Genomic DNA, 72089 nt, shown 5'->3' with positions numbered 1-72089 from the left:
GGGCTGATGACATCTGCCTACCCACCTCATCAGGTGTTGTGAGGCTCAAACAAGCACACTCAAGCCTGCCAGGTTTAAAGCACTGCATGAGTAAGAGGCACTATCCTTTGGCAAAAATATGTCCCAACACTAACTTCAAACAAGGTTTCAAGACTACAGATGTAATTAAAGAGAAGGGAGAAAGAAAAAAAATCCACAAAAGAAGCCACTTTCCCTCACCTTGACCCTGGGGCATAAAAAATGAGAGCTAACAGAAATCCCCTGAAGTCTCTCACATACCAACCACCATCCTAGGTAGTCAAAAATTGACTTTATCCAAGAAAGGTGTGGCTTTTTCCTTGCCCTTGGCTCCAGGAGGTGATTTTTTAAACCCTTAGATTGTCCTGCCTGACAGGTGTCTGTTTACCTAGTGGTGTTAGGTCAGACCAGATGGTCTACCAATGTGGTTTATGGTGGGGGCTCTGGGCCACATGGCGTCAGCTAAACCTCCAAAAGAGCCAGAGACCGAGGTCAGCCAGGCAGGCACTGACTCACATGTACATGACTGAGCCCCAGGAAAAACTCTGGACACCAAGGTTCAGGGCAGCTTCCCCAGTGGGTGATACTCCATGTGTACTGTCACTTATCATTGGAGGAAAAAAGGAATGTTTTGCCTAATTCCACTGGGAGAAGATAATGAGCAGCTCCACAGGTGGAACCTTCCTAGACTCTGGCCTGCATCCCTCTTCTTTGGGCTTATTTTAATCTATATCCTTTCACTATAACTCTGATTATAACAGCTTCCAGGAAGTTCTACAAGTCTAATGAATTATCATACCTGAGTGTAGTCTCAGAAATTGCACCTGAATCTGCAACTTGCATCAGAAGTGAGGGTGATCTTGGGGACCCTTGAACTTCATAGTCCTTCTACATTGTCATTTAATCCCAAGGAAATAAATGTTCCATTCCCACCTCACAGACAAGGAGATTGAGAAGCTTACAGAGGCCATCGCTTGCCTATGGGCCTGTACCCAGCAGGTGGGGACCCGAGGGTTAATCAGCAGGCTGCAGCATTGGTAAGACTCTCACCTGGGCACACAGTGTCCTGCCACCATCTGCCAGACCACATCTCAGGCTACCCTGGGTGTTGGAGACAGTGAATAGAGGGCCTGGCTCAATGCTGGTGCAGTGAACAGCAGTTCATGCCATGAAAGGATAAGGGGAGATCTTAGAAAGTGCTTTAGCAGGAAAAAAAGGGGGGAAAAAAAAAGTACTCTGCTGTATAGATGCTGAGTGGTACTGCAACCCTACCATTCCAGCTCTGAGTCAGGCCACCTAGGACAGAGATACCACAGCAGCCCTGAAACCTAAGCCCCAGCCCTTTCATGGTCAGAGACACACCAGCCCTCGGGAGCAGGAGCCTGGGCAGCGGTGATGCAATGCCTCCCAGGACAGGACATTCCACCAAGAGGCCGGCCAGTCGAGGGGCTACGTCAGGAGTGTGCAGAAAGAAGACTCAGGCAGGAGGGGCAGAGGGGGCAGCCAATGGCACATCTGCCCCCAGGCGGGGATGGTGTCTGTCTGCCACGACACCTCTGCCTGCCAGCACAGGGAGGGGCAGGAAGGAGGCTGCACACACAGCAGATTTTCCCCCCCTTCCCCAGCTCAGAGAGCAAGCTGTGCCTGTCAATCCTGCCTCCGCGTCTCGGGAAACCTGGCAGGGCCACTACCCTCAGCCTCTGACACACACACCACCCCAGTTATGTGCCATAAAATTCATTTTACAAGAGTGGCAGATTTAACACTGCCCCCCCCCCAAACAGCTCTGTGAGCTCTGCAGCCCCCAAACTACACAGCCAAGAAGATGTCATACTTAAAACCCAGATTGCTGTGCCTTGTTTGTATACTGGGGAGGAAAATAAGTCTACTCCTTTTTTTTTTTTTAAGATTTTTTATTTATTCATGAGAGACACAGAGAGAGAGAGGCAGAGACGTAGGCAGAGGGAGAAGCAGGTTCCATGCAGGGAGCCTGATGTGGGACTCGATCCCAGGACTCCAGGATTACGCCCTGGGCTGAAGGCAGGCGCTTAACTCCTGAGCCACCCGGACGTCCCAGTAAGTCTACTCCTGTGCCATTGTTTCCTATTTTATTTTATGCATGTATACAAGAACAGAAGAAAAATCCTGTCCATCAGATTATTTTGCTTTTGTTTTATCCTTGGGGTTCAAGAATCTAAATAATACCTCATCATAAGGGACGTTTAGCAAAGGAGAAAGGAGAAGAGTTTTTAACATAGAAATAAATAGCTGAGGAATAGTATTCTTAATAAGGTGAATTACCATCTGGGATTTCAAAAACACCCTTCAAGCCCTGAAACAGTCCTATTAACCTATAGCCCTGCAGGGGTCCATGGATGGGTTTCCGGATGCCCATAAAAACCATGAAATTGAAACTGTTTGCAAAATCATGTGCTCAAGAATAATTTTTCTTTTTATTTTTAAATTGTATTCATTTATTCATGAGAGACACAGAGAGAGAGAGAGGCAGAGACACAGGCAGAGGGAGAAGCAGGCTCCATGCAGGGAGCCCAATGTGGGACTCGATCCCCCGGGTCTCCAGGATCACACCCTGGGCCGAAGGCAGTGCTAAACTGCTGAGCCACCCGGGCTGCCCCTCAAGAATAATTTTTCTAAGGTGAAAGTCCAAAGCTTTCATCAGCTCATTAAAGGGATCTCTGGCCCCAAAATGTTAGAGCGACTAGCACATTCTTGGTCTCAGTTGCTCTCAAGACATCTCTGTGAATTAAACAGGGGAAGAAAGATCATCCTGCTCCAAGAAAGGGTGCTGACTGCCCGAGTTCACAGGGTGTGCCTGTCACTTCATTAGCAACGCTAGTAAATGCTAACCACAGCCCACCCTGCAAAAATGCCATGGTCCTCAGGTGTTCCTCCAACCCAAAGACTTAAAACTTCTTGAGTAACAGACTGAACCACATTCCCTGAACACCCAGCAGGTGCTAGGTGTGGGATCAGGGTCCGAGGGGTCATGTTCCTGGAAGGAAAGGCCTGCATGCCTATAGTAAACCAGGCGTACCCACCATAGGTGCTTGATAAATGCTTTTCGGTGATAATGGTGATCCTGTCTTCCTTGCCTGCTGGGAGGATTATTCTCACTCCTCAGATGATTCACACGCAGCAAAAATATCTGTGTTGGCTACAAAGAAAGAATGTATCCTCTCTAGGTCTCCCAGTGCCAGACCACCAGCAGGGCAACAATATGACCCAGAATACAGATGGCTACAGGGACGTTACAAGGCATTTCATGGCAGCTATTCGGGAAGAACGCTGGACAGTCTGAATAACCGACCCCCTCTCTCCACTTGCAACTCTAAGCGAGTCAATGATCCCATGACTCAGTGATCTTTCCTCTGCTCCTGAAACAGAACTGGGGAAATCCTGATTAAGCTCTCTTGCAGAGCTGCCAGTAAAAAAGATGAAGCCTCGGGAGACACCTGTGAGCATCGAGGTTGCTCATGCAAGAATGGGGAAGCACTGCTGATGGGATGTACCCACTGGGGTATGAAAACCTTCTGGAATGAGACAGTGGTGATGGGTGTATAACTCTGTGAATATACAAAAAAAAAAAATCACTGAATGGCACACATTAAAAGGGCGAATCTCGTGAGATGCGACTTAAATCTCTCAACAGATCTGCTCTCGACCACAGTGTACCCATCTCCTAGCTCACAGGGTTGCTGGGAAGATTATGCCAGTCTGCAGTGAGCAGTCCCTACACCCCAGCCCTAGGGCTCCAGGAATCAACACCTAAATTACTCTGTGCTCCAGGGTTCCTGGGGAAGCAGAGGGCAGGATACAAATGGACAACAGTGACGGATTTCCAGGCAGGATCTGAGGCTCGAGATGGTGGAGGAAAAAAAAGACTCTGTACCTTTATAGGTAATGTTTTAATATTTTAAAGTAGAATGTATTCCTATGTTGTATAATTAAAATTGAATTTTGGAGGGCACCTGGCCGGCTCAGTGGGTGCAGCATGTGACTCTTGGTCTCAGGGTTGTGAGGTCAAGCCCCACACTGGGCATATAGCTGACTTTTAAAAAAATAATTTTTAAGATGCCTATGGTTATGCTTGAAATAAATCTTTCTATTGATCATTTCAAGTCGTCTGGCCTAACAACCATATTTGAACACTGAGAGTAACTAAAGGCTAGGAAGTTCTATAGAGGGAATGGTGTCATCAAAAGTCTTTTTTTAAAGACTTTTATTTTTATTTATTCATGAGAGACACAGAGAGAGAGGCAGAGACATAAGCAGGGGGAGAAGCAGGCTCCCTGTGGGATCCTGATGCAGGTATCCATCCAGGACCCCAGGATCACGACCTGAGCCGAAGGCAGACACTCAGCCACTGAGCCACCCAGGTGCCCCAAGACACAGTCATTTCTAATACAATTAGCTTCATGGCTCCAAATTACAAAATACAGCCCCTACTCTTCCTCCCCAAAATTAACCAAAGGTAGAGAAAAGGCAGCAATCAGAGCTGGGGGGGGCCGGAGCAGGTGCCCAGTGCAGGGACAGAGGCAAAGCTTGACCCCCCATGTTCCTCATTCCAACACCCGAGGTCTCAGAGATGCATCCACCACCCCTCCCCAGGCTGCTCTGGGTGCTGTGCTCTTGGTGCTTGAGCTGTAAGTGAAGTGGGGAGGACAGCTCTGTAATAAATCCCCTTAAACTGCTCATCACACCTATTTTTAGGCTTCATTTTATAGCTTGGTGAAATGAGAAGGTGCGGGAGATCCAACTACACCGCTACATTAAGATGTTTCCTGAGAACTAGGGAGATGCTTTCACAAGCAAAACCAGAGTCGGAAGCCACAGGTTGTTTTTGAAGATGACACCAATTAGGGAAGCCGCCGAAGTGCCGGTTGATCTGCCCTCTGGTCATGTGAAAGGCAGGGTCTGTGCCCAGTGATTTACTGTGGGGATGACATTGCCTGGAGGGACCCAAACACACAGCAAACACTGACCTCTCCTGTCCTGGGAGAGCCTGCAGGAGACCTCGGGGAAACGGCGCCAGGCTGCCCACCCTGAGCTGATGAGAGAAGGTAGCCAGGGTTCCCCTGGCAGACCCGGGCCTCTGTAGAAACAGTCCAGGTTCCACGTTCCCACGTTCCCACAACTACCAGGTGAGGGACTCAGGCCCATGGGCCATCATGCGAGGTGCCGGAGATTCGGTCAGCAGGAAACCAGTTTCTCTTCTGGCAGAAACTGCATTCCAGCAGGAAGCCTAAACCCACTAGACAAACATACCATGTGCCAGGCAACAATGAGGACAAGAGAACAACTGGACAAGGAATAGGGGCCGAGAGGGATGGGGGCTGCCGCTTGGGCCACGGGCAGGGAAGGGGAACAGGGGTGTGGATGCTGCAGACATCTGGAAGGGGAGGCTCCAGGCAGCAGGAGCAAAGGCCCTGGGACACCTGAGGAGGGCAAGATAGCCAGAGGGGAGAGTGTCGGGGAGAGTAGAGGAAAGGAGAGGACATGATGGAGAGGGCCAGGGAGGGCTGCATGGGCCACACCTCTGGAGTCTATTCTCAGTAACACGGGGAGGGTCTGAAAGTTTCTGAGCACAGGAGGGAAGCAAATGGACTTGAGTTTTCAAAGGTCACTTGGCTGCTGGGGGAGAATAGACTAGAGGAGCTACGGATGGAAGGACACCCCAGTGTCTGGGTGAGAGGCCAGGGGCCTAACTCCGGTGGCAGCAGACAAGGTGGTGGGGGTGGTAGATTCCGCAGACATTTTCAGGTAAAGCTGAAAGGATCTTCTAATGGATGGAGGTGGGGAGAGAAGAAGAGGAGAGGCCAGGATGCCTTTAAAGCTTCGGGTCTGAGGACACATTCGGGTCCCAAGGCTGTGCAGCCAACTGTGGCCCAAGATCGTGGGTCTGAGAAATGTTCTGCTTTCCCAGGAAAGCAGCGCTGCAGTGAGGTCCTGAGCACATCCTGGGGGCAGGCAGTCACCCGCCAGGGGCAGGTGAATACAGGGTTCCCAGACATTGTGCCCAAATTCCTCAGGGGCTAAGGAACAGCCCCGAAGGCTGGTCGGTATCATGACTGGCAAGGTGGGAGGGAGGGAGGAAGGATCGCTGTACACAGGATCTCATTAAAACCTCAGGAGAGAAAAAAAAAAAAAACAAACCTCAGGAGATACAGATTATCTTCATTGACAGATGAAGAAACCACCATAAAGATGACTCTGCTGGATGAAATAGCTAATGTTTAGGGGCATCTGGATGGCTCAGTGGTCGAGTGCCTTCAGCTCAGGGTGTGATCCCAGGATCCCAGGACCGAGTTCCGCATCAGGATTCCTGCAGGGAGCCTGCTTCTCCCTCTGCCTGTGTCTCTGCCTCTCTCCCTCTTGCTCTCTCTCTCTCTCTCTCTATCTTTCATGAATAAATAAATAAAATCTTTAATAAAAAAAATCACAGGGTTGAGATCTATAACAGGCAAAGAATTTACTCAAATCAATAAAAAACAACCAAAAAAAAAAAAAAAAACCACCCCACATTGTTAAAAAAGAAAAAACTGTATATCAACTAACACAAAGGAGAAATCCAAAACCCCCATGATAGGTTGCTCAGCTCACCAGCTCCCAGAAAGGCTCACAAAAGAGGACCTCACATTTTCAAGAAAAGCACTTACATTTGGTACTGGGGAGGGTGGGACAGGTGGGACTGTAAGCCAGTAGGTCTTTTTAGAACATGATTTGGGCATAATCTATCACAATGTTTCATGTGTATGTCCTGTGACTCAGATATTCTAGAAGGCTACACCTACAGATATATTTCCATACATATACAAGAAAACAGGGGGATCCCTGGGTGGCTCAGCGGTTTAGCACGTGCCTTTGGCCCAGGGCATGATCCTGGAGTCCCAGGATCGAGTCCCAAGTCGGGCTCTCTGCATGGAGCCTGCTTCTCCCTCTGCCTGTGTCTCTGTCTCTCTCTTTGTCTCTCTCTCTCTCTGTGTCTCTCATTAATAATAAATAAATAAAATCTTAAAAAAAAAGAAAAAGAAAACACACCCAAACTTATTCACTACAGCACTGTTTTAACAGAGGGGGAAAATCATGGCAATAACAACTAAATATCCATCAACAGATTACTGAAATTTTTCATGCTATCAAGTACTATGGCATCTTTAATAAGAATGCAGAACTGTATGCACCAGTACCAAAGATCTCAAAAGACACAATAAAGTTATAGAACAATAGATGTAATATGTTACTCTATAGAAAGTTATAAAACAATAGGTGTAATATGTTACTCTGTTAAAAAATAAGGCACAAATTGGGGTGCCTGGGTGGCTCAGTCAGACGACCAACCCTTGATCTCAGCTCTCATGTCTTGATCTCAGGGTTGTGAGTTCAAGCCCCAAACCAGTCTCCACACCGGGTGGAGCCTACTTTAAAAAAAAATATAGAGGGCAGCCCGGGTGGCTCAGCGGTTGAGCACCTGCCTTCGGCCCAGGGCGTGACCCTGGAGACCTGGGTTCGAGTCCCACGTCGGGCTCCCTGCAGGGAGCCTGCTTCTCCCTCTGCCTGTGTCTCTGCCCCTCTCTCTGTGTCTCTCATGAATAAATAAATAAAATATTTTAAAAATAAAGAATTAAAAATAAAGCACAAATTATATGCATGTGCATACATATATATGGATGTAAATGCAAAGAAAAAGGCCTGCAAACTTTTAATTGCATGTGACAGACAACACAAAGGAACTGAAACAAAAAGAGGAGACAATGGCTCCTATACTTGGGAAGCTGGGGGGTGCGGCAGGGGGCACTGACTCCAGCTGCTCCCAGCAGGCACTAAGATAACATGGTCAGGATTCTATGCCTTGCTCCACCCCTCACTCTACTTGTCTCAGTTTCTTCTCATTCCCAAAGGATACCAGCACATGGCCCACAAGAGGGCTGCCTGAAACCCCAGGCACACATCTTCTCTGCAGAGCAGCCCTACTGCAAAAGGAACCACTTCTCTCCATTTATTCATCCCAGGGGGACTACTGATTGGAGTTACTTGCCAGGGGGTGCTTCTCCCTCACCCAGTGAGTGGGACCGGCGCAGTGGAGTCTGCTGGGTCACCTGCCCACTCTGGTGAGTGAGGAAGACTCCCTCCCAGAGTCTATGATTGATTGACAGCCCCACTAGGCTCACATGGATTGGGTGAGGAGTGACCCCAAGAAAGGAACCAAACCCGAACCAGAGGAAAGGGAGTGGGAAACCATGGCAGGCAGAGCAAGCAAACAGACAACACAATCCACAACAGACCAGAAATCAACAAAATCTGAAATCGCTGCAGGTAGTCAATGGCAGAGGTGGAATTCAAATCAGGTGTGAGAAACTGCAAAGTCATTGTTCTCTCCGCTCCACCTAAGTGCCACTCTTGGCAGCCAGGGGACACCAATTGCAGTAAGCCGTGTGCCTGTGAAGGGCATGTTTCAGGCCTGTCATCCAAGAACTCCAGTAAGCCCATCACATTCCTTAAAGTTCCCTCCAGATTATCATCCTTAGGACAGATAGAATTTGCTGGACAGAGAGAGAAGGGCAAGAGAAGACAGATGACTATTTATGAAATATGAAGGTCGAAAATGAGACAGGTCCCAACCGTACTTGGAAAGAACAGGAGAGTGTGAAGATGTAAAAAAAAAAAAAAAGAAGAAGTAGACAATGAGTACAAAGACTCCCTGCAAACAATCTTCACCAATGTCATCATTTTTAAACATCTTGTTTTGCATTGTGGAAGGAGCTTATAAAAAGAATGGAGCAGGCATCCCATGGCTCTGTCCTCAGGAGACTGCAATTAAAGATGGACACACGGATGGCTGTCACGGGATACACAGACAAGATAAATGTGACACTGATACAGCCAACCAACTTTCCTTTATGCAGACACATAAGGAAGACAGCTCTGTCAACAGATGTTTAAAAATATAATTACTGGAAGGATAACAGGCACAGTCGTAAATTCAAATTTTCCATAGTGTTTAATCCTTTTATGCCACACGCCACCTACCTATGCAACAATTTTTTGCTTACTCAAATACCCGCTGCCTTCTGACACCCTGCCCACTCTTGTTTTCTCATTCTATAGGAGGACATAACCTACATCTCAAATTCCTGAATCAACCAGATTACCCCAATCCCAAACCACATGCTTCCAATGGTAGTTAAGTGTTTAAAGGTATACAATGCATTTCTTAATTATGTTGGCTGCAGGGCAGCCTGGGTGGCTCAGCGGTTTAGCGCCGCCTTCAGCCCAGGGCGTGACCCTGGAGACCTGGGATCGAGTCCCACGTCAGCTCTGTGCTTGGAGCCTGTTTCTCTCTCTACCTCTCTGTGTGTCTCTCATGAATAAATAAATAAAATCTTTTAAAAAAATGTTGGCTGCAGTATAATTGTCTTCACCCAAGCTCACAGGTTAAGAGAAGCCAGGCACTCCAGTGCTCAGGCATGGGGTGGTAGCAAGGTCATAGCTCTTGTTCCACAGAAGGAAATGAGGTCCAACCCCGCTTCGGATTGAGGGATTGGGGCCTGCTTAGAGAGCTGTCTCCGTCCCTAACTACTCACCTCTCCATTACCAGGAAAGGAAGAGGACAGGCCAGCACCTTCACACAGATCGTGCCTCAATGACTTCTGACTCGTCTTTTCCAGGATGGACAATTAACTATATAGACTTCATTCTTCATCACTGACACCCCTTTCTACAAATGAAGATGAGACTTCCCAAGACAACTTTGCTCCAAGCCAATAAAAGAACCGAGAACAGGGCAGCCCGGGTGACTCAGCGGTTTAGCACCGCCTGCAGCCCAGGGCGTGATCCTGGGGACCAGGAATCAAGTCCCACGTCAGGCTCCCTGCATGGAGCCTGCTTCTCCCTCAGCCTGTGTCTCTGCCTCTCTGTCTCTGTCTCTGTCTCTGTGTGTGTGCCTCTCTCTCTCATAAATAGAAAAATAAATCTTAAAAGAACCAAGAACAAAATTAAAAGCTGTGTAAACACTTCCAGCATTTTCCCTTCCCCGGTTTTCTTCTGGCACACAGGAGGATTGTGCTCCCCAGCCCTCTTGATCAGGTGTGAGGGGCACGTGATTCATTCTCACCAATGGGTTATCAGTAACAGTGATGCCACCTCCAGGCCGTAGCACTTTCTGAGTGAGACCCTGCAGTGAGTGCCCTGCTGTCCTGTCTCAGTGGCCAAAAAGGTCACATGTTTAAGTTAGTGCAGTGCTGAGGTGAGGGAGTCTCTGTCATCTTGAGGGACTGTAGAGAGCAGCCCCTACAATGTTTGCCACATCAATCCACGTAGGACATGGGAATGAGCGAGAAATATATTTTTATTATACTGAGACTCTGGGATTTGGCTATAAGTCTACTGTGACTTAATAAAAAAGCTTTTAGTCGGGACGCCTGGGTGACTCAGTGGTTGAGCATCTGCCTTTGGCTCAGGACATGGTCCTAGGGTCTGGGATCGAGTCCCACATTGGGCTCCTTGCAGGGAGCCTGCTTCTCCCTCTGCCTATGTCTCTGCCTCTGTGTGTGTGTGTGTGTGTGTGTGTGTGTGTGTGTGTGTGTCTCGTGAATTAATAAATAAAATCTTTAAAAAGAAAGCTTTTAGTCTAGTGAAAGGTGAAGATATGTATACAAATTAAGTAAAATACAACAAAGGAAGATTGCGTTGGCCTAGCCCACCAAAGGTACTCAACCAATGTCTGGTGAAGGAGTGAATAAATGGATGGCATAACCATGGGAGACACAGATAGGAGTCTAAGAGTAGGAAACATTCACTTCCATTTGAGAGTTAATCAGGAAAGGGTGATGGAGCAGAAGAAATGTAAATATTAACAACATACATGTTGGAAAAAAATAATCTGCTGGATTATTGATGTTTTTCAAGTTCATTTGGGAAAGTCCCTACAAGGGCAATCCTTCTTCTAAGAGCCATTCCCTCAGCAACCTGAAGACCAGGCAATGATTCAAGCCAGCTGGAGCCCCCACCCTGAGCTGCTGGGTCTCCAACCAGATCACTTAATGTTTTCCATTAGGTGGGAAGATGGACCATGTTGCCCCTCCTTAAGACTTCCACAGGGCTGGGGACCACTGGGAGGGATTCCTCAGGCTGGCTCTCTCTCTGCTGCTCCCACTACAGGCTTCCACTAGCCACAGGCCTCCCACAGCTCCTAGTGGTTGCTCCTGCTCTCTGAGGGCAGACGCTCCTTCTGACAGTGGCCAGCAGCTGCTCTCACTAGCAGTCTGCTCAACAGTCCTAGTGGCAAAAGTTGCTGCTCTCAAGGAATGTGATTTTCAGAGGTGCCTCGGGTTGGCAGCTCTTGGGGTCCTCAGTGTCTTGCCCCTCCAGCAGTTCCTAGGAGCCTGGATGGCCAGGTGACTAGCCGAGCACGTGTCCAAGCACCATGAAGCACCACTTCAGAGGGGACAGTGGTACGGCAGCCTTCTTTGTTGCAGCAATGGTACCAGGGACACATGCCAAGAGCTCCTCCTTTACAAAACCTCTCCTTGCTGCCCACCAAGGACTGCAGATATGGTTACACTTCTAGCTGCCTAGCACAGGCAAGACCCAGGGTCATGAGCCTCTCGAATCAGGGAACACTCTATCTCCCTTAAGAGGGTCCCTACTATTCCTCAATCCCAAGTGTGCTGAGGCTCAAGTGTCTGTCTACTCAGTGCATTTGGCAGAAGTCCCAACTCTCCTTTGGCATCCCATCTTCAGGATCAGGAACATTTCTGTGACTCTGACCCCAAGCCCCGATCTACTTAACCCCCAGTAGATGGGTAAGCGTCATCCTAATAATATTCCTGGGTTATGACCCTGTAGGGCATGCATCTTCTAGGAATTAACATATCTAAATATCATCAGTCTTCACAAAGGAGTATTTCATACTGTTCCCTACAAGCTTAACAAAGCAGCCCTTAGTGCATTGGAAAATACATTGGCACAGGAATAAGGAGCCCTAGAATCTGCTTCCAGATTGCCACTCAGTAGCTGGGAAATCTGAAAAATAACCACCTCCCTAAGCCTCAGTTTCTTCACCTGGAAACTGGTGTTAGATCTGCTCTACCTACCTCAGGGAATGGTTGTGGGACTGACATTAAATTAATGGAGTTGAAAGCTCTTTTAAAACATTATAACAAGGCATCTGGGTGGCTCAGTTGGTTAAGTGCCTGCCTTTGCTTGGCTCCAGTCATGATCCCAGAGTCCTGGGATCAAGTCCTGCCTTTGGCTCCCTGCTCAGCAGGGAGTCTGCTTTTCTCCCTCTGCCCCTCTCCCCTGCTCATGCTTGTGGGTGGACTCTCTCTCTCTGGAATAAATCAATAAAATATTTTTTAAAAAATAATAAAAAACCAAAACACTATACAGATGCTGAGTACTTAGTTCATTTATTCTTTAATTTGCAAGAAATGCATATACATCATTAACAAAAAATTTCTTGGACAGCCTCGGTGGCTCAGTGGTTTAGCGCCGCCTTCAGTTCAGGGCCTGATCCTGGAGACCCGGGATTGAGTCCCACGTCAGGCTCCCTCCATGGAGCCTGCTTCTCCCTCTGCCTGTGTCTCTGCCTCTCTCTCTCTCTCTCTCTCTCTCTCTGTCTCTCATGAATAAATAAAATTTTTTAAAAATAATTAAAAAATTCTTATCAATGCCATAAATGCCCAGATTGCAGTACCAATGACAATAACTACCCTGTCCCTTTACGTGCTTATGACCCATAGCAGGGCTGTAGCCCAGGCCTGGGACCCAAGCACCCAGACTCCTTGATCTCTGCATCTGCCCTGTTCTTTGAGCTTTTGTGTCAACTGCTTCTCTTTTGGGATTCTCACACTGAGTGTCCTGAAAAGAAGAATGGAAGCAGTGAGCAGAACGAAGGAATATTACAGGAGTTGTTAGCCTGGGGGTGCTGAGGCACGAGAGAGGAAGGAAGAGACACTCAAAAAACAGAAGCCAAAGTGAAGATAACCTAAAATGACTGACATTATAAGCTACCCCATAGACACCAAATAGGTGTACTGCAGAATTACAGAAAAAAATACTGTTTCAGTATTATTTGAGTCTAGGTGATCAAGTATACACCTGTGACACAACAGAAGAGTAATTATCGGGGTCTCTAAAACCATTTTCATTAGGCTTAATCAATAACAATTGAAAAACCCTAGAAAGTCTTCTCATGCCATGCTTGGACTATTACAGTAGCACAATTACCTACTTCAATTATAACTATGACAACCATGATGGAAAATGCTACTATTACTACACAAACACACACACACACACACACACACACACACACATCTTCATCTGTGGTCTTTGGGATCAAGGAGACTGACAAGAGCATCTGTCCTAAGACAGTCCTCTAACGTAACCTTGGGAAATCTGGATGCCGCCTTCCAGCAATGTCATTTCATGACAACTTTTCTATGTGAAAGATTCCTTGTTCCCCAAGCAACAGCAGCCCCAGAAGACTGTAGCCCCAGTGTCACCAGCCCTCCTCGTCATTCGAAGGTCAGGGGCTCATGTGGGAGCAGGGTGGCAGTCCTACCCCCAGTTCTCCTCCCATGTGGGAAGCCCAGAGCAGGAAGCACTTCCTAACCAAGCAGATGTCTAACTAGGAAACTTGCCACTGGGATACCCAGTATTCACAAGAGACTTTGGGAAAGGAAGCCCTACCGCTTCTCCCCAAAGAGGGAGTGTGAGAGTGGCACCAGCCTCTCTTCAAGAAAATGTGAACTTCTCTCTCCTTCCTCAGCCTCTCCCTGCTAAGGAGGGCCAGGCTGGGGCTCAGGCCTTGGCTGGGAGGCTGAGAACTAAGGGTAGAAAGTGTGTCTTTCAGAAAACCCGACGGGGCAGACCCCCAACTCAGATGTTCTCTAAACTCAAAAGCGGAGGCACAACGGGGTCAAGATAGTGCTGACCTGTGGGGCTGTTATGAGGATCAAAGGAGTGAACATGTGGGAACTGCTTGCACCAGTGCCGGGCACACAGTGTGTGCTACAGAAGTGTGTGCGTTACTGTCATCGTTTACACTCCTGCCTGAATTTCCAGATTGTCTGGGCATATCCTGCTCAGCACAACCACCAACCTCCCCTGCTAAAAACCACCTCAAATACAGAGCAAAATGTTCAATATGCTCATAGCCCAACTACTGGTGTCTGTGTTCGCTCATCAGCACAAACGTGAGAGCCAAGAGATCTCAGACATCAGGGGTGAAACAGTATGGAAAGAGACTGATCAACTTGTGTGGTTGTCAAACTTCCGGCTTCTCACTTCATATGAAATACAAGGTAGGAGAATAAAATATAATGCTGCTGTGATCCAAGCAGGTCCAGGAGATGTGGGACAGGGATGCTCACCCTATCCTGCCCCCTTTGAGGCAGCCCCTGGGCCTCCAGTGAAAAAACAAACTGGCTGAGGGGCACCTGCTGGTTCAGTCAGAAGAGCATGTGACTCTTTTTTTTTCTTTTTTTTTTTATTTTTATTCATGATAGGCACACAGTGAGAGAGAGAGAGGCAGAGACACAGGCAGAGGGAGAAGCAGGCTCCATGCACCGGGAGCCTGATGTGGGATTCGATCCCGGATCTCCAGGATCGCGCCCTGGGCCAAAGGCAGGCGCCAAACCGCTGCGCCACCCAGGGATCCCAGAAGAGCATGTGACTCTTGATCTCAGGGTCATGAGTTTGAGCCCCATGCTGGGTGCAGAGATTACTTAAATAATCTTTATAAACAAATAAAGGAGCACCTGGGTGGCTCAGGTGGTTGAGCGCCTGCCTTCCACTGAGGTCCTGATCTCCGGGTCCTGGGATCCAGCCCTGCCTTGGGCTCCTTGCTCAGTAAGGAGTCTGCTTGTCCCTCTCTCTCCCTCTGCCTGTCCCTCCACCCCCGCTTGTGCTCTCTTACTCTCTCTCTCTAATAAAATAATAAATAAATAAATAAATAAATAAATAAATAAATAAATAAATCAGATATCACATTCTCTGAAACTCAGATGGTTTTGACTTTGCTCTACTTTGAGCCTTATAAGTTTTGAAATTATAACTGATATTTAAAATTATGTTTAAGACTTGTCAGGGCCTTCACTCAAAGTATTTCTGCCTATAAACAGCACGGACAGAAAACTAAGTGATGACCCCCGGCCATCAGGGCTGAGGGGCTGGGCAGAGCTGACTGGAGTGGAGCTCATCCCACACTGGCCTGGTGTCTGCACCAGGGCTCGCAGCACGCCCGCAGCATTGCCGTCTTGGAGGCAGGCATCCAGCAAAAGAATGCCAGGGTCACCCATGGGTTCTTTTACTCTTGACCCCAGCATTTAAATCCTGGCTGTCTCACAAGCAGCAGGAGGGCTTTAGTGGTGCCATGGTGGACAGGGGGTGAGAGAGATGTCAACAAGGGTTTACAGGCTGAAGCTGTTTATCTCACACTGAACCTGACCCCTCATTAGAAGAAGGACAGCTCTGCCCTGGTTCAAAGGCGAGCTGCAGCTTTGGCGCAAAGGGCGCATTCTGACCTGCTACTGAAGAGTTGAGAAGAGCTTTTAAAACAAGAAAAACAAAGAAACACAACAATTGATAGCCAAGGACTTAAAATGAAATAAGATTCCATCAGTGCCTCGTGTAAAATTGGATGCCAAATCCAGATTATCCCCAAGTTTACAAACACCCACTGAACATTTCTGCCACGAATAGTGCTGCTCACTCTTGGCCACTCTTGCTCTTGAGTCATTATCTTGAACTGTACTAACGTTTCTGTGACTCCCCTGCAAGAATGGGAACCCCAGAGCCCCAACTTCACAAGGTTGCCTACCAGAATCAAAAGGAGTGGCTTCTCTTTTTAAAGCTACACATTAAAAGGGTTGGGTTTTTTCACCTATATTGTTCCTTTTTTTTTCTGCCAAATTACAAAAATTATTTCTCCTTGTTATAGACACCTGGAGTCAGAGCTATAAAATTTTTTCAGAGCTATAAAATTGAAAATGTGAAACATTTTCTGAAATCGCAGCCTCTGACAGCAGCCTCTATTAATAATTTGATTAACAAGAGTTTCATTTCACTTATTACCCAGTAAAAAAAAAAAAAAAAAAAAAAAGAATCTACATACTTGAATAGATACGAGCAAAGAAAGGAGATTTTTGTTTTATATCATATGCTTCAAAATGAAAATGTTAAAAAAAATACCACTTTATCCAATAACTAAAACTGTGAAAAATGTTGAAAAGCATGTATCTAAATAAAAAGGTCATGAGGCTGGTTCTCCCAAATTCATGTAACAGAAAATAATTTTTTTAGAAAGCTGATAAATGTCTAGCTAGGATTAAGCTGGAAATGCAAAAGCCCAAAGCTAATTTGAACTGAAATCCCAGGTAACCAATACATAGAACCAGCTACATAATTTATGAAGTCCAGTGGGAAATGGAAATTTGGAGTTCCTTGTTCAGAAATGATGAAGAATTTCAAAATGGCAGCAACAGAGAATTAAACCAAGCACAGGCCGTTCTAAGCAAGGAACCTTGTGCAAACCCCACAGGTCAGGCGCCAGTGAAGCCTGCCCTGTTCACACCCATTGATTTAGCCATATGACCACCAAGTGTTTATACTGTATTTTTAAGGCTTCAGATCTATCATGTTTGTCTTTAAGATCATTTATGGTGTTTTCTAAAAAAGGTTCAGCTTCCTCTAAGGAATGAATTGGCAAGATGAGAATAAGGCTAGGAAGAATGTTTTTAAAAAGTTTATTTTTAGCTCGATCTTCATTAAATTATATGTTTTCTGATGCATTTTCCAGTTGAAATGCATTGGCTATGCAGCTAATATTGTAGAAATACAAAACACTCTGGAACATCAGGTTAGCCAAAATAAAATCTTAAGCTCCATTTCACATCCAAAAATCTACATTTGAGATTATTTACAACATGAGATAGTTTTCTAGGATAAATTTTGGAATACGCTTTCAATTTTTTTCAATAACAAAATATGTGCCTCCTGCCGTATACTCTAATAAGCCGTCACTAAATAGACTTCCCACAAAAGTAAAGGAAAAGAAAACCTTATCACTTGGCGGATTAAACTGTATAAAATTAAGAATTCTCTTTAGCCCCTTTAAAGTGCAAAAAGTTCGTTTTATGACAAAAATTTGTTACATAAAGTAGTCATCCTAGCGCCTCCCTGGGTCATTTGAACATATTTCCATGTTTAACTTGAGATGGGTCATGCTTAAGAATAGCTTGATCTTTAATACATGATAGGAATACCACGAATTCTTTCTAAACTGCTATAAAAGGCTCGGGAAAGCCAACAAAAGGCCTGGACCACATTCCTTGGCAATTATCAGTAGGAGCAGGAGGCAGAGAGACAGGGGAAAAGTGGTCTGTAAAAGGCGTTGACTGCGACAACGAAGCCTCTTCGATTAGGAGAAACAGCTGCACAACCTCTTCTCTCTCAGGCAAGGGAGAATCACTTTTGTTCTGAGATTCACCCTCTAACAGACCAACTGAACACACTGTTCTGAAATTCCCCACCCTTGAGCCCAGGAGAGACCAGAATAGCTCTCCATACCCAAGCCTGAATTCTGACCCCGGGGGAGTTCAAGCTTCCCCTGGGGGTTCAACATTGTCACCCAACGAATACTGCTATGTTCTGGAGCCTCCCCCCAGGGCCTCTGCACATTATATTATTAACCCACACAAAATCTTACCATTTAGCAGATGAGCAAGTGGATCACAACCGGGAAGGTGACTTGCTCAAAGTTACAGGGCTACAAACAGGAGGCTGGGATTCAAATTCTAGTCAACTGACTTCTCAAACCCCTGCTTTTTCATTAGTGTTGAAACCCAATGTGAGGCTTCCCCAGTGCAGCAATTAACGCGGGGCTTTGTCTCCAGAATTTTGAACAGTAACAACACCACTGAAAGTCATCCTGTCATCACCAAGCATCAGCAATTCTAAACAATATCAGCGAGAAGCTATTCCTCCTGGAAAACCTGTATTTTGTTAGAGTGAGTTCTAAACAGTCCTGCAGTTACTGTTCAATTTGAATATTACATATGTAAATGCCAAATTAGCATATATGTAAGGTTTACCCTTTGCTAAACAATGTATTTACAGGAAAAGTAATTTGAAGAACTCCTAGCTTTGCAGTTGGCCCAAACCCCTGCAAATCCAAACACCAATTGATTTCAGAAATAAATTAATAATAGGTCAGAATCTTCTGAGTCCACTTTAGACACAGTTCCTGCCTCTAATCCTGCAGCGCTATATATTCCTATGCTGACATAGATTTACAATACGCAGTAATTGCACAATAATTATAAAAGCAAAGAAAGAAAACTTGAGTTACTTCAATTCTGTCCTTCTGTGACCACTTGGAGCTTTTATTTGCATTTAAAATTTAACACAGCAAAGTGCAAGATGTACTCATTTTGCTTTGCAAGAGCACATTTTAATTCAGATGTGAAATATTGTATTAAATTTGGCTAGGATCTTTAAAACATAAATGTATTTTCTAATCCTTCATTTGTTTACAAACTAAAAAAAATCAAGAAAATAGTGATTGCTGTTTATGTGATTTTTACGAAAATAATTTTATTGCTCAGAGAACAGGAATGTGAAAAATTATCTGTCCAGGTGTCCAGCATGCTGGGTGAGCATTCCCTGCACCCCATCACACTGAGCCCACTCCACAGGCAGAACCAGCATCCTGCTAGAATCTGGGGAAAACAGTGTGACCTGGCCAGGAGTCCAGCTCTAAGTCCACAGTGGTAAACCGTTAGATCCAATTGATTCTCCAGTAATACCATGCTTCCGTTCTCTTCCAGTAAAAATGCTCTTATAAACAAATTTATGATTCTACAACAATCCTTACCTTTGACCCAAACACACATTCTATGCAAAACTGATGCATTTCTTCAAATCCAAATATTTCCAAATCTTTCTCAAATCAAGGACCATCTAATTTCTAATCTCAGACATGGCGGCACCAACACTGACCACTCTTTCCCAAACCTTCATTCTCTCCCCACCCTTCACTTCCCACCAAGACGTCCACTGGGTTTTTTCAAGCCCTTGATAATCTGACAGCACACAATCTACATCAGCTATTATTTGCAACTACCTAATTCCCAGACGCGAAGTGGAACATTTCTTGAAGATAAGAACCACCACCACACCATTTTCTTTTTTTTTTTAAGATTTTGTTTATTTATTCATGAAAGAGATAGAGAGAGAGGCAGAGACACAGGCAGAGGGAGAAGCAGACTCCATGCAGGGAGCCCAACATGGGACTCGATCCCGGGACTCCAGGATCATACCCTGGGCTGAAGGCAGGCGCTAAACCTCTGAGCCACCCAGGGATTCCCACCACACCATTTTCAATCTCCTTCCTTCATCATCCTTTACACAGTCTTGGACCCATGGTAAAAACCAGTGGCTCATTTTAATTTACGTAACAGGTACTACACAACACTTACTGTAAGTCAAAGAACTGAACATAAACTTATTGTTGGGAGGCACAAATTTAAATAACAAAGTGTTATACCTATTACAGTAGTAAACCTAAACATGCAATTTCCATTCAATCCAATGACTGCCCTCTTGAGCATTCATCTCAAAGTGATGAAAATGTATGTTCATACAAAAACCTATACATAAATGTTCATAGCAGCTTTATTTGTACTAGCCAAAAATAGGTGAATGGTTCAATGGGTGAATGGTTAAAGAAACTGTGGTATCTACGTACCATGGAATACAGTCCAGCAAGAAAAAAGAATGAATGATTAATACACTCAGCAACTCCGGTCAGTCTCCAGGAAACTATGTTGAGTGAATAAAGCTAATCCGAAAAGGTTGCAAATGGTATGATTCCATTCATATTAACATTTTTTGAAAGGACAAACTTTTATTTTTTTGTTTAAAGATTTTATTTATTTGAGAGAGAGAGAGCACAAGCAGGAGGGAAGGTAGAGGGGAGAGAGAAGCAGGCTTGATCCCAGGACCCTGAGATCATGACCTGAGCCAAAGGCAGATGGGTAACTGACTGAGCCACCCAAGTGTTCCTGAAAGGACAAACTTTTACAAATAGAAAACAGTTTAATCATTGCCTGGGTTTGCTGGAAAAAGGAGGGAGGTGAGTGTGGTCATAAGGAGGCAAGATGAGGAATAAAACCATACACAAATAACCGCATGTACTCATTTGTATGTCTGGATTATTTCTTACAACTGTATCTGAATCTACAATGATCTCAATAAAAATTTCAGTTAGAAAAGCAGTAAGCCAACAAAAATATCTTGAACTAGTAAGATTTATTTATTTAACAATCATATGGTGCTTACTAATTGCCAGGTAATATTTTAAGCACGTTGACCTGAGATTGTCAGGTCACTGACTCCCACGAACCATATGTTGCATGTATATGTACTATGGATTATTCCCATTTTGCAGATGGAGAAACTGCAGTACTGACAGCTTAAACAACTCATCCAAAGGACCCACAGCAAGTAGGCTGACTGCTGGCATCTCATTCCAAGGCAGGCAATCTCGATGCAGAACCCTCCTCTCAGAGATCTCTTCACTTCACCCTCAAAGGCTGGGGGCCGCCAAGTGGACTAGACTCTGCCTCCCGACAATGTCTGTCCTGGAAGATTCCCAAAATCCAGCCACAAGTATGACAAATCCTTCTGATCAGAAAGTCAGTCAAGAACTTCCCAGGCTGTCCACTTTAAAAGAAGTAAGCAGAATCCCTAACTTTGAATGTAAAATCTCCCACCATGGGAGGATGAATACCTGTGGCAAGACCAGCTTGCCACAGGTAACGTCCACTCTTCCTGTGTAGGTTGGAAAACACAGAGAACAGTTGGATACATCTGGGAGCACGTTTCATGGGAAAGAGTGAGGAGTCCTAAAAAGCAAAATGCATCTGGGAGTCAAAGTAAAGGGGAGGCTGAAACAAGACCAGGTGACAGCGTCACATCTCCCACTCCCTGGCCCCAGCCCACAGTCCTGTGGTCCTGTCGCCAGGGCACTGTGTCTTTAGCTCTCTGCCTTATTAGCTTCAGGCCCACAGGCCCTGACACATGCTAGCCAGTGTGGGCCCTGGGGACTGAAACCCAGAACCTCGGTGGCATTCCAGAGTCACAGGCCTATCTCAGGACAATCTGGTTCGGAAGATTTTCAGATTATCAAGTGGGGAAGACAGGAATGTCACGGCCTCTGGGTGGACATGGGGACATTCATCAAAAAGACAGCTACCATGAAACCGCAGTCTCCTTTCCCACTGGAGTGGTGGAGAGCTGGGGTATGTGCAGATGCATGGGTGTGGGCATGCATGTTAAAAATCAAAATTATCTTAGCAGAGAAATCATTTCCCAAGATTCAGTGCTGGAAAGAGCCAAATGAACACTAGACCTAAACTTTTCAAAAGATAAACTTCCAACCAGAGGGCACTGTAACTTAATACTAATCCACTGAGTAAATGATGTGAACAGTCTGTTACCCATGGTCCAAGCTGATATGATGAACCATCCAGAATAAAAGGGGTAGGGGCTGGACTTTATTGGTCTCTATGGCAGGAGCTCATAAAAATTCTCAGTTAAGCCTTGGTTTATCAGTCGATGAAAATTAAGCCCCGCTGTGAACTTGGTGCTGGAAGAAACCATGCAGAAATGAAGTTCTTCACAATCTGTGATGCTGAGAAAGAACAACGGGTAATGGAGTTGGGAACAGTCATCAGGAGAATGGGAGTCTCACTCAGCTCACACTGCCACCAACAGCCCCAAATGACTCAGGCCCACGTGTCAGTTTTCATATTTAAAAAGCATTTCCTTTGCAACAAGGATCCAAAATTTCCACTCGCAGATGAGAGAGGTAAACAGAGACTCTTGTCGCCTGCTCTCCATCCCCCACGTGCTGCTCCAGTTGCTTGCATGAAAAAACATGATTCTTGGAACCTGTGTCAGCCACCTTGTCAGGAGGAGGCCACAGACATGAGGGTCAGTATATCACTGGACGTGGTGAGGTGGAGGCATGGAGAGACCCTGGGTCCCTGCAGTCCACGTCAAACCACTAAACCAACGCTGGGACACCTGCCTCCAAACTTCGTATTAAATACAGGAGAAATGGTCCTCTGGTGTCTGGGTTTTCTGTTGGCAGCCAAACATTTCTCAATTGGTACAACTTGCCGATAATGATTTTGCTCAACGCTGTTTTACAGTGACCAATGTCGCCTTCCCTAACCGGCCCAAGGCTGAACCCTGGAAACCTACAGGTCTCACTGTCCTTGATATCTAAATCTGAAGCTCCCAAATATGACAATGCAGCACCCGTCAACCTGGCCAGCCTTGTCACCTGGAAATCTGGGGGTGGTGACCAAAGCACAACAGAGAAATACAAAGATACAGAAACAGTGGGGGAAAGGAAGATGGAAAGGAAAAGAAACCAGGAAGGGGGAAAGTATAAGGGAAAAAGGAGACTGGAAACCAGTGCCTCTTAAGAATATGCTTTTTTTTTTTTTTTTTTTTTTAAGGAATTACCTTATGCTTTTCAAAATCAGCCTGCTCTGAGTAAGACGCCACTGTGTGCCTGACCTCCATCATCACACCGCTCTGGAAAGGCGAAATCCCATCAGCAGAGCCCCTTGGCCACATGGTGCAGACGTGTGAATGACCGATGGGCTTCTTGCTTTGCCTGTGCATGACTTGGCGGGGCAAAACATATTTTACATTAGCTTAGGTCCTGACATTCTATCATGTTCCCCGTCAAGAGGCCAAGTAGTTCTTGGAACCCTGCACACCAAGTGACATATAACAGAACCCTAGCAAATGGGATGGCTCTTGGCCCTTGAATTAAAGGCTCTTCTCACCCCTCCCACCTCCACCGCAGTGGTCTGGCCTGTTGGGCTGGGAGCAGACGTCTACTAAAGAAAGGTCACCATTCTTTGCCAGCAGCTAAGGTACTTTTAATGAAGGGAAGTTCACAAGGTGTAGGGCTATTTGCAATGGGTTGCTTTTTGTTATCTGCATCACTGAATCAGGGACGAAAAGTGGGATAGAACAGGCACCCCAGGTTCTTGATGGAGCACCGCTGAAGGCCGAGGGCGAGGGAACCGCCGTCAAAATGACACCTTCCTTTTCCAGCCACAAGCTGTCTTCAGGGAACCTTGCCCTGCCACCCCCAGGGACACTCTGTGAGGCTGTAAGGGGATAACCTCAAATGCCACCTCACATGACACTGCCCGGAATGCCTGCGGCCCAGCGACCGGAGTGTCTATGCCCTCCTTGCGGGGTGTCAACGCTCTCACAAGGACATAAGTCCTCGCAGACAGGCAGGACTCCTAAGAGACAACTGCCAGAAAGGACAATTTCATGGTTAGGAGGCTGCGGCGTCTCGAAGGTGTTTTTCTCTCCAGCTCGAAGGTGTTTTTCTCTCCAGCTTCTCACCCTGGTGCTGCCATCTGTGGCCCCTCTGGGGCTCAGCTTTGCTCCCCAGCCCACCTGCCGTACTGACTAGGTACCTGCTCTGTGCCTAGGATCATGCAGGACATTGTGAGGCAATATCAGGAAATCTAAGGCAAAGACTCTGCCCACAGGGCATGCGAGATCTAGTTTAAGAAACAAGGCCTTTCTGGGGTGCCTGGGTGGCTCAGGTGGTTAAGCATCTGTCTTCAGCTCAGATCAAGCCCCATGTAGGACTCTCTGCTCAGTGGAAAGTCTGCTTCTCTCTCTCCCTCTGCCTTTCCCCCTGCTTGTGTGTGTGAGCTCTCTCTCTGCCAAATAAATCAATAAAATCTTTAAAAAAAAGAAACAAACAAACAAACAAGGCCTTTTTGAAACAAAACAGATGAACATAGGGGAAGGAAGGAAAAATAAAATGAGAAATAATCAGAGAGGGAAAAAAACAATAGGAGACAACTACAGGAAACGGGTTGCTGGAGGGGGGGCAGTCAGGGGAAGGGGTAAATGAATGACGGGCATTAAGGAGGGCACATGATGGAATGAGCACTAGGTGTTATATGCAACTGATTAATCAATCACTAAATTCTACCTCTGAAACTAATTTTGGGGTTTTGTTGGGGGGATTTTGGTTTTTTAAATATTTTATTTATTTATTCATGAGAGACACACACAGAGAGAGAGAGAGAGGCAGAGATGTAGGCAGAGGGAGAAGCAGGCTCCAAGCAGGAAGCCCAATATGGGACTTGATCCCCAGACCTGGGATCACAACCTGAGCCAAAGGCAGCTACCCAACTGCTGAGCCACCTAGGCGTCCCTGAAACTAATTTTGAAAAAAAAAGAAGCAAGCCCTTTTCTGGTGAGGGAATCAACAACAGAATCAATTGCATGATGTGGGAAATGCATTTATAGGAGTTCAGAGGAGGCAGGTATCACAAGACAAAGGGACAGTCAGCAAAGACTTGGAAGAAGTGACCTGAGGAAATGCTTGAGGGAGGGATGGGAGCTAGACAGACAGAAACGAGAAAAGGATGGCAAGAGTGTGCTGGTTATAAAGGATGAGGAGGGCTTGGGGACCAGGACACAGCCTGTATGGGTGGCATCCAAGGGGTAGTGAGAAGTGAACTCACAAAGCCAGGACTGTGCCACACACCTGGTCATCTGCATTGCAAGCCCAAAGATCACAAATCAGCTTTCTGCTGTGAACACCTCTGTACTCCCAACACCTGGCATCTGCCTGGCTTCTCAACAGTGTTCAATAAATGCCGGTGAATGAATGAGTAAAAATTGTTCAGCACCCTCAGCCATCCTGGAGTCCCAAACCAAGAATAAAAAAAATCATACTTAAAGGTAGGGACTGCAAACTCAAATGCCCACAGGGCCAGGTATGTGACAAGTACAACTGGGAGTGAGCAATGAAGAGCAGTGGGTACTACCAAAGAGTAGATGCCCCATCTTCAGAGAGGACTGTCCCTACCTGACTCAACCCAGTGCTGCTGCCAAGGTACAGGAGCCCAGTATTGCCAGACCTTTTGACTGTTAGGTGAAATCCCCCAATTTTTAAGCATTAGCAATGAATTTTTTTTGTTTTTTTGTTTTTTTGTTTTTTTAGAAATGAATTTTTTAAAAATGTATATGCTAAGCAAAACACATCAGCTGGAGCCATATTTGGCCTGTTGGGGGTCTTTGGCTAACAAGGACCAATTTTTGGTTGAAGTTTATAGTCTAAAAAAGTTCCCAATGGAAATGAATCTATGGTGAAGGAGGTAAGAATTGGGTTTCAGTTGGGGAAGGGGCCTGTGGACTAAAAGGACCTTTTGGAAGGCTGGAAGTATCCCGTTTTGATCTGGCTGGTGGTTACAAGAGGGAGGACATGTTCAAAATTCCATCCAGCCGCAAACCTAAGAGTTAATACACTCTATTCCATGTAGGTTATAACTCAATTTAAAAAGTAAAATTAAAAAAAAAAAAGTAAAACTGATAAGGACACATAGAGTCCCCAAAAGCTGAATAAAGCCCTCTCTAGAGTTTGCTTTCAGCAATGCTGCCCCTCCCACCTAAAATTCCCTTCTGCCCTTACTGCTTTGTACCCTGCTGCCACCTTACTTGTCCTAAAAAAAGTGACCCAGGCAGCACTTCCTCCATAAAGCCTCTCCTATTCCACACTGGCCCAAGTCTGAGCTTGGCCAGTCTGGGCGCTCCCGTACACAGCCCAGTGACTGCCTCCTTCACCTGGCCCAGCACCCATCACCTCCCCACCTCTTTTGGAGCTCCTGAGGTCCTGGGGACAGGGACTGTGTACTATTCACTGCAGCCCAGCCCTAGAACATAGTGGGCATCCGATAAGGGTCTGACATGATAGCTCATCCTCCTTCTGGCAATCAGCACATAGAAGGGTGCTTCCAACCCCATCCATTGCTATTGTCCTAGAAAAGACAGAGCATAGAATCTGGAAGCTTGAGATCTGAAGAAAAGAACCAGGAGACTAGCTGTGTCCTGAGTGAGAAGCTGTGGGAGGTGGGGAGTGAAGAAACACATACGTGTAAGATTTAAAATATAATTTGCTTGTAACCAACTGTGGTAACTTCCTACTGAGAAAGGAAGGAATTATATGTAAGATTCTTCAGTCCCCTGCCCAAGTGACACAACTCTAGGCCAGAGGTGCTCAGGTTCTAATAGGCATCAGAATCACTGGAGGGTTTCTTAAAAACAGATTCCTAGGTCCTCCCCAGAGATGTGCATCTGCAGGTCTGGGTTTTTGCAATGGGTTGTAATGGGTCTGAGAATTTTCATTCCTAACTAGATTCTAAGTAATGCCAATGCTGTTGGTCTGGGGACATCCCTGGGAGTGGCACTGGACCAGACAAGACCACCACTAGTAAGTGCAAATCATAACAATGCATCAGTGTTCTTTCTCTTGCTCATTTAACAGACTTTTATTAAACTTCTACCATGTGCAAAGCCATATAAAGGTTGCAAATGTAATTACAACCAATAGTTGTATTCTCACCTTGGTCACCAGTAAATGGATTGCTTCTCCTCAATGCCCTTCGCTAGATTTGCTATTGAAGCAGAAAATGACACCAACGTTCAGCCACTATCCAATGCTCAGATGGTCTCAGGTTCAAACTCTTAACTCTGAGAATAAAGTATGCAAGATCCTCCTCCCCAACAGCAAACTCCTCTGTCTCCCCAAACATCTCCACTTAAACGAGAGATTTTCCTGAGCCTCTCTTCAATATTATACCTCCCTCATTTAACCAGAAGAGGAGTTGGGGTATTGTTTTTGGTGTTCGTGCTTGGGCAGGGAACAGATGCAATTTCCTTGGAGACCAAGCCAACAAAGGGTCTCCAGAGGAGTCAGAGGATGGAGGCAGGTTTCCAGCAGACGGGGAAGCACACTGCCCTGAAACAGCACCCCTTCCCTGTCCCCAGTAGAAGCCGCCTTCTGACATATTCAGTTACAAGTGAGTGCCTGGGCACCGTATCTAAACGGCCCAAGATACAGAATGCCCGGGCAGCAGGCGGTTGGATTATTTATGCCCTCTGTACCTGCGGAAGCCGAGATTTCATTATTTATTCCGTGTTAAATTTCCAATCCTGGGCTTCCAGTTGGGAGATGAATAAAGCACATCAGGTAAACTGCAGGGGACTCTGGGTCATCGCTCAGCAGGAGTCGGAAAACTTAGTGATTTCTGCACCCTGGGATATCACCTCACTCTTTGTCTAAGAATGTCCTAAAGAAATTCAACCACATGTGGAAGTTTTAAGAACGCTTTGAAGCAACAACACCTGAAAAATCTAATGCTCTCCTCTCAATGAACATGTAACTGGAGAGGTAAAGGCAGTCTTTGAACCATGGACATGATATTCTGCTAGTATATCTTTCTTGACACATGTCTGACTCACCGGCCAGATTCCCTCCTGTTCCTTGAGTAGGATGTATTTCAAAATTGTAGGACCTCTCCAGTGAAGCACTAGTCAGTTCTCATGGTACCAGATTGGAATGCAATACTAAGGGACATTCTAACAGAACTAGTTACCCTCTTATGATAAGATCTGCTGTGCTGTTGTTGAAAGGCCTAAGGTTTGCAAATGACTATTTTAAACCAAAGCATCATCAGCTCTTCACTGCAAGCAGAGCTACTCAGAATCCAAACCTCAACTCTTCCCTCCATTTTGTCTCTCTCTGCATTCGTAGTTTAAGTGCAATGAAATGGTTAGATCCCATTCCACCAGATTTTCCTCCACGACCAGAATATCACCTTTCACATATAAGTCTAGAAGGTTTTGAAGGCCCTGAACAAATTTACCTGCTGCTTCATCATGGTCCTCTTCCCCTTCAAGGTAGTTACGCTACACAAGTTTCCAATATACGGGTCAACCCAACCCCAGCTGAGATAACAGTGCCTGCTAATGGAGTCACTCCATTCACAGGAACAGAACAATGTGAGTGGCAAAACCATCTTCGTTCTGAGGACCAACGCCACTCTTAGGTTTTGGTTTCACCCCTTGGTTCTTCCAACCATACAGGAAGTTGCCTGTTTGGTGTGATTCTGTGTTAGTATCATTGGCTACAATGCTTGGCACGTGGCAGGTGCTCAGTAAATAACTGATGAACAAATAACTCTCTACTAAAAAACACCCACCATGAGGACCAGGTGGAAGCACAGAGGAAAGTCACAAAGCTCTCATACCATACGGATGGGGGTTCCTTCTCATGGCTCTCTGATCCATTTGCTGAAAAGAAACTTGAGAGGGCAACCTGGGTGGCTCAGCGGTTTGGCGCTGCCCTCAGCCCAGGGCATGATCCTGGAGACCCAGGATCGAGTCCCACGTCGGGCTCCCTGCGTGGAGCCTGCTTCTCCCTCTGCCTGTGTCTCTGCCTCTCTGTGTGTGTGTGTCTCTCATGAATAAATAAATAAAATTAAAAAAAAAAGAAACTTGAGAAAAAAGAAACTTGGGCCAAATACATCACTGGTTCATTCCTTTTTACCAATTTAATGGGCTAAAGGCCATATAAAAACAAGGTCAGTTGGGGTGCCTGGATGGCTCAACAGGTCGAGCATGCAACTCTTAATCTTGGGGTTGTGAGTTCAAGCCCCATATTGGACGCCGAGATTACTTAAAATACAATCTTCAAAAGACTAAATAAATAAATAAATAAATAAACAAACAAACAAACAAACAAGAAAACCAAGGTCAGTTTACCAAGAGTAGGGATAACTGTCAGTCAATAATGGCATTTTCCAAAATATGTCAGAGAAACCCTGTAACCTAAACTGTAAGTCACTAGTATGCTTGGAAGCGTTTTTATATAGCCTGATAGTCTTATATACACTTTCTCATTTTAATGGGTCACAAAACACACAGTAAAATATCTTATTATAGATTTGACAAAATAGAATACACAACAATAACGTAAACAAGCAAAACCCTCATATTCCTTGGTACTTTACTTTGTAAAGAAATAACACACCATTCAAAATGAGAGTTTCACTGTTAGGCAAGAAAGTAGTTCAATACAACAGAAAGAAGTAATTACTTTGCCAATAGTTCCATTGAAAAACAGTCATAATTGAGACAGACAAATGTCTAGAAACATGCAATTTGCCAAAACTGAACCATGAAGAAATTAAAAATCTGATAAGACCTGTAACAAGTAAGGAGATTGAATCATTAATCAAAAACCTCCCAACAGGAAAAATCCCAGGATCAAATGACTTCATGGTGAATTCTACCAAACATTTGAAAAAGTAACATCCTTCTTTCTCAAACTGCTCCCAAAAAAGTGATGAGGGTGGAGCACTTGCTAACTCATTCTATGAGTCCAGCATAATCCTGATACCAAAGCCAGTTAAAGACACTACAAGGGGCAGCCCCAGTGGCTCAGTGGTTTGGTGCCGCCTTCGGCCCAAGGTGTGATCCTGGAGACCCTGGATCGGGTCCCACGTCGGGCTCCCTGCATGGAGCCTGCTTCTCCCTCTGCCTGTGTCTCTGCCTCTCTCTCTCTCTCTCTCTCTCTCTCTGTGTGTGTGTGTGTCTCTCATGAATAAATAAAATCTTTAAAAAAATAAAATAAAATAAAAAATAAAGACACTACAAGTGGGATGCTGGGGTGGTTCAGCAGTTGGGCGCCTGCCTTCGGCTCAGGTCGTGATCCTAGGATCTGGGATCGAGTCCCACATCAGGCTCCCTGCATGGAGCCTGCTTCTCCGTCTGCCTATGTCTCTGCTTCTTGCTCTTTCTGTGTTTCTCATGAATAAATAAATAAAACCTTTTAAAAAAACTAAAAACCAGTATTTCTTATTAGTGTTGATATAAATTTTTCAATAAAATACTAGCAAACTGAATTCAGCTGCAAGTTAAAAGAATTATACACTATTACCAAATGGGATTTATTCCCAGAATACAAAGACATCTCACCATACAAAAATCATGCAATATAATACACCACATTAACAGAATAAAGGGGAAAAAACAGATGATCATCTCAACTGATGCAGAAAAGGCATTAAACAGAATTCAACATGATAAAAACACTCAAACTAGGGCTAGAAGGGAGCTTCTCTTACTATAAAGGCATTTGTGAAAAACTCACCACTAACATCATACTTAATGATTAAAGACTAAAAATTTTTCCCCTGAGATCAGGATCAAGACAGATGCCCATTTTCCCCATTTCTGTCTAATGTAGTACTGGAAGATCTAGCCTGAATTTGGCAAGAAAAAGATTTTTTAAAAAGGCACTCACATTGGAAAGGAAGAAGTAAAATCATTGCTGTGTGCAGATGGAATGATGTAACATGTAGAAAACCCTAAAAATTCCACACCCCAAAAAAACATATTAGAGCCAAGCAGCAATCAATAAAGTTGCCAGATACAAAATCAACACACAAAATCAGTTGCATCTTTATACACTATGCAATGAACAAACCATAAAGGAAATCATGAAAACAATTCCACTTACAATAGCCATCAAAAACAGCAGATGAAACACTTGTACACTGAAAACTACAAAACATTGCTGAAAAAATTAAAGAACACATTAATAAATGAAGAAGCATTCCATACACATGGACTGGAAAACCTAATAATATTGTTAAGATGTCAATACTACCCAATGTAATCTACAGATTCAATACCATCTCTATCAAAATCTCAATGAAAAAACAAAACAAAAAAAAATCTCAATGAAATGTTTGACAGAAATAGAAAAATCCATCCTAAAATTCATATGGAATCTCAACAGACCATGAATAATCTTTAAAAAGAATAAATTTGGAAGACTGATATAAAACTTACTACAAAGCTATAGTAATCCAAACAGTGTGGTACTGGTATAGAAATAGAAATACACATATAGGGATCCCTGGGTGGCGCAGCGGTTTAGCGCCTGCCTTTGGCCCGGGGCGCGATCCTGGAGACCCGGGATCGAATCCCACGTTGGGCTCCCATTGCATGGAGCCTGCTTTTCCCTCTGCCTGTGTCTCTGCCTCTCTCTCTCTCTCTCTCTCTCTCTCTCTCTCTCTGTGACTATCATAAATAAAAAAAATTTTTTTAATTAAAAAAAAAAGAAAAAAGAAATAGACATATAAACCTATCAAATGAAAAAGACAGTCCAGGGGGAAAACCTCATATATAAGGGGAAAGGGCCATCTTTTCAACAAACTGGATGTCCACATGCAGAAGAATGATGCTGGACCCTTACCCTATACAATATATTAAAAAAAAAAACTCAAAATGAATCAAAGACTTAAACTACAAACCTATTTTTTAAGATTTTTTTAAAGATTTTATTTATTTATTCATGAGAGACACAGAGAGAGAGGCAGAGACATAGGCAGAAGGAGAAGCAGGCTCCTCAAGGGAAGCTCCATGTGGGACTCAATCCCAGGACTCTAAGACCATGCCCTGAGCCGGAAACAGATGCTTAACCACTGAGCCACGCAAGCATCCTTATTTATTTATTTTAGAGAGAGAACATGCAAGTGGGAGGAGGAGCAGAGTGGGGAGAAGCAGAGGGGAGGGAAAGAATCCCAAGCAGACTCCTTGCAGAGTGCTGAGCTGACATCGGACTCAATCCCAGGACCCTAAGAGCATGACCTGAACTAAAACCAAGGGTCAGGCACTCAACAGAGGCACCCCAAACCCCAATTTATGACAAAATATAGAGGAAAACAACATGACTTTGGATTTGCCAATGACTTCTTGGATATGACACCAAAAGCACAGGCAAAAAGAGAAAAATGGACAAACTGGACCTCATGAGAATTAAAAACTTTGTCCACTGAAGGACATGATCAACGAATGAGGACACAGTCCACAGAACCAGAGAAAATATATGCAAACCATATATCTAGTAAAGAATTTATATCGCAAATATACATAGAAATCCTACAATTCAATAACAAAAAAAAACAACTCAAAAATAGGAAAAGGACAAAAGACTTGAATAGACAGTTTTCCAGAAAAGATTTACAAATGGCCATTAAGTATATGAAAAGATGCTCACCATCATTAGTTATAGAGTAATGCGATGTGAATTTGTGACAACAGATGAAGTGATACGCCCATTACAAGTATAAAGTGGGAGTGTTTCTATTTCTCGGTATTCTTGGTATCCTCAAGAAGCTGTGACATAAAAGATGGGGGAGGTTTGGGATTGCAAATATTTAGAATGGGTTTTTTATCAAAACCACAAATGAGGTAACACTTACCATTCACTAGGATGGCCATAAAAAAAACAAATAAACAAAAATAACAAGTGTTTTGAGGTGCCTGGCTGGCTCAATCGGTAGAGCAATGAGACTCATGATCTTGGGATTGTGAACTCAAGCCCCACATTGGGTGTAAAGATTACTTTAAAATCTTTTAAAGATGATACTAATACTTATTAGTATTATAAGTATTTTTGAGGATGTGTTCATTGCTGGTGGGAATGTAAAACGGTACAACCTCTGTAGCAAAGGTTTGGCAGTTCCTCAAAAAGCTAAACATAGAATTATCATATGACCCAGCAATTCCACTCCTAGGTACATACCTAAAAGAATGGAAATGGATACTTTTATACCAATGCTCATGGCTGCGTTATTCACAATACCCAACAGGTAGAAACAATCCATGTGTCCACCAAAGGATGACTGGATAAACAAAATACATACAATGGAAAATTATTAGCCATAAAATGAAATAAGTGCTGAAACATGCTACAGTATGGATGGATCTTGAAAACATTATGCTAAGTGAAATAAACCAGATACAAAAAAGTTCAAATATTTTATTATTCCATTTATATGAGATACCTAAATTACGCACATTTCTAGAAACAGAAGGTAGACCAGAGGTTACCAGGGCCTCCCAGGGAAAGGAGGAATTGGAAGTTACTTTTTAATGGATACAGAATTTCTACTTTTGGAAGATGAAAATGTTAAGGAAACAGGGTGGACAGCTAGCTACACAACAGTGTAAATGTATTTAATTCCACTGAATCACATATTTAAAAGTGGCTATATTATATGTGTTTTGCCACAATAAAAAAAAAAATGGCCATAGCTGTTCACTTGAAATCATTCATTTCCAGGTCTTTAAAATAACTGATAACATTCCATTTAGTCATCTGAAAGCCCTACTTCAGTATTTTTAAATACCCATCATCCAGAAGCACTTAAAATGACAAAATCTCTTTTATGAGTGACATGATTTGACAAAGAGATAAAAAACCCATTCTAAATATTTGCAATCCCAAACCTCCCCCTTCTTTTATGTCACAGCTTCTTGAGGATACCAAGAATACCGAGAAACAGAAACACTGCCACTTTATACTTGTAATGGGAGTATCACTCTGTTGTCACAAATTCACAAAATGCCAAGGCACCTGGCTGGCTCAGTCAGTACAGCTACAAACTCATGATCTCGGGGTCGTGAGTTTGAGCCTCATGCTGGGTGTAGAGTTTACTTTAAAAACAACAACATAAATTCACAAAATGCCATCAATGTCCGGCCAGACCCTATAGTGTGGAACCAGAAGCAACAGAAGCAAGGCTCTCAGTGGAATTTAACTTAAAACAAGTTCATCAGATTTTTAAAAGACCCACTAATAGCACAGAACACCACCGTGGATTTCCAACAAACAGGACTTGAGTGCAAAACACAGATGAAGCAGTTACCCCATCAAAACCAAGCAGCTGCTCTGAAGTTCCTGCCTACCACACTGAGAGGGAAGGCTGGTCCAATGTGACCAGGGCTCAAGATAGCCAAAAACGGCTAATAGGCTGGATTTCTTCCTCCCTCTGTGTCCTTAGTCTGCTTTATTTTTCTTCAACCACTTCTTAGCTCACATTCTATTCTCTGTGCTCGCATTTTTTTGTCCATGTCTGTCTCTTGGAAGCAAATTTCCATGAGGACAGGTTTGCCTCTGTTGCTCAGCCCTATCCTCCTTGAAGCAGAGCCCAGCCTTGCACTGAACCAAGAAGAGAGTGCAACAGTTCGGGTGGATGACAGATTCTTGTGGTAATGGGGATGCTCTGTCTCTTGACTGTGTCAAGGTCAATGTCCTGACTGTGACATTGGACTATAGTTTTCAAGATGTCACTCTTGGGAGGAAGTGGGTAAAGGGTACACAGGACCTCTCTCTATTACTTCACACTAATGCACGAGAGTCTACAGTAATTTCAATTAAAAGTTTGATTTTAAGAAGCTTACAAACAAAAAAATTTAAGCAAGCAAGCAAACAAATGCGCCTCAAAATACCTGTCTGGTATTCTTCAAATCTGGCAAGCTTATGAAAAATAAGAAAAGACTGAGAAACTGTCACAGAGTGAGACCAGGGAGACATGACAACTGGGTGCCACATGGGATCCCAGAACAGAAAAAAGGACATTAGTGCGAAAACTGGAGGAATTTGAACAATGTCTATAATTTGGCCAATCGTATTATACCAGAGTTGGGACACCTCAGTGGCTCAGCAGTTGAGCATCTGCCTTCAGCCCAGGTTGTGATCCTGGAGACCCGGGATCAAGTCCCACGTCGGGCTCCCTGCATGGAGCCTGCTTCTCCTTCTGCCTGTGTCTCTGCCTCTCCCACTCTCTGTGTCTCTCATGAATAAATAAATAAAATATTTTTTTAAAAAAGTATTATGCCAGAGTTAATTTCTTAGTTTTGACAAATGTTCAGATATAAACTGTCAACATTAAGGGAGCTAGGTGAAGGCTATAGGAGAACTCTCTACAGTTTCTTTGCAACTTTTTTATTCAACCTAGAATTACTCCAAAATAAAAGTTTATTTGTAAAAAAATGTAGGGTTGGAAGAGAATTGTCTAATAATGTGCCAGGTAGTTAACTAGAACTGCATACGTTTTACTTTTCAGATAAAAATCATGTAAACCTAAGCAATAAAAAAAAGTTCAAGTGTCCACTCTTATAAACAATTATGCTGTGGCTTGATTCCATAGTCCCTCATCCAAAATCCTTGGGGCCAGATTTGTTTTGGAATTTAGCATCTATTTGACTTCAAAGAAGAAACATGACACATGTGTTGTATATTACACCCCTGCAGGGGCAGGCGGCACCTTATCATCACACTCAAGAAGCATCTCAATCAGATGCCTGACGGCCACATGATGTAGGATAAATAAAGACTACAAACAGCTGCCTATTCTTCCAGGTAAGATTTTGTTGCCAAATTTTTGCTTAAAAACTTTCAATTTTCAAAGCTATTTGGATTTTATTTTATTTTTTATGATAGTTACAGAGAGAGAGAGGCAGAGACACAGGCAGAGGGAGAAGCAGGCTCCACGCACCGGGAGCCCGACGTGGGATTCGATCCCGGGTCTCCAGGATCGCACCCTGGGCCAAAGGCAGGCACCAAACCGCTGTGCCACCCAGGGATCCCCTATTTGGATTTTAAAATAGTGGCTAAGTGATTGTGGACTGGATTAATAGGATTCCCAATTAATAAACTTTTGGTTTTTACTGTTAGACTTCCAAATTTCTAAGTGCTTTCTCTCCCTCCCCCCTCCTTCCTCCCTCTTTCTCTCCTTCCCTCCTCCTAACCCCCACCCCTGCCCCTCTCCATTTAGGAGTAGCCTCAAGAACAAGAACAACAAGCAGGGCCTTCTAGAATACTAATAACTTCACTCACCATAATACCCTCCAGTTCCATCCACGTTGAACAAATGGTGGGTATTTGTCATTTCTAATAGCTGAGGAATATTCCATTGTATACATAAACCACATCTTCTTTATCCATTCATCTTTCGTTGGACACCGAGGCTCCTTCCACAGTTTGGCTATTGTGGACATTGCTGCTAGAAACATCGGGGTGCAGGTGTCCCTGAGTTTCATTGCATCTGTATCTTTGGGGTAAATCCCCAACAGTGCAATTGCTAGGTCGTAGGTAGGGTCGTAGGGTCTATTTTTAGCTCTTTGAGGAGCCTCCACACAGTTTTCCAGAGTGGCTGCACCAGTTCACATTCCCACCAACAGTGTAAGAGGGTTCCCTTTTCTCCACATCCTCTCTAACATTTGTGGTTTCCTGCCTTGTTAATTTTCCCCATTCTCACTGGTGTGAGGTGGGATCTCATTGTGGTTTTGATTTGTATTTCCCTGATGGCAAGTGATGCAGAGCATTTTCTCATATGCATGTTGGCCATGTCTATGTCTTCCTCTGTGAGATTTCTCTTCATGTCTTTTGCCCATTTCATGATTGGATTGTTTGTTTCTTTGCTGTTGAGTTGAGTAAGTTCTTTATAGATCTTGGAAACTAGCCCTTTATCTGATACGTCATTTTCAAATATCTTCTCCCATTCTGTAGGTTGTCTTTGAGTTTTGTTGACTGTATCCTTTGCTGTGCAAAAGCTTTTTATCTTCATGAAGTCCCAATAGTTCATTTTTGCTTTTCTTTCTTTTGCCTTCGTGGATGTATCTTGCAAGAAGTTACTGTGGCTGAGTTCAAAAAGGGTGTTGCCTGTGTTCTCCTCTAGGATTTTGATGGAATCTTTTCTCACATTTAGATCGTTCATCCATTTTGAGTTTATCTTTGGGTATGTTGAAAGAGAGTGGTCTAGTTTCATTCTTCTGCATGTGGATGTCCAATTTTCCCAGCACCATTTATTGAAGAGACTGTCTTTCTTCCAATGCATAGTCTTTCTTCCTTTATCGAATATCAGTTGACCATAAAGTTCAGGGTCTACTTCTGGGTTCTCTATTCTGTTCCATTGATCTATGTGTCTGTTTTTGTGCCAGGACCACAGTGTCTTGATGACCACAGCTTTGTAGTACAACCTGAAATCTGGCATTGTGATGCCCCCAGATATGGCTTTCTTTTTTAAAATTCCCCTGGCTATTCGGGGTCTTTTCTGATTTCACACAAATCTTACGGGATGAGCACTGGGTGTTATTCTGTATGTTGGCAAATTGAACACCAATAAAAAATAAATTTATTATAAAAAAAGAATACTAATAACACTTAATTTCTTAATCCAGGGCTGGTCGGAAGAATAAAAATTCAGTGAGCTCTGCACATATAATTTGGCCACTTTTCTGTATTTATGTTAAATGTTGATGGAACTTTTTTTCAAAAGCAGCCATTACACAATTAGATTTAAGTCACAAAATATCAGCACTGCAAGAAATCTTCTCTCCCTTGAGAGATACAGTCTCATCCCTTGTGCGGCACAGCTCCAGAGTGGTGAAGTGAGCTACCCAAGATCACACAGCAATGTCTGGGCAGAGCTGACCCCCAGCTCAACTCCTAGTACAGGGTTCTTTCTGTTATGCAAAAACATGAGATTTCTGTTTCAAACATTTGTTCTACAATATGTGTTACTAAGTAACTGGGGAAAGTTGTAATACCATCACATCGGAGTTAATACCACAACATTTTTTGCTCATTTAGATTTATTTTTTCCCATGAAATTACTGAACTGATGTCTGGATCAGATGTCTCCCTTTAATTTGGTGTAACTATGCTCCTCTCTAATGATGCGTAAAACCATCAATGACCATAAATACAATTTAAGTGTTTGTCACATCATCCAACTTAATCATTCCGCTATAAATACATCATGGATGATTTAAATTGCACTGATTGGGCTCATCACTAAAAAAGTGTTAACCCTCTAGAGAGCTATGACATTTTTAGGTTGAAAAAGGAAACACACACACACACACACATACACAAAAAGGAAACACGATTTGAGTGCCTTTAATTTATTTATTGTTAATATCTTACTACTTTCAGTACCATATGACTTAGCTTTTGCTTTTGTTAAATTCATAACCTTGCTTTATGCAAGTTTACAACCTTGCTGTATGCAGCTCAACTGGGGCAGTACTAGAAAAGCAATGAGCTTATACTTGAGATACAACGTATTGCTTTCTTCCACTGGAAAAATAAATGATCTAGAAATATGCACACAAGCAAATTCCAAATGCCAGGCACCTGTAAGAACTTAGTTCTCTCAGATCAAACTGTAGTTTCCATAAAAGAAAACCACAGTCAAATCAGAGATTCTTAGCTGGGCTTCAGACTTTGGATCCCTGACATTCTATGCTAAATCTGGGGGGGAAGGGTGTGGGTGGGTGTGTATGTGTGTATAGGAGACCCAGACTTTCATCAGAATCTCCAAGGAAGCCATGACCTTCAATAAAGGAAGACTGAGGGAACCAGCCATTAGCTATTGTAAATAAATAGAGGGAAGTGAGGTCTGGATGGATGTAAGACCCACCCGTTTCTATTACAGGCTCTATTACAAAATATCTGAAGATCCTTGACAATATAGTAGAACATTATAACGTGGATGCTCATAACAGTCCTGTGAGGCAGGCAGGCGGACCTGATTCCATTTTGCAGAGGAGGAAAGTAAAGAACTTGTCAAGGCTCCATGGCTAACAAATGTGGACACCAAACACTGGGAATTCGAACTGCTTTTTAAAACACTTCCCATCAAAACTACATGCACATTTCTGTTACAGCTCTGTCATCACAACAGCCTGTACCACCGTGTTTTTAAAACAAACTCTCACATTATGTATTATGTAAAGAAATGCAATTTTTGGTGCAAGAGTCATAATTTATGTTTGACACAACATGCAAAAAAAATAAATAACCTTGCCTTTCTCATTACCTCCATACCTTCTACCTTCCCCCAGTCAAGGCCACCTCAAATTCTACCTCTATTTTCCATTTTTCCTTCCAGTCATTCTCTTCCAGGCACTAAACTAACTGATGGTAGAAATGTCTCTTCCCCATCCCTGCCAAACATGAAGCTGGCATCCCTTCCTGTCCCCCTGCGCCAACCCCCCAGAAGTCCCTCCTCTTCACCTCTCACTATGGACTACTAGGGACTTGCTAACTAAAATAGCAAAGAAAAATACATTCCATCACCCCTTCCTATCTAGGTGTTTAAATGCCACAGCTATCTTTCAGCTACCCTATGACCGTTCTGAGCACAGACACAGCTGTCAACACAGGAACAGAAAACAAGAAAGTCCCTGCGAGTTTGACCTGACAGAAGACAGGTTTGTCACCGGTCTCCAAGTCGAAAATAGATCACCCACCTCTCTGAAGGGCACAGGGCACTTTTCCACTCTTATCTCAGAGGCCTCCAGCAGTTACGTGAAATGCATGGAGCAGTTGATGGAATGAAATGTACAATCAACAATAGACTTTCAAAATAACTTCTTTTTGACAGGCCCGCCAAGGACAGGATGACAATGAATCCATAAGATCACATGTAAAAGTGCTGAGCTTCCAGGAAAGCCCACACCATCAATGTCTTTAACCAAGCCAACAGTTGACCCAATCACCAAAGGAGGTGACCATACTTTATTTTTAAGATTTTATTTATTTATTTATTTCAGAGAGAGAGAGTGTGTGCGTGTATGTGCAGGCAGGGAGAGGGGCAAACGGAGAGGGAGAAGCCACTCCTCGCAGAACAGGGATCCCAAAGCAGAACTTGAACTCATGACCCTGAGATCAAGACCCGAGCTGAAGGCAGTTACCCAACTGACTGACCTACCCAAGCACCCCTTTCTATGATTTTTTTTTAAAGCCAGGTTTAGTCATTCTTTCTCCAAAAATTAAGTAGCTAAAAAATCTTTTGAAGTAAGGAATACACCTCTGTTCTAAGTAACAGGACGTGCCTTGATTATTCTCTCTTCCTTCTATCACATTGACCAAAGAGCCCTAAGTAAAGACATTTTCTAAAAGCATCTACAGAGCTAACAAAAATAGAAGAGCCATATCCACTGGCTGATCACCTAATCTCCCATATGATGACTAAAGGAATAATTTTAATTATAGGGAATAATAGAAATTTCTCTTACTTTAAAAAGTTGATTCAGCATACTCATTGTGTGTTTAAGAGCAGATCAGGGATCCCTGGGTGGCGCAGCGGTTTGGCACCTGCCTTTGGCCCAGGGCACGATCCTGGAGACCCGGGATCGAATCCCACATCGGGCTCCCAGTGCATAGAGCCTGCTTCTCCCTCTGCCTATGTCTCTGCCTCTCTCTCTCTCTGTGACTATCATAAATAAAAAAAATAAAAAATTTAAGATCAGATGGCTTATATTCTGGAAGTCTGTTTGGTTTTCTAATTGAGCCATTTAAACTAACATTTTAGGTTAATCTAGGAACGTGTATACAAAAGCAATAAAACTCTATTTACTTTAAACTCAGCACATAAGCAAGGGTTTCCACCTTTAAAGTTTCCAAACAAATAGAATAAAAAGAAAGCTCCCAAAGAGCAAGAGGGAAGAGACAACTCCAACCCTGGACCACACTCACAATTTATTTATTTATTTATTAAGATTTTATTTATTTATTCAGAGAGAGAGGCAGAGACACAGGCAGAGGGAGAAGCAGGCTCCATGCAGAGAGCCCAACGTGGGACTCGATCCAGGGTCTCCAGGATCACGCCCTGGGCTGCAGGCAGCACTAAACCGCTGCGCCACTGGGGCTGCCCCAAACTCACAATTTAAATCTGATCTAAAATGTACCAGAAAATACTACCAACTCCTTCACCCGAAAGATTAATGAAAACCAATTACCAGCTTCCACCCGTCCTGTCGCCCTAAGGCTGACCTCCCACTGCCCCTTAGCAGCTGTGTGGCAGGTTGGAAGTGTAAACTTGGCCAATGCTTCCGCTGAAAAATAAAACTGCCCTTCTGCCATTAACAAGTTAATGAAATGCAGACTTATTGGGTCTGAGGCTACCGGATGCCCACAGAGCTGTCATTAGAATAAAGCCAACTATGAAATCAAGAGGGTGGCCCAGAGCTGGATGAGACCAAAGAAGTCCAAAAGAGGTGACATTTGGCAGCCTCCTCAAAAATTGTGATCATCATAATAAAAAAGAACTATCCATGAGTCCACACTGATCTAAATAATTGATGAATATATAATTGGGGGAGATGGAACAGCTCTTCCTTACAGAAGAATTCCAATTAATAAATGTAGAAGAAATGAGTAGACAGAAACTCACCATTAGAAGGCTACAGTCATAACTGTTGCATGCAAGCTCCGCTGAAGGGTGCTAAAATTAGCAAGTGAGAGTTTGAGGAAAAACAGGGTATTTGCATAATCTTACAGTTATCTCCCAAGGGAGATATTCTTAATTACACAGGAAGGGAAAAAGCACCTTCTAACTTCAGAGCACCACCTCAACCAAGTGATTAAAAGATGCACATCCCCTCTGCAGGATTCTTATTTAAAAATGCAAAACTCATTTGCTCAGTGGGTTAAGCAACTGCCTTCAGCTCAGGTCATGATCTCAGGGTCCTGGAATGGAGTCCTGCTCAGGGGGAAGCCTGCTGCTCCCTCTGCCCCTTATCCCTCCCCCATGCTCCTATGCATGTGCTCTCTCTCTCTCTCTCTCTCAAATGAATAAAATATTTAAAAAATAATAACAATGCAAAACCTCAATCAAATCATGAGAACACATCGGACAAACTCAAATCTAGGGTCTTTTTCCAACAGGGGTTGGCAAACTGCATCGCAACAGCCAAACCTGGACCTTTGCTTATTTTCAAAAATGAAGTTACACTGGAGCTCAGCCAAGCTCATTCATTCATTTATGTATCATCTCAGGGTGCTTTTGTGCTATGACAGCAAAGCCAAGGAGCTACAACAGGGACTACAGGACCTGCAAAGCTGGAAATATTTACTACCTGGCCCTTGACAGAAAAAATTGGCTGATCCTTGTTTACAAAAGTGACTGGCCAGGGCTCTTCCAAAGTGTCAAGTTCATAAAAGACAAGGCGAGACTGAGAAATTATCAAGCATTGGAGGAGAGGATGGAGACACAACAACTAAATGCCTGGACTGCATCCTGGAATAGAAAAAAAGCATTAGTGGGAAAATGGCTAAATTTTGGAGGAGGAAAGCCTGTAATTTGGTTACTAGTATTGTACCAATATTCCTTTCTTGTTTTTTTTTTTTTCCTTTCTTGGTTTTGAGAAAACCAAGACGGTTATGTAAGTTGTTAACACAAAGGGAAGCTGGGTGAAAAGTACACAGGAACTCTGCTATATTTGTGGATTTTCTGTGATTTTTTGAAGTCAATCGATTTCAAAACAAAAAGTTAAAAAAGCATTGTGATGACCTTCTGAGCCAAAAAGAACCAGCATCACCTTCGAGGGTTTGTCTTTATCTGCCTTAAAGGTAACTGAAGGGACACCTGGGTGGCTCAGCAGTTGAGTGTCTGCCTTCAGCTCAGGGCATGATCCTCAAATCCCAGGATCCTGTCCCACTTTGGGCTCCCTGCATGAAGCCTGCTTCTCCCTCTGCCTGTGTCTCTGCCTCTCTCTCTCTCTCATGAATAAATAAATAAAATCTTTAAAAAAAAAAAAAAAGGTAACTGAAAATAATTTCAACATCACAGATACTTCATGAGTGACCTGAAGGCAGACAGGATTAGCAGGCAGCATGCCTTGTTTTACCCAATGCTGTCTTTTAAAAGACAGTATAGGGTACCCCGGGTGGCCCAGCGGTTTAGCACCACCTTCAGCCCGGGGTGTGATCCTGGAGACCTGGGATGGAGTCCCACGTCACACTCCCTGCGTGGAGCCTGCTTCTCCCTCTGCCTGTGTCTCTGCCTCTCTCAATCTCTCTCTCTCTCATAAATAAATAGATAAATAAATAAATAAATAAAATCTTTAAAAAAATTTTTTTAAAAAGACAGTATAACTTGAGGATCCCCATCTTTAAACATAAAGCGCCAAATAAAAGGATAAATGCAGACCTCTGACTCTCTCCATGGGGCCTTTCAAAGCCTAACCCAACCCCCAACTGTAAGAAGTAAGTGGACAGAAAATTTCCTTGCAAGTATCAGCACAGGAGGGGGAGATTTTGGGGCAGACCATGAAGGCAGATCCTATGTTCTGGGGTGCAGGGCCAGTTCTGTCACCAGCTCCTCAAGGAGCCCTGACAAGGGAGTGAAATGCTTTCTGCAGAGGGGTCCCTTCTGCATTCACTCCAGGGCTTTCCCTACATGGTCAGGGAGGAACAGAGAGAAACAGAGAAACCCTACTTCTCTCCCATTGAGCAACTGCCCCTGCACAGACATGGGTCATACAGAGTCAAGATTGATTGTGACTTTTAACAAATCACATCTACAATTATGCCAGAATTTAGAGAGAGAATCAGAGACACAGACTGTAAGAAAGAAGTGGAAAGGGGAGCTCTGGATGGCTCAGTCGGTTAAGGGTCTGCCTTCAATTCAAGTCATGATGTCAGGGTCAGGATTGAGCCCTGCATCAGGCTCCCTACTCAGCAGGGGCCTGCTTCTCCCTCTCCCTGTGTCCCTCTCCCCCCATCCCAGCTTGTGCTCTCTGCTCTCTCTCTCTCAAATAAATAAATAAAATCTTCAATAAAAGAAAATAAGTGGAAAGAAAAGAGAAGCAAAAGGGAACACAGGAGGGTGGGTGGAAGGACACAGGAGGAGCAGGAGAGAAAGGTGGGGGTGCAGCTCTCCCTTGCAAGTAGCAGCTGCACAAACTGACCCTCCAGAACCACCTATCTCCCTTGGGCCTTACTGACCGGCCCCAGTTTAAGTGGACCACACTGGGTCAAAGGGGAATGTCAACCCCCCACTCTGCCAAATGTCCACAATTCCCGGCCCCAGGTGAGCTGTCGCTGTGACAGCCACTGTGCGACAGAGCACCAGAGCCCAGGCTGGTCAGTCGTGGATGTCAGCCCTGCTGTTGGCCAGACACCCTTGGCAGATGCTGGCTCCCAGCTGAACACACGACCCAGTGAGGCCAAGGCCATCTATCATACCCCGCCGGCTGAGCAGTAAAGCGGATGGAGCTTAGAGAAGAAAGGCTCCTAGCACCCTTTTAGCTGACAGCGCTCGTCCTCCCCCCTTCGAGAGAAATGAACCCCTGAGGTGGGGGAAAACTGGGCAGTGGCTGATGCCATCTGGAGGAGGAAGAGGAGGCATTTTATGAATGGGCCATTTGGACAGGAAAACAGCCCTCCGGGCCTTCCCCCGCTGGTGCAGTCCCTCCTCCCTCGAGAAATTCTTTCAGGCCCATCTGCTCTGGAAGGAGGCAACACACCCAAGGAGCAAACCCACCACCCACTCCCTAGCTTCCGCCCCCACCAAGAACATTCCAGTGGTTTTGCCAAACAAACTAATTGCTCTTCCCCAGGGCAGCCTGCGTGACAACAGGTGCCCAGCTCTAGCACACCATTCACAGTTTCTGGATTGTATTGTTTTTAATTAGCTTACAGCATTGTTTTTAAGAATGGTGCTGTCCTATTGTGCCCTTCTCTAGCCATTTCAAACAAGGAAGCTGAAGCGGGGCAGTGTCAGTCTGGAGAGGAAACTGAGATGGAGGTGCCCTCTGGCTGCCTCTGGCATGAGACAGCATGAGCCATGAATGACAGTCACCAAATGAACCATGTGCGGCTGGGCCTGTCTGCCTGGATGGGCAACGTGTCTGCATGTGCCTCAGTCCATCAGGGCTGGAGGAAGACAGACCTGCCTTCCAGCCTCAGCCAAACCCACCCTCAGAAAACAGCCACGCTGCAGACAGGGAGACGTCCAGCCTTCTGCTTTCACCTGCCAGTCCTCCCACCTTACCCCCACCATACTTAAATCTGACTTTCTACATGACCCGTGAAGCAGGCACCAGAGGTAGGATCCCAAGACATAGGGGCTTATGTGACACGCCCAACTGAAGGATCACAATAACAGAAGCCACAATAATGATTAATAAGAAAAATGAAGTGAACGTGAACAGTAATTGGGCACTTGCCAGGCACTGTGCCAACCAATTTATAAGCCCTTGCTCCAACTCTGGAAGAGTATAGATGAGAAAGTTTCCGTTTTATGGATGCAAAAACTGATGCTTAAGAAGGACAAGTTTCCTGCCCAAGTGCACATGGCTACTTGGTGGAATGTTCTTGATTTAAACCCAGAACCTGCATGCTAACCCACTCCGGAGCCTCCTTGTCTCTGAACAAGGACCGCAGTGGAGCATGAACTCACCTGTACTCTGGGTCTGAATGAGTGTAAATCACATTATTCCAAGAATCCACAGATTCCCAATCTAGTGCTCCTACTGCATTGCACCAAAAACGTCATGTCCTGATTAAATATAAAGTGATTCTATTGGAATATTTTTCTACTGTCCATTCCTTATAAAATAAAACGTGATCCTAAAAAATACTCCTTAAGGTCATCAAGCTCAAACCTTCATACGCCACCTCGCCTAGTCGAAGGGAAGCCAAGCTCACTGACTGAAAGGGCTAGCAGCAGAACTCAGATCACTCTGGCTTGCACACCCAAGGATGCTTTCCAGAATCCAACTGCATCTCGTCAGAAATGAACAATAATGGAGAAGTTAATCAGATGTTTTCCACGATGGCCCTGACTCAGGGGCTCTGTTCCCCAGTGACACTGTAGTTGGTATGAGCCTGTTTTAACTAGAGCAGACCAGATTAGGAGAAGATCCACTGTTCATGATCTCAGCATGGCCACGGGCTCAAACCTGTCTTGAAACAGAATTCCATTTAGTGACATACTCAAGGCCAATTAATGGCAACATAATGTATTTAAATACCTTGACATGACACATTTTTTGCACAATCATTTTTAATCTTTGCTCTTTGTTTAGGTTTCCATAGGAATCTGTTTTGTATGAATAAACTTTTCAGTATTCCCAGAGTTCTATTTCTCCACCTTGGTTTGGAAGAAATCCCTTCTTCCCTTTAAATTATTTATCATAATTTATGTTTTCATAATTATCTGTATGTTTTGGTTTATGTTTGTTTTCTTCACTAAAGTCTCCATCCATGTTTTGTTTACCACTCAGTACCTATGACAGCTTCTAGCATGTGGTAGGTGTTCAATAAATACATTCAATGAACTAGGAATGAAATGTCCCATAGGTTCGGCTGGGAAGCAGTATGCTCTAGAGGATACAAACACCCTTTACTTCAAGCAAAACAATTTGGAAAGGCATTATCTTAGCAGCAAGATGGACCTCACATTACTTTTATTTTTTTTATTTTTTTTTATTTTTTATTTATTTATGATAGTCACACAGAGAGAGAGAGAGAGGGGCAGAGACACAGGCAGAGGGAGAAGCAGGCTCCATGCACCAGGAGCCCGACATGGGACTTGATCCCACGTCCCCAGGATCGCGCCCTGGGCCAAAGGCAGGCACTAAACTGCTGCGCCACCCAGGGATCCCTCACATTACTTTTAGATAGACATCCATTACATGAAGATCAGCAACATAAAACAGAGGACCAACTATTTAAGATCCGTCTCTTCTAAAATCACCTATTAGGGGATCCCTGGGTGGCTCAGCAGTTTGGCACCTGCCTTCGGCCCAGGGCGTGATCCTGGAGTCCCAGGATTGAGTCCTACATCGGGCTCCCTGCATGGAGCCTGCTTCTCCCTCTGCCTGTGTCTCTGCCTCTCTTTCTCTCTGTGTCTCTCATGAATAAATAAATAAATAAAATCTTTAAAAAAATAAAAATCACCTATTAGAAAATGTATAAGGGGCACCGGAAGAGCATGCAATTCTTGATCTTGGGGTTCCAGCCCCACATTGGGTGTAGAAATTACTTAAAAATAAATAAACTTCTAAAAAAAGAAAAAGAAAGAAGGAAAGAAAGAAAGCAAGGGGGAAAGAAAAAAATTAAACAATAGGCAACACTCCAGCTTTTCCAAAATACCACTTAGCACCAAATAGGTCTGCAAGTAGCAATTCGATTCTGGCCGCCTTTGAAAACTTAAAAATTCTACAGCAACTCCAGGATTTTGATAAGTTTTTCACATTTTCAGACATACTCCTTTTTTTTTTTTTTTTAAGAGAGGGAGGTAGGGAGGAAGAGAGGGAGAAGGTGAGAGAGACAATCTTAAGCAGGGCTCCACACCTAGCACAGAGCCCAACACAGGGCTTGATCTCACGACCATGAGATTATGACCTGAGCCAAAATCAAGAGTCAGACTCTTAACTGACTGAGCTACCCAGGTGCTCCAACACACTACTTTTTTTTTTTCTTTGAACTTTTTATTTTTCCTGATAGCTTTTTTTTTTATTTTTTATTTATTTATGACAGTCACACACACACACAGAGAGAGAGAGAGAGAGAGAGAGAGAGAGAGGCAGAGACACAGGCAGAGGGAGAAGCAGGCTCCATGCACACCGGGAGCCCGACGTGGGATTCGATCCTGGGTCTCCAGGATCGCGCCCTGGGCCAAAGGCAGGCGCCAAACCGCTGCGCCACCCAGGGATCCCACGCCACCCAGGGATCCCTCCTGATAGCTTTTGCATCTCCAAATTTCAAAACCAATATTGGATTAAGAGCAAAGAGCAACAAAGAACATTCAGTGGTTCCAAGGAAGCCAAGATGTATTATACCAAGAACAGAGAGATAAGAACAAATAGGTTTATCACAACCAAAAAAACCCTGAAAATCAGAAAAGGACATTGTGCTTTGTAGACATTTGCATCATGGCTTTTGAAATTCTTGGAGGAAGTAACATTAAGAGAAACTGTACACACACAGAATGCCACAGAGAGAAAAAAACTACCATGTGAACGGTGTGGAATGTGCAAGGACTCCAACATGAGAAGTGCTAAGTACTGTTTCTCCATGAACTGTCGAAGTGGTATTTCTAATTAGCATTTCATCTTAGAGTACAGTTTTTCTTCCGCTGTTTTTTCCCCCCTCTTAAGTGTGTTGTTTAAATGTCTCTAGGGACGCGTGGGTGGCTCAGTAGTTGAGTATCTGCCTTTGGCTCAGGGCATGATCCTGGAGTCCCTGGATAGAGTCCCACATCAGGCTCCCTGAATGGAGCCCGCTTCTCCTCCCTCTACCTCTCTCTCTGTGTGTGTCTCTTGTGAATAAATAAATAAAATCATAACTAACTAAATAAATGTCTCTGACTCAGTGATTATTATTGCATGCATTGTTTTACTTTATAGATAATTATTCAGTAAGCTACTTTCAAATATTTATTTTTCTCTCTGAGACGCAAGGCAATTATCTGCAATCGGCACCATCAGGAAGATGGAGGCAGCAGAGTGAGGACACCCATTTCAGTAGATCCTGATTTCAGCCCCTGGAATGCACAACTGGCACCGGATCCTGTGCTTAATTTCAGTACAATGGCAATGTCCTGGTTTTACCCTCCAAGTCTGGGAGGACAAAGAAAAATGCAGTCAGTTCTTGGAGCAATGCAGAACCACATCTGGAATGTGGTCCATTTCTGGAATGCTCCAGAAAGAGCAATTCCACATGCTGTATCTGTGTTAGCTAATTATTACTACAAGTGACACCAAACAAATTCTACCTGAATCATCTCTTACCCTCATTCCTTCTTCTTCTCAGAGACCTCTTTATAGCCCTATATATATTTGAGAAATAGACGCCCGCAGTAGGTAGCTATCATGTCCTGCCCACTTAACTCCATGCTGGGCATTCCACTGGGTAATTTATGGAATTATCTCATTTAATCCTCCCAACAGCCCCAAAGTATTATTATCCCTTTTTCATATATGATGAAATCAAGGTTCAGAGAAATATTTCCAACATCAGAGCTAATAAGTAGTAGAGCCAGAATGTGAGCCCAGGAAAGGCTGGGCTTCTCTACAACCCATGGGAGACCACATTAATAGCATTAGGAACTCTCAACCATTACTAAGAGGTAGTAAGATATCATGGTGAAGGTCACAGGCTCTAAAAGAAACTAGGCTTCCTGACTTGGTCTATCTGAACCCCAACTCTGCCTCTTACTACCTGGAAGTTACTTAACTTTTTTATGTCTCAGTCCCTCTGCTATAAAGTGGGTATAATAACTGTGATCTGTCTCATAAGGTTGTTTGAGGACTAAACAACCTATATGTAAAGCCTTAGAACCACAGTGTCAGCACACAACAAAGGTTAGCTGCTAATAATATGCTGTCGGTGATGATGACAATGTGGTGGTGGTTTCAGGGATCAACCTCTCTTCTCTACTTTGGGCTTCTCCCAAACCTAGACCCACCATCCTAGCTAAGCTTTTACCCACCACAAGCCAATAAAAATCTTATTCTCTTAACCAAGCCTGTCTCCTTTATTCCACCAGAGTCTTCTTGGGGTATTACTTCAGAAATTTCACTTCTACCCACCCGAAACCTGCTCTTTCCTTCAATTCCTTCCAACCCCACTCCCTCCAGAAGTCTTCCCCAAACACTGGAGCCCCATTGGTCTTCCCTTTTCAGATCATTTGCACCCACAATGCTGGCACGTAGAACATCATCGTCAATCAGCAACACACTGTGAATATAGAATTATATCCTATCTTGAAATACTCATTAGATATTTCAGCTTTCTTTGCCTTATCTCCATGACATGGTTGCAAGTTTCTTAAAGATAATACTCTATAAGAATACATTCTCTACAGTCAAGGACATAGAGCTAGTGTACATACACCCTAAAGAATCCTAAAGTTTATTGGCTTATATTATTTTAAGGCATTTAGAAATAATTATTTAAGATAATCAAATTATCTTCAACACTAAAAATGAACTAAAAAAAAGTCTAAAAACTACAGTCCATCAACATCCTCAAAAATACCAAACTATGAATTTTATCTCAAAGATCAAAGTAGTATCACTCTGAAAGCCAAGCTGCCTTACTACCAGCTTGTTAATATGCAGGCTTCCAAATGCAATTAAAATTATTTGGATTAAAAACCTTCAACACTATTAATCCAATGGGCTTCTAAGTGATCCACAAAGACTTAGGAGACATCATTGGGCTTAGGGAGTCACGACATACATGTTCTAGCAAGAGGTTGTGTAATTCAAGTCTGTTGGTCATCTGGAAAGGGACTGGAAATTGAGTATAATTTTAAGGAGACACTCAGAACTTGTTTAAACTGAAGGACGTTGGAATTCTGCTCTAACCCAAAAGTAGTAGGGTTTAAGAACTCACTGTTGTAAGCAAAGCCCCAGGAACAGAGATCAGACACAGAATGAACAGTGGTATCATTATAGATGTTTTAATGGATGATACAGGATGTAAGAACTGACCATGAACAATTCAAACATAAATTCCATCCAAACAGTTCACTTATTATTAAAACCCAGCCCTTCCAAAACATTTGTAGACTAATAGCTATAAGCCACATCTGCATTTCGGCACCTACCAGACACATGAAAGGACTAAAATGCACCCTTGAAGAGAGAAATCCTTTCCCTCTAGGCAACAACCATAACAGTCAATTGCAGTATGAAAGTAGGGGATGCTAAAAACCATATCAGGTCCAGTCCCTGCCCAAGAAGATACATCCTCAAACTGTCCTCAAGATGGAAGCCAGCCCCAAACAGATGTCCCACACATGAAGAATGGTACATCCTTTCTATGTGACTCAAGCCCAAGGGTTACAAAACCAATGCAATGTCAGACAGTGCTCTCCCTTAAACATACCAATCCAAGGTAACCTCAAGAAGCACTTCAGGCCTTGAGACGTAACTAAACCTCATTTCCCTCCATTTCAATATAAACCATGGTCCTCAAAGTGCAGAGAGTGGGAAATAGTGGGCTACCGAGTGCAGGCTTCCAGAGGTCAGTACCTAGTGCTCCTCACCTGCAGCCTTAGCCTCACTATCTCAGGAGGACTCTGAGTCTCAGCAGTGCTGGTGAGGCTGGCATACACACTCAGGCACAGCTAGCAGGAGTGAAAATTGGTACTAACCTTTTGTGGGGTTTTTTTGTAAGATTTTATTTATTAAAAAAAAAGATTTTATTTATTTATTCATGAGAGACAGAGAGAGAGAGAGAGAGAGAGGCAGAGACACAGGCAGAGGGAGAAGCAGGCTCCATGCAGGGAGCCTGATGTGGGACTCGATCCTGGGTCTCCAGGATCATGCCCTGGGTTGAAGGTGGCGCTAAACCACTGAGCCACTGGGGCTGCCCAATACTAACCTTTTGGAAAGCCGTTTGAAAAATAGATGATAGACAGATAGATAGACTTAAAAATATCCCCACACTTTGCCCCAAATAATTATAATAATCATACTACAAGCTAATATGGAGAACACTTTGGGCAAAAAAGATGTTTACCGTGGAATTATTTTTTTAAAAAAGAAGAAAAAGAAAAACCCAATCACTTAAATATCCCACAGGGGATGGCTACACATATACACCTAATAAAATATTATGCAACCAGGGGATCCCTGGGTGGCTCAGTAGTTTAGCACCTGCCTGCCTTCCGCCCAAGCCGTGATCCTGGAGTCCCGGGATTGAGTCCGGTGTCGGGCTCCCTGCATGGAGCCTGCTTCTCCCGCTGCCTGTGTCTCTGCCTCTCTCTCTCTCTCTCTCTGTGTCCCATGAATAAATAAAATATTTTAAAAATAAAATATTATGCAACCAATATTTAGGTTTGTAAAATAATGTTAAGTGGAAAAAAAAAAGCAGGCTTCAGAATTGAACATTTGAGTAAAATTAAAACTTGAAAGAAAAGGGATGTCTCAGTGGCTCACTGATTGAGTGTCTGCCTTCGGCTGACGGCGTGATCCTGGAGTCCGGGGATCGAGTCCCACATCCAGCTTCCTGCATGAAGCCTGCTTCTCCTGTCTCTGCCTTTCTCTGTGTCTCTCATGAATAAATAAATAATTTTTTTAAAAAAATCTAGAAAGAAAAACTAATTTATGTACAGAAAAAGAAATTGGGGGGAAGCCCGGGTGGCTCAGCGGTTGAGTGTCTACCTTCCACCCAGGGCCTGATCCTGGAGACCTGGGATCAAGTCCCACATCGGGCTCCCTGCATGGAGCCTGCTTCTCCCTCTGCCTGTGTCTCTGCCTCTCTCTCTCTCTCTCTCATGAAGAAATAAACAAAATCAAGGAAGGAAGGAAGGAAGGAAGGAAGGAAGGAAGGAAGGAAGGAAGGAAGGAAGGAAGGAAGGAAGGAAGGAAGAAGGAAGGAGGAAGGAAGGAAGGAAGGAAGGAAGGAAGGAAGGAAGGAAGGAAGGAAGGAAGGAAGGAAGAAGAAGGAAGGAGGAAGGAAGGAGGAAGGAAGGAAGGAGGAAGGAAGGAAGGGAGGGAGGAAGGAAGGAGGGAGGGAGGAAGGAGGAAGGAAGAAGGAAGGAAGGGAGGGAGGGAGAGAGGGAGGGAGGAAGGAGGGAGGAAGGAAGGAAGGAAGGAAGGAAGGAGGGAGGGAGGAAGGAGGAAGGAGGAAGGAAGGAAGGAAGGAAGGGAGGGAGGGAGGGAGGAAGGAAGGAAGGAGGGAGGGAGGAAGGAGGAAGGAGGAAGGAAGGAAGGAAGGAAGGAAGGAAGGAAGGAAGGAAGGAAGGAAGGAAGGAAGGAAGGAAGGAGGAAGGGAGGGAGGGAGGGAGGGAGAGAGGGAGGGAGGGAGGAAGGAAGGAGGGAGGGAGGAAGGAGGAAGGAAGGAAGGAAGGAAGGAAGGAAGGAAGGAAGGAAGGAAGGAAGGAAGGAAGGAAGGAAGGAAGGAAGGAAGGAAGGAAGGAAGGAAGGGGTTAGCTGATTCTGGAGAGCGGGACCACGAGGGGTTTTCCTCCTTGGTCCCGCGGTCCCAGGGGGAATAGGCACGTCCCGCCCACTGGGCAGCGGCAGGGCCCGGCCTCGGGCACCCAGGACGTGGGCTGCCGGGCGCGTGGCCGCTGTGCCACCCCCAGGCGGGAACGTGCCGGGGCGCGGGGGCCGGAGCCGCGGACGCTGCCGAGGCCGGCGGGCGGCGCGCACACCTCCGGGCGCGCTCGCGGGAGATGCGCAAGGGCGCCCCGCACTGGCCCCGGGGCTTCCTGCCCGCGGCCCCCGAAGGCTCTCGGGTCGGTGGGAGAGAGGCCCGGAGGCGGCAGGAGAGGCGGGCGGCCCCCGGCGGCGCCCGGCACGGGGCCTCCCCTTTCACGCGCTCGCTGACACTCCTCGCCTCTCGCCGTTTGGGCGTTGTTGTGTTTTTTGGTTTGTTCGTTTTTTTAAGAGACTCCACGCCCAACGTGGGGCTCGAACTCGACCCCGATGCATTAACAGTCATCTAACAGGTGAGGAGACAGAGACTCGAATACAGGCCCTAAGATATCCACATTCGCCCCAAAGCTTGAGTGGGGAGACCTGATTTGAGCCCGCGCAATTCCTCCTCCGAGCGGCTCCCGGCCTCAGCGCCTCCGGCCCCCTAACCCTCACTGATGTTCAGCCCCTATCCCAGAGGGATGCAAGCTCTCTTTCAAAAACTTAAGGATATCCTACATAATATGAGTAAACCCACCAGATTTGATGTACTCTGTAAATTAACATCTTAAATTTTGCCTTTTTCAAAAAAAAAGAGATTTAAAAAGAGTCTTTCTTAGAAATACTGATAATAGGGACACCTGGGTGGCTCAGTGGTTTAGCCCCGCCTTCAGCCTGCTTCTCCCTCTGCCTATGTCTCTGCCTCTCTCTCTGTATCTCTCATGAATAAATAAATAACATCTTTTTTTAAAAATGTAAAGAAATACTGATAATACATATAAAATGTTTTTAACAAAAGAAGTCACTATTGCTATTAATTTTTTTTGTAATGCTGAACTAGAGAGAGATGTGTTTGTTTAACAAACACACAGCGTAATACTTGCACAGGCATTGTTCTAGGCACTATTATCTAACTTATTCCTAATAATAGTCCTATGACTAGTCCCATTTTACAGAGAAGGTTAACCGAGGCTGAACAAGTTTAAAGGACTTGCCCAAGGTCACACAGCTGGTGACAAGCTTCAAAGCTGGGATTCAAACCCCAGCAAAGTGGTTCTCTTATCCTTTCATAAAACTATCATGAGCTTCACAGTGAAACTCATACCTCATGATTTACTGCTAACTTTGTAAACTGGTACAACTTTATTGCAAAGCAATATGGCAAATGTATCAAGAGTAATAAAAATATTCATACCCTTTGACCTACTAATCCTATTCCTGGGAAATACTCCAAAGCTATGTAAATGAAGATATCCATTACTGTACTATTGGAAATCATAAATATACATCAGCGGGTGAATAATTAGCTATATCCTGGTAGATCGGTTCGGTGGATATCAAGTATTGTCATGGAAAATTAAATCATGGAGATGATGCAGCTGCAAAAAAAAAAATTATTTTCACAATATACAGTTAAGGATAAAAAACAGAATATAACACTTTGCATGTAATGCTTCAAAATAAATGCACACGATCCAACATTAAAAGAATGAAGACAAAATAGGCAAATAAAGGAGTCTAACCAAGAGATTATTGGTGATTATTCTTTCTTTCAAAATTTCCCTTTAGTCAACTAAACTTCAAGTTAAAATAAAAAATAAAATTACCCTTCAGGTTGTTACAGTAATGCTGTTATGACACCTGGAGAAAGGGAAGCATGTCAAAGTATTTGAGAATACTTTGAGAATGAGCCAAATTGAGAATAAGCCACATTTTCACCAACCACGAGCGTTCAAAAGATAATGTGCAACAGGGATGGTTCTATTATATCTAAATGTTCTCCGAGGGGGCTCCCATCTGCCAGGGAAGGAGCAGGCCCCTGCTGGCAGCTGGAATTAGCACCGCTCTCAGCCTCTAGGCAGTGCTAGTGAACTCCAGCTGAGAGGAACACTGTGGGGATTCCAGGCCTAACCTCAATCCCACAAATCATGGTAACAGTGAAAGAAGCAAAGCCAGAGGCTTTTCACACACACACAAACAAACGACCTAAAGAAACACAGTCTGGTCATGAGAAACTGAGGCTCAGATCTCACCTCAGAGGTCAATTTAAGGATGGGCCACATTCTTCCCTTCCTCATCTACCTGTGCCATCCAGCAGTGCCTGAGCAGGAGGAGAGTGAGCTTGACTATTTCTTGGATCCACCCCAGAACTCCAAGGCGTGAAATCCTTAGACTCCCTCAGAGGTCAGGTTGAAGCAAGGGAAAAAAAAAGACAAAAATGTTCTCCTTAACAGGAACAACCAACCAAGGTGAAATTAAAAGGTTTCAAAGAGATGACTCCTTAGACTCACTAAAGAATAAAGTTGAAAAAAAAAAAAAGAATAAAGTTGAGTCCAGGTAAAAACCAAGACAAAAATTATCTGAATAACCAATTACGGTCAAATTGAATGGTTTCAAAGTAATGGCTTACTATTTTGAATTCAGCAACTCTATCAGGGGTTTGTCCATTCTCTAAGTCACAAGCAGCTGCCCTACCCAAAAGCCAGGAGAGCATCCATCATTCAGTTTTAAGGACCTTGCTTAAGGACTGTGGCCACATGTACCTTTCCTACCCCTATCCCTACCCTGCATTACTAACTGGCCATACCCCAAAATACCAGTCTGGCTAGGAAAGCCAGTCCCTTAAAACGTACTGCCACCAAATGAAAGTACAGACATTTCAGAAGCGAAAACCTTCTGAGCCTCAAAGTATTGTATTTAACCCAAAGTTTTATTGAAAAGATCATTAAAAGTAGTTAATGATCTGTTGAACTGCAGGCAAAAACCCATAAAAGATTATTCAGACAGATGGTAGTGGCCTGTGAACACTTCATACTTCATTTTGACTGCTTTTACCAGCAAATTCAATATACAGAAGGTGCTTGTTGCTTACATATCATTCCTAGTCCCCAAAATGACCACCGTGCCCCCCTCACTAACCCCTACATACCCCTTTCCTGTTCTCCCCTCCCAGACTCTATCTGGAAATATTTTCATAGTTCTCCAGCCATAAACAACCTCACCATCAGTGGATTAGCAAAAGTAATTGGCATTTTAAGTTAATCTTCTGCTTATCCTCAAAAACAGCTTTGCTGTCATACCAAAAAAAAAAATAGAAGGAAGTTTTTCCTCTGCTTAAAAGTGACACCTTGAAGGGGTTCAGGCCACCACGGGCAGAATATACATTCCTGTATAAGTGCAAAGAAAAATGCCACAACTGGAATATAGTATCAATATCTTTTCACTCAAAATGACCATTTTTAAAAAGCACTTTTCCAAAAAGAAACAAAGCAAGGGCCAGGAGTTATCATGATAAGCTGGCTATTTTTTTTTTAATGTCTTACTCAAAATATGTCCACAAGAAACTGTCCTAAGAAATTCAAAAAAGACCCTTTGTCAGTCCCTGCCTTCAAATGAAACTTTAGGCAAAACAACCTTAAGAGTTAGGATCAACTCTGCCCTCCGCACCCTCCCTTCACAGTCCTCAAAGAGCACACAGGAAAAAGATTTCAAAGAGGGAATTTAAGAGGGTTTCTGAAAGTTTTCCCTGGCGCTCTCATCACTCATCGGGAACTCTCTGGACAGCAGTGACACTTGCTAACTTTTTTTCCCTCTCCCTCCCTCCACCTGTTGTCCCGTCTCCCTGGTAAGCCAGGGCCATTCGCACTTTCTGCCTGAATGATACAATCTTGTCCCTGATCTGGGGTCTCCTCTTCCACTCAAGTGGCTGCTCCTAAATTGGAGCCCCTAGAAAAGTAAGTACCGATCAGGGGCTGCTTGATATCTGCACATCATAGAATGCCCCATAAATTGGTTGGTTGGTTGCTTTTTTCCTCTTGTTATTATTATTACTATTATTATTATTATTTTAGTATAATGACTAACGCCTCCTTAACCTTTCAGAGTAAGCGAAGCTGGAATGAGCGAAGAAGACACACAAACCTCAGATAGCAGAAGATGGCTAGTTGTCCCCAACTCCCCTTTGGGCCTCCCCCTCTAGGTAGACCCAGCGACAGCTCAGGAATTCCAGGCGGGATGCTTGGCATAAGTAAGTAATTGAGTTAAGGGAGATCTAAAGAAAGACTTCACGTTCACATTCATATGCTAAACTCAGTTAAAAATAGACTCAAGAAGAGCCTGACTTCACTTTTAATTTTAGCCTGGTGATGAACATGCCCTAAAGACAGAAAGTCACCAGGCATTTTCCTGAGTGCAATGATCTTCATATTTTTATAAAAAGGAAATGCAGCATGTTCTATTAATAAAAGTGCTGTAGCCTCAGTTAAATCCGGACAGTTCGTAAATCAGGGCTCCCTCTGGCTGAGCCTCCCTGGGCCAGCAGCTCACTCACACCCAAGCCCCCAGCAAGTAGACCAGGTCACATTCAGTGGAGGAAAGTGAGCTGGACATCCAGGGATCAAAACCACAAGGTGTGGCTCCTACATACTTCCCAGGTGACCAAATGATTCAACCAAGTGCATCTGCCAGTAACTCTTAAAAGGCTCATGAAAAGAACCACATTCGCCAGGATGAAGCCCTGTGTGTCTCGAGGATTTAGTGAGGAAAGGGGGGTGGGTTAGGGTTAAGAGGTAAACAGGGGAGAAGGAAAAGAAAATGTGGTGCTCCCCTCAGAAAGGATAAGCAATTTTACCTTTTCCCTTCGATCTCAAAGATGGCAAAGTTGAAGATGGCCTCCAGCTATCTGGCTAGACTTTGCAATGAACCCACCTCAGAGGAATCTTCTCCAGCTGCCTTTGGCTAGCAAGCCACATAACAAACTCAAACATGGCCAGATAGGAAAATCACCACCCTTAGAGCCCTGATCCTCCTCACGGAGGCTAAATGGTAATTCCAAACTTAGACAAGGCCTTAGACAAGCCTAAACCCAGGTCCTGAAGTAAGTGCTGGATGATGTTGGGGCTGCGGCAGGACAGGGCTTTCCAGACTATAAGGAACTTCCAAACGCACAATCCCCAACCCAGCTTCAGGATTCTTAGGATCTCCATGAACTAACGAAGCTTCTACTTTCTCTTCTAAATAAACATTTGCAGCTTGTGTGATCCTCCCAAGAACCAGACAAGGTTGACTGAAGAAACAGAGACACAGAATGGTAAACTCACACAGCTAGTAAGTGACAGGCTGTGCTACCTCAACCCAGGTCTCTCTCGATCCAAAACCCAGGCTGGTGCAACAAGAAAGGCTCAGGTGGTCTAGGTGGGAGATAATGCTGTCTTCCTATATTCTTGCCTCCCCCTCCTTCAAAGGAAGACCAACTCTGATGTTTTGGTTCTGACTCTGGTTTTGCTTTTGCCCCCGTGTATCTTATGGCTGCTTGTCAAACCTAGAGACCCCCCAATCTAAACCATCCCACCATAGTCTAAGCCACAGAAGGACATAAATTCTATAGAGTCAGATGTGAGGACCTTGAGCTTTGGGGCAGACAGATGGAATTAGCATCCTAGCCCTTCCAATTGCAGGTGTGTGATTTCAAGAACACACTCTACAGTCCAAAATCAAATTCAGGGATGGGTGAAATCAAAACTGGCCAACTCACTCAGCAGATGGGCTTTATTTATTATTTTTTTACTTTTATTAGGGACATGTTCTAACTACACAAAGGTAGAAGGAATAGTATAATGAAATCTCATTTACCTATCACCTAGCTTCAACAATATTAACTGTTGGTCAATCTTGATTACTCTATACCCTACCCATTCTCCCCCCTACACTATTATTTTGAGGTCAATCCCAGAGACATCATTTCATCTATAAAGACTTTAGTATATAACTCTAAAATATAATAATTTTTTAGTTTTGGGATCCCTGAGTGGCTCAGTGGGTTTAGCGCCTGCCTTCAGCCCGGGGCATGATCCTGGAGTCCCAGGATCGAGTCCCACATCGGGCTCCCAGCATGGAGCCTGCGTCTCCCTCTGCCTGTGCTCTGCCTCTCTCTCTCTCTCCTCGCTCTCTCTCTCTCTCTCTGTTTCTCATGAATAAATAAATAAAATCTTTAAAAATAATAATAATAATTTTTTAGTTTTAACATAATCACAATATCATTACCACAACTATAAATAAACACATGATTCATGAATAAATCATTTTTTAGTCTCAATATCCAGTATGTTCAGGTGTTCTAAGTAATCTAAACATTTTTCTTAATTTGTTGAGCTAGGATCCAAATAAAGATTATAAATTAAAGATTACAGACTGGATTATAGGCTGGATAAGTATTTTTAATCTCTTTTAATCTATAGAGAACCTCTCTTGCTATTCTTATCCTTGTGATTTACTTGTTGAAAAAAATTAGGTCTTTGGGCCTGAAGGATGTCCCACATTCTAACTGGTTGATTTTTATCTCCATGGTATTGTTTTGACATGTTCCTCTGCCCCCCATATTTTTGTTTCTTTTTTTAAGATTTATTTATTTATTCATGAGAGACACAGAGAGAGAAGCAGAGACACAGGCAGAGGGAGAAGCAGGCTCCATGCAGGGAGCCTGATGTGGGACTGGATCCTAGGACCCTGGGATCACAACCTGAACCAAAGGCAGATGCTCAAACCACTGAGCCACCCAGGTGCCCCTACCCCTCATATTTTCTATAACCTGGCAGTTAGACCTTGAGCCTGGCACAAATTCAGGTTCTACCTTTGATAGCACTGTTTAGTTCCTACTGCATTCCCTCAGTGGGTACATGATACCTGAAGTCTTTCTTTTTTGTGGCATTAAGATTGATGAGTGGGTTTGAATGTATCAGTCCAACTCATCCATTATAAAGTTTCCCATCAGCTTCACCTGATGTTTTAGCAGGAATCTACTAACCAGGGACACCTCAGTGGCTCAGCAGTATATATACACACACACACACACACACACACACACATTATACATATATACAATATACATTATATATAATGTAAAATATGTATATTTTACACATAAAAATCTGTATATTTTTGTATACAATGTATATGTATGTATGTACACAGATATGTATGTACATATAAAAATACATGTAAAAATATATACAATGCAAAATATGTATTTTCTTATGTAAAAGGTAGCAACTATATATATTTTTTCCACCTTCCTTTTTCCCCTTAATATATCCCTGAAATTTCTTTCTAACAGCACAGAGAGATAGTCCTCATTATAGGGAGGACAAGCAGAATTTATTCACTAACCCCCTCCTGCTGGGCTAGTCTTGTGGACCCTCATTGCAAGGGACCAGGTGAGACCTCTAGCCCATTCTGCTCTTCCTCCAATATCAAGATCCCACCAAATGCACAGCTAGGGCAGGTCTCTGCCAAAGGGAGTTCAACGAGACTGGTCACTGTCAGAGCCAGGCTGTGACCAGAGCACTAAGTCACTGATGCCTGGGGCCAGGAGGAATAGCCCAGTCTCATACCTTCTCTGACTTCCAGGTATCACACAGGAGGAGAAGCTATGGTCTTCCCATATCTTGCACTTTCATTTCTGCTTTCCTGCAGCACCAAACTCAGATCCTGGATTCACACATGGTTCACAGCCTAGATGGGCTCAGAGAAGCAGCAAATGCCACTGTGTAACAGGGTCTAAGCTTGACATCTTTAATAACAATGCAGCCATTCCTTCCAACAAGCAGTGAGTGAGCCACTTCCAGGAGCCAGGTATTGTTCTTCTGTTGGATGGGGGGGTCTAGTCACTGAATAAAACGTCTCTGCTCCTGGAAAGCTGCCATGACACAGGCAGGGTGGAGAAGACACACCACACAGACAGTAGAAACAGTAAGTGAAATAAGTCATACCATCTATTAAGAGAAAAAATGCTATGGTTAAAACAGAACAAATTCAGGGAGACTGGACAGGAAGGCTCAAGATGCAATTTTTAACAGAGTGGCCAGAGGAGGTCCCATAGAGAAATCACGGGCAATAACATTTTCTGGGCAACTTTTTCTTTTAACTACTCAAAAAAGCTTCATTTGTTTATTTAGCTTTCTGACTCTGTGATTATGCCTTCGGCACTTTCACAATAATTTTCTTTTCCTCAATATGGAAAGCATGCTTGATTCTATCATGGACACACAGCACAAATCGAACCACCACCACAGGCCCTGCTGATGTGTTTGTTTTGTTTTGTTTTGTTTAAGATTTTATTTATTTATTCATGAGAGACACAGAGAGAGAGAAAAGCAGAGAAACAGGCAGAGGGAGAAGCAGGCTCCATGCAGGGAGCCCAACATGGGACTCCATCCTGGGTCTCCAGGACCACACCCTGGGCCAAAGGCAGGCGCTAAACCACTAAACCACTGAGCCACCCAGGGATCCCCTGGTTTGTTTTAAACAACCTCGTAAGGAAAAAAAAAAAAAAAAAAAACCAACCTCATAAGGACCTTAGGTCTCACAGCATGAACTCCTTGAAGTTGGCCTGGGCATGTGCCATATGTGGATTCTGGTGCTTTCCCAACCTTCTTGAAAACGTAAACAATTCAATTACCAGGGGTTAGGGACAGCCTAGTTTTGTTCAGAGGCTGTATTACAGGGCAGCCTAGGTCAGTATGTCAAACACTAGACCATTCTGAAAGCCTCTTGACACCATCCCAGGAAGAGGAAAAAGAAGCATCTGTGGGTTCAAAGGCCAAATGGGCAACTTCTTTGTGCAGCTGCCACTAGTCAACTGTCCTATCATTGCTACAATTAAAATGTCATTATAGCAAATTAAGTATCTTGGTGTCACAGTTGTCTTGAGTTGTGTTGTTTTAACAATTGCTTGAAAATGAGCATATTATTTGTTTAGGACTTAAAAGTCATTTTTGTGATCCAGAAACTCTTGCTGTTAAAAGCTTTGATGCAAGAGGATTTAAGGGGTGTTCTAAGTGGCCATTTCCTTTTTAAAGATTGTATTTATTTATTCATGAGAGAGGCAGAGACACTGGCAGAAAGAGAAGCAGATTCCATGCAGGAAGCCCGATGTGGGACTTGATCTCGGGACACCAGGATCACGCCCTGGGCAGAAGACAGATGCTCAACTGCTGAGCCACCCAGGCGTCCCTAAGTGGCCATTTCCATCATTTCTCCTATTTGGATTGAAGGAGAAACTCAGCCTGGCAACTGCCTGTACCTTGAAATGCATAATCAGGTCCATGGCTAGCGATGGCCGAGGGAGATGAAGCCTGGTTACATTATGACACAAGTGTATTCAGCATTTAATTTTTATCAAAGCATATTCCTATGTCATCTCACTGATGGTTATAACAAACCTCATGTCCTGTAACAAGCCTGCATCCTGGTCCTCCTTTAACAAATGTGGGCCCTACAAGGCTGTGTGCCCTATCTCTGCTCACACAGTGGCTTGAAGGTAAAGCCAGACCACAACTTGGGTTTCTTACTCCTTAGGTCTGTGTCTCCCTTATGCCACCTCTGCAAACATAAAGGCAGGGTGTTTGTGTTTCTCTGGTCCTCTCAGACAGTCAGGCTGAATAACACATAGGTTGGAGAAAACCAAGCTTTGCTCTCATATCAATTCTCACCCCTGAGACCATCCTAAGTGGTTTTTCTCATCACAAAGTCAATCAGATCTAAAGTTAAGTTGCAGTCAACTTGCACATTCTCTCATATATGCACCAAACTATGTGCCAGGGACCCCGCCAGATGCTAGAGACACCACGATGAAAGACACTGGCCCCAACCTCGAGGACTTTATGGAGTCTTTAGGGGAAATCAGCAAGAGGTAAGCATGGAGTAAATGCTACCGCTGGGGGGGTCACAAGGCTTCACAGTAAAGAGGCACCCAGTCTACCTTCTTGCGTGGAGTCAGGGATAACTCCCTAGAAGACATGAGGTCTCAGCAGAAGCCATAAAGATGAAAGGAATGTTTGAGTTGAGGAGAAAAGGTGGTGTAGAGAGAGAGAGCAGGAGGCAGCTGGACAGACGGGAAGGTCAGGCGTGGACAGCTAAGTGGGGGCAGATCCAGAAAGGGCTTCTAAGCAGTCTGAATCCCAACCTACAGACAACAAGATGCTAAGACAGGGCTTTGAGCAAACAGACAACAAGATTAAGGCTAAACTGGTGTAGAGAAGAAAAAGATCTGAGGACAGGCCCAGCTGTAGGCAGAGGGAGAAGCTGGGAGGCCTAAATTAAGGCAGTAGCAGCCGGCATGGAGGCGGGGAAAGGTTCACCAGGAAGGAAGGAGGGCATACAAGGAAAGGCCTGGCTCTGAACCTGGGCTCTCCTATCACTGATTAAGGAACCCTGAACTACTGGTAATTACCTAACCCCTACCTGCTTTAGGGGGTTGTTGAAGAATTAAATGGAATAAGCTAGGAGGGAAAACATGCCCTGCAAGCCCTCAGCACAGCAGCAATATGGTGCCATTCACTCAAGCCCAGTGCTATTAACGTCTGTGGACACCTCATCACTAGGAGACTTAAAATTACACTCACAGGCATGTACGTTTCCTCTGCTCACTTAATTTCTCTAATGGCTGAATGGCCTTTGGTAAATCTGGACTTCCTTCTGGACTAGGCTTTCTTTTCTATAAAACGAGAAAATTAGATGATATCCAGGTCCCTTCCAGCTTGAAGTTCTGCAGTTTTGTCATCTTATTCATCTTGTCACCCAATTTCCACAGTAATAATTATTTGTCAAATGAAAAATTATTGGGGGAAGATTCATCAAAAGGAAAAAAAAGAGAAACTAAGTTGATGAGTAACTAATCCTGAAAATAAAGATGAAAAAGTGTGTGTTCTCTAAACACCTCAAAGTGTCATATTTATCATGTTCTGTTCAAAGACCCAATAATAAAAATTCCAAGGTGCTTACACCCAAAAATTACTCTTATGTATAAAATCCGTGCTCCTAAAAGATTAAACTATCATTGACCTAGATATTTACCCAAGAAAACTACCCAAGGACATAAATACTTATAAAGGAATGTTCATAACAGCTTTATTTGTTAAAAACCAAAACCTGGAAATAACCTAAATATGCATCAACCAGGTAAATGGATAAACCATTACGATACATCCATAAAGTGAAATACCACTCAATAAAAAGGACCAAACTTTTGATATATGCAAAAAAAATGAATAAACCTTAAAATCATAGGCTGCAGGAAACCCCACAGAATGGGAAAAAAATATGTGCAAATTACATATCCGCTAAGGAGCTAGTATCCAGAATTTATAAAGGACCCTTACAATTTCACAAAGAAGGGTAAACAACTAAATTTAAAAATGAACAAAGGGGATCCCTGGGTGGCGCAGCAGTTTAGCGCCTGCCTTTGGCCCAGGGCGCGATCATGGAGACCCAGGATTGAATCCCACGTCGGGCTCCCGGTGCATGGAGCCTGCTTCTCCCTCTGCCTATGTCTCTGCCTCTCTCTCTCTCTCTCTCACTGTGTGCCTATCATAAATAAATAAAATAAAATAAAAAATTTTAAAAAATGAACAAAGGACTTGAATAGACAGTTCTCTAAAGGAGATATACAAATGGTCTTGTTGCACAAGAAAAGATGCTCAATATCATTAGTCATTAGGGAAATAAAATCAAAATTACAATGACATGCCACTTTATACCCATTAGGATGGCCACAACTTTAAAAAAAAAGGAAAATAAATGCTGGCAAGGTTGTGGAAAAATCAGAACACTCATTAGTTGCTGGTGGGAATATAAAATGGTGCAGCTACTTTGGGAAACAACTTAGAGGTTCCTCAATAAATTAAACACAGAATTGCCATATGACTCAGCAATTCCACTCCCAGATATATCTCCAAAAGAATTAAAAGCAGATGTCCAAGCAAAAACTTGTAAATATTCAGGCAGCACCACTCGCAATAGTCGAAAAGTTAAAAAAAAAACAAAAACAAAAACAAAAACACATCCACCAACCAATACATAGATAAAAGTTAAAAATTGTCTGTTTGTACAATAGAATGTTATTCAACAATAAAAATGAATGAAGTAGTAATACAGGCTACACCATGGAGTAACCCTAAAAACATTATGCTAGGGGTTGCCTGGGTGGCAGCTAACTCTTGATTTTGGCTCAGGTCATGATCCCAGGGTCCTGGGATCAAGCCCCACCTCAAGCTCCCTGCTCAGTTGGGAGTCTTCTTCAGGATTCTCTCTCTCCTTCTGCCACTCTAACCTCTCTTTCAAATAAATAAATAAATCTGAAAGACACACACACACATTATGCTAGGTGAAAGATAGTCTGATACAAATGGCCAAATATAGTATGGTTCCATTTACAAAAAATGTCCAAAATAAGCAAATCCAGAAAGACAGAAAACAGATTAATTGTTGCCAGGGGCCTGGGGGAAGGGGGGGTAGACGGAATGGGGAATAAGTGCTTAATGGGGACAGGGTTTCCTTTGGGGTGATGCAAATCCTCTGGAACTAGATTATGGTAATGGTGGCACAACCTTTTGAATGTACTAAATACCACTGAACTACCTTTTTTTTTTTTTTATTTATGATAGGCACACAGTGAGAGAGAGAGAGGCAGAGACACAGGCAGAGGGAGAAGCAGGCTCCATGCACCGGGAGCCCGATGTGGGATTCGATCCCGGGTCTCCAGGATTGCGCCCTGGGCCAAAGGCAGGCGCCAAACCGCTGTGCCACCCAGGGATCCCCTGAACTACCTTTTAAATAGCTACAATGGGGGCACCTAGCTGGCTCAGTCAGCAGGGTATATGACTGTTGATCTCAGCCTCAGGAGTTCGAACCTCACATTGGGCATGGAGATTACTTTTAAAAAATAAAAATAAATTTAAAAAATAAAATAGAGGACATCCGGGTGGCTCAGTAGTTGAGCATCTGCCTTCGGCTCAGGGCATAATCCCAGGGTCTGGGGATTGAGTCCCACATCAGGCAGAATTCTTGCGAGGATCCTGCTTCTCCCTCTGCCTATGTCTCTGCTTCTCTCTGTGTGTTTCTTGTGAATAAATAAATAAATAATCTTCAAAAAAAAGCTAAAATGGTAAATGTTACATGTATCTTGTCACAAATTTTTTAAAAATTATTTCCCAGGTGCCTGGGTGGCTCAGCAGTTGAGCATCTGCCTTCTGCCCAGGGCGTGATCCCAGAGTCCCAGAATCAAGTCCCACTTCGGGCTCCCTGCATGGAGCCTGCTTCTCCCTCTGCCTCTGCCTCTTTCTCTCTTTCTGTCTCTCATGAATAAATAAATAAGTAAAATCTTTAAAAAAAAATTATTTCCCAAAAAATCATTATGTTGAGTGAAAGAATCCCCAAAAAATACTCTGATTCATTTGTATAAAATCCTAGAAAATGCAAAAACTCAGTTAATAGTGATGGAAAGTAGATCAGGAGTTGCCTGGGAGGGAAGAGGGTTAAGGGAAAGAGCAAAGGACAAATTATAAAAGGCACAAAGAAACTTTTGGGCAATATAACGTTTATTATCTTGATTATTTGATGGATGCTTTAAACATGTACAGCTTAGTATATTTCAATTATACATCTGTAAAACAGAAAAAAAGACAAATGTTTCAAAAATTATCACCGGACCTCTTGATTCTTAGACTTAGTTTTTATTTGAAATACACTGAGGAATAACTGTTTAAAGGATCTTTACTGTAAACTCCTCCAGAGGTCAAAAGCAAACAATCCCTTTCTGACTTACTGACTCTGTTAAGTCTGGTTTCTACATACGATGGTGTCTTAAAGCAAAAGAACACCTGTGACCAAGTCTGCTAAGACCATTCACCATATGTCTGGTGGAGACTAAGCAAGCTTGATGTTGCCACGTTTCAAGTCAGGAATTCTTCTTGCTATTTATAGGAGCCTAGGATACTTTAATCATTGCTGAATCCTGGTTTTTTGAATTGGTTTAAAAATGGTGTGGTAGGACTTGGCAGACGCTCTCTTTGCAAATCAAACTATCGTATCTGTTATGATTTTAGCACATGCTGAGAGGATTATAAGTGTTTATATACTCTCTGTGAGCATCAAATTCAGGTCTTGTCTAACATGCATAACAAGCAGAGTAAGACGGCGAATCAAATGCCAGAGTCTGATGTGCTCATGGAATTTAAATTGGGATATGGATTTCACTTTAAAGCAAAAGGCACACTTAAAGTGACAACAAAAAGAGCAAGGGAAAAAGACACTGGAAGGAATGTTTTTCACTGGAATGTTGAGTTTATCTTAAATTCAGTTTGACCTACTTCAGATTTATTTCAACAACTTTTTTATAATATTTTCTTTGTAAGTGATGGGTTTTCTATAAATGATTTTGAGGACACAGATATTTATGCAGAGATATGATCACGTTCATTTACAGAACATTCCCTCACCCCCAACCTCACACCACCAGTTATTTCGTAAATACTATTTTCCTTAGTTTTGTTGAGTCCTCGTGTGTGACTTGATTTCCTTACTTGTGAAAATGGGCATAACAGCACTTACCTCACAGGATTATAGTTGGGTTAAATGATTAAATGGACTAAGCATACACAATGTGTTTAGAATAGTAGGTGGCACCCAGGAGGCACCCAACGAATGTTAGTTGCAGCTCGCTTTATTACTGTTCCCTTTTACAGATGAGAACACTGAGGCTCCATGTTAGTTAGTAGTGGCAAAGCTGACTTTAGAACAAAGAGCAGGCTTGCTTTTGATTCTTTTCACTACTCCACACCACTCTCCCCACCCATACATATTTTGTGCATGAAAATAAGAGTACCAATCTGGAAGAGGCAAAAATAGCTTATGTAATTTAAATCTAAAAAGCATGAACAAACTGGTAGTCACAGACCAGCTTCAGGACTCACCCAGTTTAGGCTCCAAGGCAAGTCATCATTCATTTTTAAAGTCAGCTTCATATAGTGTTTTGAAAAGGAAGATAAAAGGTTTGTACAAAGAGCCGACTTAGCTTCAAGAGGGTGCCTAAAACACTGTGAGACAGCAAAAATTACATTAGCATCCATTCATGCCATTAGCATGAAAAGGGATTTATATTTACTCTATATGGACATTAAAAAGTACTGCAGCCCGTGACAAAATGCCTACTGCAAACGTTAAGTGGGAAGTGGCTGGCCCATCAGTTAAGTTCCTAGCAAGTCAGGACTAGAAAAATCCAGAGTCTCCAGATAATACCCAGGGGCTGGTACAATGCACACATATTTGCAAGGCCAACTGATTTTAACTATAGATCCAAGCCAATCCATTCTAAAGGGATATTTATTTATCATTTTAGTTCCACATTTCATTGAAGGGCCTTTTTAAAAATATGGCCAAATTCAAAGATAAAACCACAAAGTGTGCCCGGCTGGCTCAGTCTGTAGAGCATAGGATTGTTGATCTTAGGGTTATGAGTTCAAATCCATGTTGGATGTAGAGCTTACTTAAAAAGCTAAATAAAAATCTTTTTTTTTAAAAAAGATAAGTCTACGGGTGAAAGTTTGTTGAGGAACAGTATATTCAGAGCGTTTCACAGTATCACTCTCACAGACAACATATTACCAATCACAAAGAGAAAAACGTCCCACTACAATGAAGTGGTCTGGCAGTGACCACATTAACCAAAGGACCAAATTTAATGGAACACACAGCACTCCTTGCAAATTCTTGCAAAATGCTTAACCTGAATCAAGTCGTGAGGAAATAATATAGATATGCAGATCATGGCTCATTCTACAAAACAACTAGCCTGGAATCTTCAGTCATAAAGAACAGAAGAAGGTGGGTGCAGCTGCTAAATTAAGAAAGACATCAAAAACAAATGCACTTGTGAAGCTGAGCCAGGGTTTTCTTTTTTAAAAAAGCTATTGGGAGACATTTTTCTGACACATGGAAAAAGTTAAAAATTTAGAATTCATTAGATAATATTATTTAGGATTAATTTCCTTTGATATGGTAACAAAACTATAGTTATGCAATACTTTCAAATAGTTCAGGGACCAAAAAAAAAAATGTGATGCCTGACTTGTTTGGCAGGATGGAACAGGGTATGAGATGCTCTGGAGAGGCCAGTCTACTGCCATTTGCAGAGAAACCTAAGGGGGTGAGGGGAAGGGGAGTAGAGAGGTGATAACATACCTAAGGATGCTATTCAAGTCCCCTTGGGGAATCTGAGCAGACTAGGGCCAGCTGATAAATGGATAGTTTATGATTGTTCTCCATTTCTCTTCCCCATCTCCAGGCACTTACAAGGGAAGCCTAGGAGCAAACACAATGGACAGAGAGATGAGGAGTTCTATCCTAACCTACCACTATTCTCGCTGTGTGACTTTGAACAATTCACTTGACTTCTCTGATGCTCACTTGCCCTACCTAGAAAAACAGGAGGGCTGGGCTAAAGCTAAAGCCCTCAGGTGCCTCCCAGGTCTAAAGTCTAAGACACAAATGCACAGTTTTGTCCCTTTTTTTAAAAGATTTATTTATTTATTCATGAACGACACATAGACATAGGCAGGCTTCCTGCAGGGAGCCTGATTGATTCAGGACTCAATCCCAGGACCCCAGGTTCACGACCTGAGCCAAAGGTAGATGCTCAACCCCTGAGCCACCCAGGCATTCCTGGGCAGTTCTATCTTAAAGACAGTGTAATACCAATATGAAATGTTTATTTCTAGTTTTGTTTTTTAAAAACAGAAATATTTATTTTCTCTGATTATAAAATTAATAACACAGTGACTGAGAAAAAATAGAAAGTATTTAAAAATCACTATAATTGAATCACCTAGAGTTAGAACCACTATTAGCATCTTTCTGTTTGTTCTTTAGATGCTTTTCCAGGATTGCAGGCACCCACACATACATCCACATACATTTTTTTAAAGATTTATTTATTTATTCATGATAGACACACAGAGAGAGAGAGAGGCAGAAACACAGAGGGAGAAGCAGGCTCCATGCCAGGAGCCTGACTTGGGACTCGATCCCAGGGCTCCAGGATTGTGCCCTGGGCCAAAGGCAGGTGCTAAACCGCTGAGCCACCCAGGGATCCCCCACATACATTTTTTAAATGTGAGATCCCTTGTATACATGTTGTTTGTAATTTTTATTTTAGTTCACAATACATATTCCATATTCATAAATACAAGATAACGGAATTACATGCACACAGTTTATTTTCCCAACTGGAAAGCACATGGTTTCTAATCTTTGCTCTGCTAGACAATGCTGCAGTAACTATCCTTATGCTCGTCCTCAGTATGTATTTAATTTAAAGCCTACAAATCAAGATTTAATCGCACAACTCATTCCCTTTCTAAGCAGAAGGTTAAAAAAATATATCACTTCAAGTATCAAAGGCTCTCCATCATAAGCAGTCTATCGATGACGCTGCTCAACCTGAGGATGCAGGGTCCTGAGGATACCCCCTCCTTGGGAAGTCTGGAAACACTTTGGTCTCTTCAAGGAGGCCACACAGACGAAGCCTGAGGCTCAGCTTTTGAACACCCGTGATCTCTTCTGAAAGTGTCTTTCAGGCCGCGAGGTCTGGGTGAGGCCCTGCAGCCCACACAGCCAACTGACTGCACTACAGGGTTTGCAGGGTTTGAGGACTCCAAGTCAGAGCAGTCCCACTCCAAAGGACACTCACAGGTCCTGTTTCTTTTCTGTGCTTCTGAAAACACTGCCATCTCCAAACACAGTCCCACCAAACTGTGTTGAATACAATCCAACTTAGACAAATGAAAATTATTGCATCTGCTTCCTGCATTTTTGCAAACTCAAATATTCACTTCGATCTTCCCAAGTAATTAACATCCCAAAATAATTATTTTTATTTTTTAAAAATTTCTAGCGATCAGCAAACAGTATAAAACATTTGCTTCTTCACTGACATTTCTATCTACTTTTCTGACTTAAAATTGTAACACTGATCCAAATATGCTTTGCAAGTGTTAGAGGAAGCATTTATTTCTTTTTATAATTATTGTTGTTTTCATGTGTGAGCAACCTCACAAATGTGTACCTATGGCTATGGCAAAATGTAACTGATAAGGGATATAATCTGTATCAGATGTATAGGAGAGGAGACCCATTCTACCTGGATGATTATTCCGCAATATTCCTGGAGATTCACATAATTTTATTCTTTAAGATGTTATTTATTTATTCATGAGAGACAGAGAGAGAGAGGCAGAGACATAGGCAGAGGGAAAAGCAGGGTCCCTGCGGGAAGCCCCATATGGGACTCATTCCAGGACCCCGGGATAATACCCTGAGCTGAAGGTAGACACTCAATCACTGAGCCACCCAGGTGTCCCCACGTAATTTTATTCTTGGAAGGAACTGCCATTGATCATTTCCAGTCCCTGGAGTGGGAGGATTAAGAAGGTCAATTGGCTTGTCCAGGTCACTCGCTCCCAGTACAGAGTTTTCTTCTCTGCTCTGACCCTCTTTGTCAGAAACTCTGTAATTACTTTTGAGCAAAGGTGGGCATTTTATATTCTGCAACACCAGGCAGATCCTAGATCATTTTATTCAGTAATAAATTCAAAGTAAACCATAAGAAGTAACTTAGTGGAATAAAAACATCTTTAAAATACTACATAGATTGCCTTGTCTACTCCCTTAGCATCATGACGCTGGAGGTCAGGTTTAAAGGCAGGTCTAATAAGAGCCAAAAACATATTTGGGAGACAACCTAAAGACAATACAGGCTGCAAAATGTGAGAAATATCTAAGAAATATCTAAATATCGCGGACAGCCGCGAGCAGAGTCCAGGTTTGGGCTGGAGTGGGAAGTGGCAACTGAGAACTGATGGGTCATTAGTGTGATTGGGAGAAAGCAGGTGCATAGAAAGGGCAGCAGCAAATGGCCCTGGTGCATCCTTAAAGCAAACACCCACATTAAAGAAGGGAAAAGTGGCGTGAAAACTATCTTCATAGGGTGACAACCACCCTTAAACCCAGGCATGACCCCCAGCCTGTTTCTGAACACCAGACCAGGAAAGATTTATTTGCCAAACTGAACTGTAAGTTTCTAACACATCCTCGTGCAAATTGTTGAGCGGCTCCTTTTGCCCATAAAGTACATTCACATCAATATATACCATCCCTCTGACAGATGAGCTGTCAGCAAGTTGGAGAAGTTGCCTTGTAAATCACCAGGGGACTTATTTTAAAAATCCAGCAGGAACTGTAAGAAAGAGGAAGATCAATTAATTTGGCTGTAACTTCTGTCACTGTAAAGACTTTATCATATTAGATGGATATGTGTGTCATATTCAAAATACTGGGGGAGTGGGGGCTTCCCTTCCACCTCCTCCTCAAACAGCTGGCAAGGCTGACTTGTACCCAGATTTGCTCTCTATAAATGCTTAAGACTGAAACCTTAGTTGGATGGAATTTAAAGTGACCACCCATCGAGCCAGGCAAAATATCAGCCTACCACCAACACCCTGTAGGTGGTGTTGAAAACCAAAATCACTTTCCTGATTCAAAAATGTGCCTTTTTAATTAAAGTTAGG

The 72089-nt window shown here is 43.5% G+C and overlaps 2 long non-coding RNA genes across 2 annotated transcripts; both read left to right on the top strand.

Moving 5' to 3' along the window:
* Positions 1 to 2034: 2034 nt before the first annotated feature.
* Positions 2035 to 10450, top strand: LOC119866587. The gene is made up of 3 exons (XR_005380603.1): positions 2035 to 2094; positions 3222 to 3936; positions 9635 to 10450. It is a non-coding gene; the product is annotated as an uncharacterized LOC119866587 (long non-coding RNA).
* Positions 10451 to 34971: 24521 nt separating this feature from the next.
* Positions 34972 to 42290, top strand: LOC119866588. The gene is made up of 3 exons (XR_005380604.1): positions 34972 to 35161; positions 39192 to 39314; positions 41477 to 42290. It is a non-coding gene; the product is annotated as an uncharacterized LOC119866588 (long non-coding RNA).
* Positions 42291 to 72089: the final 29799 nt, after the last annotated feature.

The sequence above is a fragment of the Canis lupus genome, chromosome 28 (assembly GCF_011100685.1).
Source record: "Canis lupus familiaris isolate Mischka breed German Shepherd chromosome 28, alternate assembly UU_Cfam_GSD_1.0, whole genome shotgun sequence".
Lineage (NCBI taxonomy): Eukaryota > Metazoa > Chordata > Mammalia > Carnivora > Canidae > Canis > Canis lupus.
This window is presented reverse-complemented; position numbering and strand designations above follow the sequence as displayed.